Source organism: Natator depressus, chromosome 13, assembly GCF_965152275.1.
Source record: "Natator depressus isolate rNatDep1 chromosome 13, rNatDep2.hap1, whole genome shotgun sequence".
Lineage (NCBI taxonomy): Eukaryota > Metazoa > Chordata > Testudines > Cheloniidae > Natator > Natator depressus.
In genome coordinates, this window is record NC_134246.1 from 3,220,520 (window position 1) to 3,280,032 (window position 59,513).

Consider the following 59,513-nt stretch of genomic DNA (forward strand, 5'->3'; position numbering starts at 1 on the left):
GATGGGGTGTCTCTCCCCCTTTTCATCCTCCTGCATTAACACCGCCCCCAGTCCCGTGTCGGAGGCGTCGGTGAACACCACAAAGGGCTTGTCAAAGTCTGGGTTTGCTAGAACTGGGCCACTGACCAGAGCCTCCTTCAGCGCCCGGAAAGCCTCCTGGCACTGCTCGGTCCAGACCACCTTGTCTGGCTTCCCCTTCTTGCATAGCTCAGTGATGGGGGTGGCTATGGCGCTAAAGTGAGGCACAAACCTTCGGTAGTATCCTGCCATCCCAATAAAGGCTTGGACCTGCTTTTTGGTGTGGGGAGCGGGCCAGTCTCTGATCACCTCCACCTTGGCCGGTTCCGGCTTTAGGCGGCCGCTCCCCACCCGATGGCCCAGGTAAGATACTTCAGCCATCCCCACCTTGCACTTCTCCGCTTTGACAGTCAGCCCAGCCCCCTGGAGTCGGTCCAGCACTTGTCTAACCTGGGACACGTGGTCCTCCCAGGTCTGGCTAAAGACACAGATGTCGTCAATATATGCCACGGCAAAACTCTCCATCCCCCTCAGGAGTTGGTCCACCAGGCGCTGGAAGGTGGCCGGCGCTCCCTTGAGGCCGAAAGGCAGGGTCAGAAACTCATAGAGCCCCAGAGGGGTGATAAAGGCCGATTTCAGCCGGGCATCTGCATCCAGCGGCACTTGCCAGTAGCCCTTTGTAAGGTCCATGGTGGTAAGGTACCGAGCTCCTCCCAGCTTGTCTAGGAGCTCGTCCGGCCTGGGCATGGGGTAGGCATCCGATACAGTGATGGCATTGAGCTTCCGATAGTCCACACAGAACCGGACTGACCCATCCTTTTTGGGGACCAGCACCACCGGCGAGGCCCAAGGGCTGGCCGATGGCTGGATCACCCCCAAAGCCAGCATGTCCCGGACCTCTCTTTCCAGGTCCTGAGCAGTTTTCCCTGTGACTCGGAAGGGGGAGCATCTTATCGGCGGGTGCGACCCTGTCTGCACCCGGTGGACAGTCAGATTAGTGCGTCCAGGCTGGTTGGAAAACAGCTGTCGGTACGGATGCAGCACCCCCCTGACCTCAGCTTGCTGGGCAGGGGTGAGCTGATCCGAGAGGGGGATTGTTTCCAGGGGGGAACCAGCTCTGGTCCCAGGGAATAGATCTACTAAAGGGTCATCTCCCTGCTCCTCCCACTGACCACACACAGCTAACACCACATTCCCCCTGGCATAATATGGCTTCATCATATTCACATGGTACACCCGGCGGTGGTGGGCCCGGTTCGACAGCTCCACCACATAGTTTACCTCATTGAGCTGCTTGACGACCTTGAACGGGCCCTCCCAGGCGGCCTGTAGTTTGTTCTTTCTCACGGGGATGAGAACCATCACCTGATCCCCGGTGGCGTAGGCACGGGCCCGCGCCGTGCGGTCATACCAGACCTTCTGCTTCCTCTGGGCTCTGGCCAGATTCTCCCTGGCCAGGCCCATGAGTTCAGCCAGTCTCTCTCGGAAGGTCAGGACATACTCCACCACTGACTCTCCATCGGGAGTGGCCTTCCCCTCCCACTCGTCTCTCATCAGGTCCAGGGGGCCCCTCACCCTCCTTCCATATAACAGTTCGAAAGGCGAAAATCCGGTAGACTCCTGGGGCACCTCCCTGTACGCGAACAGCAGGTGAGGTAAGTACTTGTCCCAATCCTGCGGGTGCTGGTTCATAAAGGTTTTCAGCATCATCTTTAGCGTCCCGTTAAACCTCTCCACCAGCCCATTGGACTGGGGGTGATACGCTGAGGCCCAGTCATGCCGGACCCCACATTTCTCCCACAAGCACCGGAGCAGGGCCGACATGAAGTTGGAGCCTTGGTCTGTCAAGACTTCCCTGGGGAACCCCACTCGGCTGAAAATGGTCAGGAGCGCATCTGCCACGGTGTCTGCTTCAATGGAAGCTAAGGGCACTGCCTCGGGGTAGCGGGTGGCGAAATCTACCACCACCAGAATGTATTTCTTCCCCGACCGGGTCGTCTTGCTGAGAGGCCCCACGATGTCCATGGCCACCTTCTGGAAAGGCTCCTCTATGATGGGCAAAGGTCTCAACGCCGCTTTCCCCTTGTCCCGGGCCTTCCCCACCCTCTGACAGGGGTCACAGGATCGGCAATACTGCCGGACGGTGGTAAAGACCCCGGGCCAGTAAAAGTTCTGTAGCAACCTCTGCCGGGTGCGCCGGATTCCCTGGTGCCCTGCGAGGGGGATGTCATGGGCCAGGGACAGGAGCTTGCGGCGGTACTTCTGGGGGACCACCAGCTGCCTCCTGATCCCACAGGACTCCCCTTCCCCTGGGGGAGCCCATTCTCGGTACAGGAACCCCTTCTCCCACAGGAACCTCTCCTGGCAGCCTCTCCTCATGGTCCGTCCCTCACTGAGGTCGGCCAGGTCCCTGAGCTTCTGCAAGGAGGGATCTTTCCTCAACTCGGCCTGGAACTCAGCGGCTGGGGAAGGGATGGGGCCCGGTTCCCCCTCCGTGGCCAGGTCTGAGGCCGCAGCCTCTCTGAGCCGTGCCCCTCGGCGCTCCCTCCCCACCCGAGTAGGGTCTCGCGCCTCCAGTGTGGTACCCTCCCCAGGGTCAGGTCGCAGTGCCCCTCGCCGGCTCTGGCTACGGGTCACAACCAGGGCGGTCTGGGGGTCGCTTGGCCAGTCCTCTAGGTCTCCCCCCATCAAAACTTCAGTGGGCAAATGGTGGTGTACCCCCACATCCTTGGGGCCCTCCTTGGTCCCCCATTTCAGGTGTACCCTTGCCACGGGCACCTTAAATGGGGTCCCGCCCACCCCCGTCAGGGTCAGGTAGGTGTTGGGCACCACCCGATCTGGGGCCACCACCTCGGGCCGGGCCAGCGTCACCTCCGCGCCCGTATCCCAGTATCCATTGACCTTCCTCCCATCCACCTCCAGGGGAACAAGGCACTCTCTCCGGAGGGACAGCCCCGCACCCACCCTGTAAACCGAGCACCCTGAGTCCAGAGCCTCCAGCCCTCTGGCGGGGCTGGCTGGGGGTACTCTTCCCTCCTGAGCAGGTGGCAAACTGGTAGCCCCCCTTTCCTGGGTCGCCTGCCCCTCGTCCAGCTGAGTCCCTACCCAGTTAACCCTGGGTAGGTTGGGTCTGCTCAGTTTGTCCCTGAGCCCGGGGCACTGGGCCCGTACGTGGCCTCTCTGGCCACAGTGATAGCAGCTCAGGTCACGTTGGTCCCCTCGAACGGGTCGGAGGGGCCCGACACCAGGCGTTCCCCTTTGGAGGGGGTTCTCCCTATTTCCCCGCTGGGAGGCCCCATGGTGACTCTCTCTCTGCATCGGGGGGGGCCTGTTCTTTTGGGACTCCTCCCGGCTACCCCCTGACCGACTGTTCACAAACTCGTCGGCCAGCTGCCCTGCATGCTGGGGGTTCGCGAGCTTTTTGTCCACCAGCCACAGCCTCAGGTCGGAAGGGCACTGTTCATACAGGTGCTCCAGTACAAACAGGTCAAGCAGGTCCTCTTTAGTTTGGGCCCCCGCTGTCCACTTGCGGGCATATCCCTGCATCCTGTTGACCAGTTGTAGGTAGGTGACCTCAGGCGTTTTACGCTGACTCCGGAACCTTCTCCGGTACATCTCGGGGGTCAGCCCAAACTCACGGAGCAGGGCCTGTTTGAACAGTTCATAGTCCCCAGCCTCTGGCCCTGTCATCCGGCTGTACACCTCCACGGCTTTGGGGTCCAGTAAGGGGGTGAGGAACTGGAGCCTGTCGGCAGGGTCAACCCTGTGCAGCTCGCAGGCATTCTCAAAGGCCGTCAGGAAGCTATCTATGTCCTCCCCCTCCTTCCGCTGGGCCAGGAAGCACTTATCAAAGCTCCTTGCAGTCTTGGGTCCCCCGGCACTCACCGCAGCCGGGGCCCCACTGCTCCTCAGCCTGGCCAGCTCCAGTTCATGCTGTCTTTGTTTCTCCTTCTCCTGCTGCTCATGTTGACGTTCCCTCTCCTTCTCCTGACGTTCCCTCTCCTTCTCCTGACGCTCCCTCTCCTTCTCCTGACGCTCCCTCTCCTTCTCCTCCTGCTCATGTTGACGTTGTTTCTCCTTCTCCTCCTGCTCATGTTGACGTTGTTTCTCCTCATGTTGACGTTGTTTTTCATGATCCTCCAGCTCCCTCATTTTCCTCTCCCTCTCCCATTCCAGCCGCATCCGCTCCAGGGATGGGGAGCTCCGCTGGGAGGATCCCCTGCTGGCTGCTGGGGTCAGGGGGCCCTCGGTATTCGCTGGGCTTCCCACAACCCCTCCCCCAGGCATAGGTAGGAAGGGTCTCGGGGTGTCCTGGGCAGCAGTCTGACCCCTCCCAGCCTGGTCAGGCCCCAGGGCCCACGCTGCGTCCGCCGGGCGGCTTCCCTCAGGGACAGGGATCGGGTCATCCAAGCGATCCCTCTCCTCCAGCTGGGCAATCAGCTGTTCCTTGGTGGACCTCCCGACGCGCAGCCCCCTCTGCCTGCACAGCTCCACCAGGTCGCTCTTAAGGCGTTTAGCGTACATCTCCCGGCTGGCCACTCGCAGGCCGGGCAGCTGTCCACGGTTTCCAGGAAAAGCCCCTAGTGTGCCAGTCCTTCTTGAGGTCACCACCTCTTTGCCAGGGTCGAGCTGCAGACTCCTCCGCCCCTGGGACCGCTCGCTGCAATCCCCCGGGGGACCCTGTTACTGCAAAAGTCCTTCTCTCTGGTCACACACTCCCAGGGGTTAACCGCCCCCTGGAACCGTCTCTCTCTGAATCTTCAGCACACCTGGTCCCCGTCAATCCCCCTTCGTTTTACTGTTCCCCAGTCACTTACTGCAGGAAGCGCCGTTCACGGGGTGCAGTAGATCCCACCGCTGCCACCAGTTGTCACGGAGTGTGGGGGAGTCCAGGCCCTGCACCCCTCTTCCTGGGATTCACTGAGACTCTCAGCCAGCCAGTAAAACAGAAGGTTTATTGGACAACAGGAACACAGTCCAAAACAGAGCTTGTGGGTACCCCCAGGACCCCTCAGTGAAGTCCTTCTGGGGGAGCAGGGAGCTTAGACCCCAGCCCTGGGGTTCCCTGTCTTCCTCCACCCAGCCCCAAACTGAAACTAAACCCACCGAGCAGGTTCCCTGCTGCAGCCTCCGTCCACATTCCTGGGCAGAGGTGTCACCTCCCCCTCCCCCTCCTGGCTCAGGTGACAGGCTCTCAGGTCTCCCGTCCCCAGGGCACATTCCCAGGTCAACACTCCCCCCTCCCTGCTGCGTCACATCGTCACAACAGGCGTCTATGCTGGCGTAATGCTCAAGAGCAGTGCAGCTTTCTGGGTTTAACGCGCCGTGTGCAGAAAGCCGGGAAGCTTTGGGTGCTTGTTGAACACCAAGATGCGTGCAAAAGGAGGGAGAGATGTGGGGCTAGGAGGAGTGGGGGTCCACTGAGTCTAACAGGGAAACGGCTTCCCTGAAAACAGAGAGAGGAACAAAACGCCGATGTTCAGATTCGACCCTGGCCCTGGTTGTGCAATCCCATCTGTGCCTGAAATCTTCCACGGCCCCTCTGTACCAGAAAGGGGCAGGCCAGGTCACAGGTCTCCTGTCGTTGCTGGACAGGTAATCTAGGGACAACCTCCCTCCCTGGCTCCCCGTTAGCACCGCAGCAGCACTGGGGAAGCTGAGCTACTGCAAGCAGATGCAGAGACCGACCCTGGTCCGTGCTGCTGCAAATCAGTCAGGAGTGTGGGGTCATGCGGGAGGGAGTGGGATGTGGCTGGAGGGGGATTTTGTGATGGTTTGGGGCAGGGGAGGGGATGGGCCCTCCGGCACTCTGCAGCCGTGGGGAAGGAGCGCCAGGGGAGCTGTCTGTCCTGGTGGTGTCAAGCCCTGGGTGGCTGTCTCAGCCTGACAGACACTCACACAGTGGGGCTTCCTAATGACACATCTGTGAATAGAAAAATACAGTGTTTCCATTCGATCCAGGGGTGAAAGATGCTTGTTAAAGAGTCGGGGTTAATGCCCCTTCCCCCTGGGTGAGCCAATAACCGTGCACAAGACAAACCGGGTCTAGGACAGCTTGTCAGGCCACCGGTGACCCCCTCCCTGGCCCAGCGCCCTCTGTTCCTCAGCATGGGAGGAGGGGAGCAAGAAGGGGTGGGCAGCGTCCCTTTGAGGCCAGGCCGCTGGTGGGAAATAACCCTGCAGCAATACTTAGCTCTAAACAACGCGACAGGCTCTGTGGGCAAACCCCCCAAAGGCACCGTTGGTGGTGGACGCTGAGCGTGAAGCGGCTGGAGAGCTGTGGGTCCAGAGCTCCGTGCCAGCTAGTGCAGGGAACGGGCTGTCTCTGATCGGGGGGGCCTCCTGCATTTCTGTCTGTTTTCCTTACACTGTGTGACCTGCTCTGGCCCATCATATTCCAGCCCTCCCGGTGAGCATGCTCCATGTTTGACCTCTAACATCCTTTCCCAGCATGAAACACTGAAACAAAAGAAGGCCCCTAGGAAAAGCTCACCTGTTTTACCCACCGGAGCTAGTCAGAAAACAGCAATTATTTTCCACAAAAACTTTTGAAGGAAACAAAACGATTTTTGCTTCGTTTAAAAATTTATCGTGGAAGCTTTGGTGTTATTTTTCATCAAAAAAATGTGCTGCTGTTGTTCTGGTTTCTTTTCAGAAAGGAGAGAGAAAGGGGACAACGATTAAAAGGAAAATGTAAAATGTTTTGTTTCAGTTTGGAACAGAACTCTGAATCTTCCCGCCAGCCCCACCCGCTCCCTCTTTCCTCAGCCACTTGGACCACCCCTCTGTTCTCCCCATCACTCAGGCCCGTAACCGGGGTGTCATCGTCGCTGACTCTGGGCTCTCTCTAGATCCTCACAGGGGGCTTCCTGATTCTTTCTGCAGATTCTTTCTTCCTGATTCTTTCTAGGGTACGGCCTTGCCTAGCCATCCACACAGCTTAAACCCTCGCCCAGGTTCTCGGCATCTCACCCGTCAGTCACTGCAACGTCCCCCTCTCTGATCTGGACAGATCCCACCTTAACCGCTCACACCAGTCTGAACTCTTCGGCAAGGGTCTCTTTCCTAGCCCTTCCTTTCGCCCACGCCGTCCCCCTCCGCTGGCTCCCCTTCTCTAGCACATCAGACACAAACTACTTGGCTTCACTTTCAAGGCCTTTCTCAGCCCAGCCTTGCCCACCTGGCCTCTCTCACACACCACTGAGATGGCAGCTCCACCGAGCGGCCCACGCCACCACCCTCCAGCGGTACATCTTCAAAGAAACCCCCGGGTGCTTTCTCCGATGCTGCCCCCTGGCCGAGGAGGAGCTCTCATAACTACCAACAAAGCTACCTCATCGTCCACCTTCGAATCGCTCCCTAAAACCTGCTTCTTCCAGGGTGCTTGTAAAAACTGGACACCGCCTGTCATGCCGACCAGCGCTGCCCCATTGTTTCTTTGGCCTTCCCCAATCGTCTGTATCCGTCTGTTGTCTCTTGTCTTATCCTTCGAGGGTAAGCTCCTTGGGGTAGTGGCCAGAATTTTGTTGTGTCTACACAGCACCTGGCACAAGAGGGTCCTAGGCAATCCAGATTCATAATAACACACTCCACTCAAACTGAATTGCAACCAACTTTGTTTTGATGAAAAACCAGAACATTTCGAAGGAGGCACAAGGAGGCCATGCAAGTTTTGCAGCATTCGGAAAGCCGTTTATAAAAGGTGGAGCCTCTCGATGAATCCCCCTGCAGAGGCCTGAGTGGGCTGTCACTCGCTGTGTGTTGTAACAAGAATGCACCAGGCCCGGAGGAAGGGGCAGATCTGAAACCACCCTAGGATGGTGAGACAATGGATGTGCTGCCATAAAGCTGGCTGGGCTAAGGCGAAGGGTTTATCAGCACAAGTCAACAGGGTCTTCTAAGGAAGCAATTGCAGTGCTGCTCTGCAACAGCCACCCGGGACTGTCCCAGCTGGTCCCAGGCGATGACCGTCTCCGATCTCCTAGCCTGGCAGTCCGTGGATAGCTGTGCACCCCACAGCATCTCCCCACGCAGCGGGGCCGCCATTGTGCCGAGCGGTGCGGCGTGCTATGGGACTGCCTGGTGGCCGCGAGGGCTGTATTAATGATCGCAAGGCAGCGGTATGGATGCATCTGCATGCACGACGGAGCGTGAAGGCGCCAGGCTGAGCCTGCGGTGATGCGCCGTGAGGTCACAGTGACGACATACTGCAGCGAGCGGCGGGTGCGATCCTGGCACAGGATACGCGATGGGTCGTGCACAGCAGGGCCCGGGTTAGCACAGGCTCAGAAGTGCTGAGCGGAAGAGGCAGAGCCGTGGGTCCTGCATTCACTGGGTGCTGCTGCAAGCTGCCGAGTTATTCCTGCCTTTAGCTGGCGCCGGGGCAAAGTGTCCCTCTGCACTGCAACTAGGAACGTGCTGCCCAGCTTGGGTGGACACACACCGTGCTCCCTTCGCTCGAGGTGGCAGCGTAGCCGGGGGCAGCATGGGCGGCAGCTCAGGCTAGCTGCCTGGGTACAAACCCGCTGGACCCCCAGGGTACGTGCCTGGGGGCCACCCCAGCTACGCTGCCATTGTTAGTGCACTAGCGCACGCCAAGCTAGCGCGTGTCTGTCTAGCCGAGCTGGGAAGCAGCTGCAGTGTGGACATACCCTAAGAGGCGAGCACGGAGCTATGCGTTTTGTTAGCATGGGACGACTGCACTTACCACGTGTGACGAAGCGGGACTGTTCTTAATGTTTCCTCTGAATAGTGTGGGGGTGCCTCAGTTTCCCCTGTGCAGTTCTTAAGTATCTAGGGGGTGGGGTAAGGGTGTATGATCACTGCAGAGCCCTAGAGGGCAGGTGTGCGCAGGGGTCTGGACACAGAGAATGGAACACCCTGTTTCCTGGCAACTGATGGCCTGGGCCCTTCCCCCCTGCAAGGTGAGAGCTAAAGGGTTGGAGAACAAAGGAATCAGGTGACTTCCTGGCCCGGGAAAGGGACAAAGCCCAGAGGAGATGGGGCTGGAGAGAGTTTCAGTTTGGGGCTAGCTGGGGACATGGAGTGAAGTGCAGACATGGTTGTCTGGCTCACTGCCCGCCAAAATGGACCCAGCTGAGGGGTCCTGTTTTCTGCACCTGCAAGCTCTGTTTTAGACCATGTTCCTGTCGTCTAATAAACCTCTGTTTTACTGGCTGGCTGAGAGTCACATCTGACTGTGGAGTTGGGGGGCAGGACCCTCTGGCTTCCCCAGGAGCCCCACCTGGGCGGACTCGCTGAGGGAAGCGCACGGAGGGGTAGAGGATGCTGAATGCTCCGAGGTCAGACCCAGGAAGGTGGAAGTTGTGTGAGCTGTGTGTCCTGAAGTCAGTCTGCTCACAGAAAGGAGACTTCCCCAGAGTCCTAACTGGCTTCGTAGGGAGCAGTTCCAGAGCAACGCCCAGGGACTCTGTGACACCACGTCTCCCCAGCCAGGCCCATTCTCTGCCCTCCCACGCCCCCCCCATACCTTCTGCACGTGCAAATTAGGGAGCTGGTGCACTGGGGGCTTCAGATGTCAGAAACGCCCAGCGCTAACCCTTAGCTACACCAGGCTTAGCCTCCACTCGCTCTCAGGCAGTAGCCCAGCACACAAAGGAGTGGGGTGTGTGTGTGTGCGCGTGTGTTGAATGTGGAGGCTGGTCTTTCTAGACTGTGCCCTCTCAACGTACATTTCTGAGCTCATAAGCCAACGTTCATTCCATCCACGTGGGCGTCCTCCTCCGTGCACCACGTTCCCTGCGCAAGGCCCGGCTCATGCTCTTCTTGCGCAGATGGGCTTTGCATTTGGGTCGGGAGCTGGCTTGGCAGGTCCCCTTTGGGGAAAAACACAAGAGAGAGCCCAAAGGCAAGTCCATCTTGCCTCTCCGGCTGGCTTGATCCGTATCATAGAGTATTAGGGTTGGAAGAGACCTCAGGAGGTCATCTAGTCCAACCCCCTCCTCAAAGCAGGACCAACACCAACTAAATCATCCCAGCCAGGGCTGTGTCAAGCCGAGCCTTAAAAACCTCTAAAGATGGAGATTCCACCACCTCCCTAGAAAACCCATTCCAGTGCTTCACCACCCTCCTAGTGAAATAGTGTTTCCTAATATCCAGATGCTCACAGGGCTATCTCACCAGCCTGCTCTCTCCTCGTCAGCCAGCTCCTGCAGACAGGAGCGTGCCTTCAGGAGCCGGGTGGCCATGTGGCAGTTCAGAAGCAGGGGAAAACAAGGAAGGAAAAGAGTGGAGTGTTTCCTGGAAACATGCTAAAACCAATTAAAACCAGACCCCACTGCAAAAACTCTGTATGCGCCAAACTATTCCTAGCTGCCACTCGGAAGGTCTTTCTCAGCCACTGGCCCTGGGTGCAGCAGGCTCCCTTTGTGGTCTGGATGATTTCCCTGAAGATGATACAACATAGAAAAGAATCACACTGGTCCGAAACAGAAGCCCAATACTCGTAATTCACACCAATGGGACGGTTTAGTTTTTAGATATTTTTTTCTGATTTTTCTTTCTTCTCCTCCTCCTTGGAGGCCCAAGAGTCCAGGCCCAGAGTCATCTCTCCGCTTAGCTCCAGGTCTTCCTCCTTTCCCTTGCGCTGGAGCCCCAGGCACTGCGTTACAAGACCCTGCTCCTGCTAGGATGTGTCCCTGTTCCTTTGCCATCTGTTGCTGGTCTAATGGTCCTACCAGTTCCACGATGGATTGTTACCTGCTAGTTCGGAGGCCTGGAGCCTGGCTTGCCCTCTGCCCCCCTCCCGCTCTGGGGCGCTAGAAGTCTGAAGGTCTTATCATCATGCGTGTGCCTTTTAGAGAGTAGCTGGGCCCCTGGAAATAGTGCCATCTGATCCCGTTGAGCTTCCGGACATTGTGCTTGGCAGGATAATAGATGCCGTTCAGGTTCGACAGACCGCAGGCATCAAACCACCAACCTGAGTGGGGGACATAGAGGGGAAAGGTTAGAGAACTCGCCAGACCGAGTTTGGACTTCAGACAGAGCGTGAAACTTCTGGGCTCTGAGTTCAGTTTGGTTCTAGCCAAAGGCTTGTTCTTGGGAGCATGCCTGGCTGTCGTTACCCCGGTGGGCCTAGACGCGAGGCATGAATAGCGTAAAACAAAAGGCACAGGCTTCCGCCTGGTTAGAATACACAACCATGGGGACTTTTCCAATTAAAATTCGTCAAAAAGAACCGGGTGATTTTAGGAAAAAAATGTTTCTTGACATTGGAAAGAGAGTTTTTCAAAAATCAAACCATAAGAAAGTGGGAAAAAAAGAAACCCAGCCCTGAGTTCTCCTGCCTGCACTAAAGCCAGCTTTGCCGTTCCTCGAACCGGGTGACTGGCAACTCGACCCTGCTCCCGCTGGCTTCAGTGGAGCCAGGTGAAGCCCTGTGTGAATTACAGGCCGCGGCTGAGATCACAACACCCTGGGCTTAGGTGCTGTACACACACAGGGACAGGAGCAATGCAAATGTGAGAACCCCAGGTATCAGGAGCTCCTGTACAAAAAGAAAGTCTTCGCACTGAAGGGACAGGATTGTTCCTGACAGTATCCTATCACTGGCAAAGTGTGGATAACCTCGCCCTGTGGATGCCAACCCTTGGGGGATCCTGGACCATGTTCCAGCAGTTCAAGGGTGTAGTAATCAGTACATTTTTCCTGGCCCGGGAAGATTATGCCTCATGGCTGTGATTATGCGTGTTCTTGCATCATAAGGGGAATGACCTTCAGAGAACCGCCTGGCACCAGGACATTATGATCCTGGTGGGATTATTCTGGCTTTGAGATTGTTCAGACATGGGCTCTTATTGTTCTGTCGCTGTGCCAGGGCAAGTCTGGTTGGAGCAGGAGGTCCAGGTTCTGGCCCATCTCCATCGTCAACAGAGAATTCAGTGCCCGCCCGAGAGAGGAGCAGGAGACAAAGGGCCAGATCCTCCGCTGCTGTAAGTCTAATGCAGCCAATGGGGCTCTGCTGATTTACACCAGCTCAGGATCTGGGCCACGGAGAACATTCTGAAACGTGTGGATTTTCCGCGCCCCGCCTGGTGGGGATTTCAGGCTCCACCATTGGACAGGCACGTACATATCCATCCAAACCAATTCCCTGGGCTCATTTCAAGGGCCCCAGCTCTGCTCATGGCTTTAGTAATAACCCCAGACAAACTAACCCGGATCCGGGTAATCGAACCCCTGGCTGAAACGATCCAAGCTAATCCCCTGATCCGGGATCCCCTCCCCATCCCAGCACAGACGGCTGCCTTGAGTCCGACACTCCTTTGCTTGAAGAGTTGCCAGTTGGCCAGAAGCATCGAGCCTCTCTCTCTCTCTCTCTCGCTATTCCTAGTTCCACTGTTGCAGCAAGGCCTGGGCATGTGTCTGATATAGATCTGCTGGCCCAAGGCCACAGGGATTTGCCGCTGAAACGTGGGGGAGATCTGGTTGTATGGGGGTGCAGGGGGGGACCTGGTGGGACAGAAGGATGCTCTTCCTCTCTCCCTGTCTTGGCATGCCCTCCTTGCTCACCAGCCTTCTGTCCTGGTCTCTCCCTGTTCTGATCTTTCCCCCCTTATTTCTCTCCCCTCTGCTTCCTCGCCATTTCTGCTCCTGAAAGCCATCTTGGGACAGGGCTGCCCTGGCACCCGGGGTGGATGGCAGCATTTTGGAGGTTAGTTGGGTGACAGGGAGTTTGTGGGTGTCCCTCTCCAAATGCGGGTGACTTGGCAGCCCTGCATAAAGCCAGGTGGGGAATGCTAACAACTACAGCCTTCGACTGCCCGCAGAAAGCACAAGCCCAAAGCTGGGGTCCCCTGCTGGGAGGGGAGAGAGATTGGCACGAGGCAGACACTAGTCACAACTCTTAAGCCACCTCTGGAAGTTTCTCAGATACTATGGAGATGGGCCCAGCGTAAGAACCTGACTGGAACAGAGTGTGACAACATCCGACCCGTGGCTGCAGCAGGCGATCAGACTCTGGGGCTCTGTGCACGTCTAGGAAAATTGGGTGAAGAGAGACAAGGGAGAGCTCTCGCTCAGACGTCCATCTGTCTGTCTACATCCCTCCCTTCCTCATCACTGTGGGGTATTTCTGAGAACACTAAACAATGAGATTCACTGAGAATGGAGCATTCCCAAGAACTCAGCCTCAGTTGCTCCATACCCTGCCCCCATCTGTCCACCACAGCAAACAGGGCACGTGGGGAAGGCTGGTCCCAGGCCCCCCTGCACCGAGGGCCCGCTGCACCCACCTCCCGAAAGCATCTGGGCGCACTTGCAGAGGCAGTTGTCGTTATCCGAGTCGCGGGTGCTGAAGTTGGTTCCCTGGAGGACCATCCCACTCTGCTGCCCAGCGGTGCCACTGTAGCCCTTCAGGGAGATCCTGGAGGACCAAAGCAGAGAGAGGGCGAGACAGGGGGCAGAAAGAGGAGAGGAGGAGGAAGAGGAGAAAATGAGGCAGAGCACGAGAATTACTTTTCAAACTCCTGTCAGTGTTTCCTGGGGTTTATTTAAGAAAACGTTCCCCTGTGTCCTTGCAAATAACAACGAGCAGAGGCAGATAAGGGAGCAATCCCATCCCAGAGTTTATCAGCAGTGCCGAGCGATCCAAATGCTCTAAACCCTCGCAGGCTCCAGCCGGCCGCCAGGTCGGGTGGTGCTGCCAGAGCTCATGAGCTAAGCTGGCTGGAAGGCCGGGGTGCTGTCTGCAGCAGCGCTGACAACTTGGTACCCCGCACTCGCCTGGGCTGGCACCGAGAGGGCCTCCCCACTTGTGGTCCTTCTGTCCTATACAGAGTCCCATGAGTCCTGCAGGGCTCAGTCCCGCAAGGTATTACGTGCTCTGGCCCCAGTCCAGCCAATCACTGAAGCACAGGAGCAGCTCCAACGGGACCACACGCTTTTTAAAGTGAAGCGTGTATTTTAGTGTCTTGCTGGGGCAGGGCCAGAGAGCAGGGCGCCTGGCAGGACTGAGGCCTGAAGATACTGTGATACGTTTAATGGTGCTTTTAATACTGGTCTCCTGGCCGACTTTCAGCCGAGATTATTGTGTTCTGCCTTGTGACTCCCTGCTCCTGCAGCTTCAGCTGGCTAGTTTTTACCTGTGATGTTAATGAACCGTTGGAGCACTTGACCAAGGGGGGTGGTGGAGTCTCTGTCCCTGGCAGCTGGGATGTGTTTCTGCAAGCTCTGCTCTGGGAGCGATTGTGGGGATGGTGCCTGGCCTGTGTTATGCAGGAGGGCAGAGGAGATGATCACAACGTCCCCTTCTGGCCTTGGAATTTAGGCATAGTCGTCTTCGCTCAGGGTTTCTGGGGTGGGGTTTGACGGTGGGCAAAGCAATCCCTCTGCATTCTGCATCGCTCAGCTGCCTTGCCCCCCGGCCTTTGACCCCTCTGGTGACCGGCGTTCTAGCATCGCCAAGCTTCGCTGTTCTAACGGGCAAGCTCAGGCGATTATCCTTGGCTGCTGAAGGGTTGCAGAAGTGGAGACAGCGTCCGTCACAGAGGAAGAGAGCTGATGGCCACATACAATCCCCCCAAACTGGCCCCCCCCGTTCTGTGTCTTTAGTCGATTGGAAAGTGCCTGAGCTGTGATCCGTGTACCCCGATGGAACCACCCATGGCCAGAGCTGCATAGCCTGGGGCCACACTATCCCTCCTTGCAGCTGGATATTACTGGGACAATTAAAGGCTTAGCTACCTGACTAGGAGTATGAGCTGCAGTTACACTAGGGAAGGTCAAATTTTGAGGGAGGTTAGGATCCAGTCAGGGCTCAGCTCTGAAGCAGGGATCCCCAGAACCAAACCATAGACCAGGAGGCCCTCTTCAGCAGGGTCTGGGCTAGCTGGATTTGTGTCTCATCTTCAGACTTACTGAAACTTTACTGTTCTGCTGGGGCCATTTTCATAATAGGGGGTTTGGAGAGAGGCAGCCAGGGGCTTGTCCTCAGTTTCCCCTAGACAGGGAGGGAAGAATGAGTCTCCCAGAGTTGGTCAGCTCCCCTCCAGGACCTTCAAAGGGCACCTGCTCTCTTTCTCACTTCGCTTTTCCCACAACACTTCAGTGAGAACCCACAAAGCCTCAGCACTGTATTGATGTATAAGCTGAGCTTTAAAGGTTGCCATTGTTCCATGACTTGATCACGGTTCCGGACACAGCAGCTGGATCCATCAGCTGTATTTCAGACCAAGTAGTGGAGCTTGATTTCTTGCTTTCGTTAGATTTTTTTGCAGTGAGGCCTCTTAGTTTTGCACAATCATTTCTTCTTTTTTGCGAGCGCAGTTACAACAGCTGCGTGCACAACTCTGAAATGCTGCTTATGCAAACAGTAGCTTATTGCTTGATCCTGTGAGGGGCTCAGAGCACTTCGACCTCCGTTGAAGCCCGTGGGAGTTTGAGGTACTCAGCACCTCACAGGAGTGCTCTGCACCTTGCAGGATTGAACTCTAAAACCCAGCTGTGCAAGTTGTGGCCACAATTACACCTGGAAAAGTACATGTGCAACTAAGTGCACGCCCAGCTCAGGCCTCGGTGTATGCAAAAAAGCAAGAAAAAGAAATCCTTTTTCCTAATGCAATTTTATGCATTTTTTTTCCTTCCAGAAAATTTATTTTGGCTTCCAAGAGGAGAAAAAAGGACAATGAAGCAACACTTATGACCACAAAGTTCACACCGAAAAATCACTGCAAAATTGCCACAAATTGACAAAATACCAGGAACGCACAAAATTTCATTCTGCAGGCCACTGTGATTCAGAGGCTGCTGAGATGAACAGCTTGGTAAAGAGGGTGAAATGCAAAACCCTAGAAACATCGCTCCCAATGTACTGGTTCCTTCCCCAGCTGCGCTGTCTAGCCCGGCCTCTTCCACAAACGTTGGGGGCCCACCAGCTGGTGCTGTGATTTTGGGTTCAGTAGGATTCACATCGATCGATTCACATGCATGGCACTGGGGGAGTTTACTTGTCTAAGTGGGGTTTGAAGAAAGACCCAAGGGAGCATTTCACTGGTCGGTCTATATCCCACCTGTAAAGATGACGCTCGCTGCCCAGCTGGAATGTCTCATAATGGGCGTAGGCTTGGTTTCCTTCCCAGTCCAGGAGCTCCACTCTCAGCGAGTAGGAAGCCTGGCTTGTCAGGAGATGCACAGCTTCGTTCCCCAGCCAGTACTCCCCGGCAGGGTCTCCAAAGCCCTGTGGAGGAGGAGAGCCAACGGTGGGGAGGATTTAGACTGTGTCCCTGGGCTATGCAATGTCCGTTATGGTCAGCAAAGGGAGGTGGCAAAACTCTATCAGCTTTAGAAATACCGGAGCAAATTCTGCCCTTGGTTACAGCCCTGCGTCCCGAGTGAAGCCACAGGGCTGCATGGGGGTAACAGGCGTGTTTATCTACCCCTGCTAATCCAGGATGGAGCTGGGAGAAATGTTTCAAATTTCAACGTTTTAATGAAATTTCCGAATTCAGGGGGGAAATGGGAAAACGTTGACATGTTTGCAAAATTCATCTCTGTCATCCTGTCTAGAGCCGGAGTCTTCTCTCTCCTGTTACCCTGGCAGCCAGCAATTTTCATTCACCTCTGCCCACCAGCTCTTCTCTGTCTGTCCCTGGGAGTCCTATCTCCAACACACCTCCCAACCCCCCGAGGTCTGTGGTCCTTTCCTGCTATAGCTCTGTGGACTCTAGACGGCAGATCCGTGAGACCTGACATGGGTTATGGAGCCTGTCCCCCTGCCGTCTGCAGAACTATGCCCTGCAACATCAGTCTCAGCTACTGTCTTGTGTCCTCTCCTTGTGCATGTGCTCAGTGGTGAGGCTGCTTTCCCGGGAGTTTATTGCATTGCCTAATTGGGTACCCTGTTAGGTTTTCTTCCCACTGGGTCTTTTCTTGCCTAAGCGGAAGGGAGCTCTTTAGTTCCACCCAGTGCATTCCTGATGTACAAGCGTCCCGTCTCTGCACGACCCACCCTCTGCCCCCAGGGTTGTCCGTGGGTCAGTTATTGAACAAGTCTGGGGGGAGGGGGCAGGAATGAGGTCAGACCTGTTTGTATTCTTTCCACTTCCTCTGGAAATTCATGCTGCCATTGGCTCGGCGCTGTATCACCGTCCACCCGCCTCTATCTGTCTCCATATCGCAGAACACCTGCAGAGGACGCAAACAGCCAGTGCTGCAGGGGAGGGATCCTGGGGTGGAGCGGCACAGACAGGTTGCACTGTGCAGGGAAGAAGTCAGGTCAACCCAGGTCTTGTGGCTACGGCGTGGTGGGAGCCAGCTCCCGTTGACAGGGTGTTTTGCAAGTCGGGACTGAGATGCATTGAGCAGACTTTGTGGGGACCAAGAAGTGGCATTGCTTTGGGAGAGCCCCACTACTGACACACGAGGGCTGGCATGGGAGAGGCATGAGGTGCATTGGCATGGCAGCAGGTAGGGAAGATTGGCAGACTTCCTTTGATAGGGCCCATCTTACTCGTTCTTGGGCGCTAAACTCCATTCAGTGCAAGGCCTGTGCCCTGTCCTGAGCCTGTCACTAACCTTCCTGGGTTCCGTCATGTTGGCGATGTGGAGGGTGTAAACCCCGCTGGCGTTAAACCCGGCTCGGCGGGTCTGAGCACAGTCCTGGGACACCTGCTCTTCCTTCGCGAGGGGAGCTGGTAAGGCAAACAAAAGCAGCAGTGAGCTGCAAGCATCCGTGATGGGTTCTGATCTCCGGGACTTAGGGTAAGGAACAGAGCGAGAGGGATTCTCTGTCTATTTCATGGCCTGAGCACAAGCCCAGGAGCTAGGAACACCCCAGATGGATCTTTTATTTGTATGTTAATAATTTGTCATCAATATTCTCTATTAATCGCCTTTTCAACGCCTCCCGGGCCCCTCTCAGTTACAACCCAAACCTTCTTCGTCACCATACAGCTGCTACAAGAGTAAAAACACCTTTAAAAAGAAGCAAGGGGCAAGATCCGACACAGGGGAAGGACGGGGTTAGAATACACAAGGAGCCGATGGCTTCATCCCCCATAGCCTTGCGCCCTGTGTAGCCATTTGCACTAGGGGAAAGATGCTTCCAAATCCGGCTGGCGGCATTTGACAGCACAAGGGGAATCAGGCCTCAGCCAGGTGCAACTGAAAACCAGCTTCAGGAAGAACGATTCAAAGGTGCTGTCTAAATGCAGGGAGGTCGAAGGTCAAGAGAAAGACCCTCCGCCCTGCGTTCCATAAGGTGCTATCCTCTGCTGCCCCACGACGCATCCGTGGGGTCTGGCTGGGAGGCCTCAGAGCTACAAGCAGATGCTGCCGTCCTAGCCTCCGTCTCCGTGCTTGCAGCAGGCAGACTCCGAGCTGCGTTCCTCTGCTGTGCCAACTCCTCGGCCAAGACAAGGGCTGGAGTCAGACTCTGTTCACTTTGAGCCTTAGGCACCCGACCCTCCCGTGGGAGCCGAGATAACGTGGAGCTATTTCTCTTGTAATGACTGGAAAATAGAAAGTGTAGTTTGATTGCCTGGCTCCATCTCAGGAAAAGTCAGTGTGCTTCAAAAATAAATAGGGTGAAATCTTAACAGCCCTTTCCCCGTAAAACCATCTTATTTACAATGATGGCATTAGCTTCTTGGCTGTGACTCCGTCAAAACACTGAAGCCCATTGGTGCAAGTTTTACTGACTCACTTCAAAGGGGGCAGGAGCTACAAGTGTCTCGGGGTTCGATCCTGCAAGATGCAGAGGGCCCTCAGCTCCTGCCATGGGCAGCAGGTGCTGAGTGTATGCAGGATCTCTCCGGGGTGCTGAGCATCGTGGAAGAGCAGGCTCTTGGAGACCAGATAAAAGAAGTGTCAAAGCAAGCGTGTTAGAAGGAATGTTCATGGCCTTAAATTGAGCGTGCTTACGTGATGCCAGAGTTAGGGAAAGGAGCCCTGGTGTAAGTGAGAATTGGGCCTCTGTATCTCCGAGCACTGTGGATTTGCTCTGGTTGGGCCCTGCAGCTTTGTTGCTCTTTTCTTCTTGGGTTAGATGTTTGTGGGTTCTAATTGATTATCTTTCTTTCTTTTGTGGTCTCTTTGTACGTCTGTGTGAGCACAATGTCTGTGCTACCTCGGGGTCACAGATCCCCAGACTAAGCCTTGAGGATTTAACGTGGGTGGGAAAGGGACTACACAGAACAAGGTGGCTTAGTGCAAAAACTTTTCACCCTTGGAATCTTGGGCACTGGATTGCTCTGTGGCGCTTGCGGACATATTTAAAGCAAACCCTGACGGTTCAGAGCAGTTTCCTGTCTGTCTGTCTAATCTAGCGATCGATTGATTGAAATCTATCGCACTTCTAATGTAACCCTACTATAGATTGACCAGCAGTAATTATTAGAGAGGGCCCCTAACTCTGGCGAAGTTGGGATCTAGATTCAGGTTTAAATCTGAGCATCTCAGCTTGGTTGCCCTGCTGTCATGGGATGGGCCAAAACCTTGGTCCCTGGCTTTCCCATCAGCCCCTGCCTGGCGTGCATTGTTCTGAGACCAGGCAGAAGGTGGTGCTGGACAGACGGAATGCCGAGGAAGGCAGGAGCAGTGGTAGCAGAGAGAGGACATTTTCCAGTTTTCTAACCCAGCTTCTCTGAACACCTACTGTCGCTAAGCAATGTGAATCGAGAGGTCTATCCATTATTTCTACTGGCACTCCGGGCACTGCTGTGAGGAAGATCACACTGCTGCTGCATGAACAGGGCGCTGGTCAGAGGAACATCACAGGGCGGGGGTCCAGCTAACACAGGACGCTAGTGTGGGGAAGTTTGCACTCTGTTATAGCTCCTACTGACAGGGAATGGGGCCGTTATCAGCGGGGAGTTCCAAGGAGCGTTAGTCGCCCACAGAATCCGGGACGTGCTCTCTTCTCCAGTCAGTGACACCCTGGCTGAAGGCCAGGAGGTCTGTGCAGCTCTGGCAAGCCCAGGGCTCTCCTGTGGGATGAGCTCACCTTTGCCCTGCGAGACCAGCTGGACCAGGCTCTGGACTGACTCGAGGAGCTGCAGCTGCTGCCGCTGAAGCGAGCTGGTGTTGCTGTTGGCAGCATGGAGGGACTTCTCCAGGTCCTCAATCGTGTGGCTCTGGTGGCTGACTAGGCGCTGCAGCTTCTCCTTCTCTGTGCGGATCCCTTCCAGCTCTGCCTGGTGCTTGGTCTCCATCTCCAGCACCCGGGTCTCTAGGATACTGCAAAGGGACAGGCCAAGAGAGGAAGGGTGAGGTGCTTGCCTGGGGGAATCTTCTCCCCCGGGGGACCGCACGAGCCACACAGCACCAAGGTTAACAGTCAGACAGCTGCTAGAGCCCACTGACATTCATAGGAGGCTTTTCACTGGCTTCAACGGATTTTGGCTCAGGCGGTTACTGAGGTTCTCTGTGTGGTTTGCAGGCCCCCCCAGAGGCTATGCTGGTCTTTCATGAGCATGACCGGGGGGGCTGCTTTATCCTGAGAGCTGGAGACAGTTCTTCGTCCCACGAAACCATTCCTGATCTCCCACTTAACTCAGTCAAGTGCCTCCCTCTTCCTAGATGCAAATCTTTCCACGGTAAAGCAGCCGAGAGAGAGCACTGAACTGAGCTTGTGCTACTAAAGAGAGCTCCCGAGCTCCATGGGTTGGGTGGACATGGAAATAGCCGCTGAACTTTCTCTAGCCCAGGCAAAAGCTCCAATGTCACATTTGTAAAATAGAGCATCCAGGAGTTAGTGCTCTGGCTTCCCAGAGCTATGTTGTCCATGCAAATAGAGATTTGCACCCTCAAAATCTGGTAGATGAGTGTCCAGCTAGCTAATAGGCATGGCTAAAGGTCCACTTGCGTGTGCGGTTTTTGCTGGTCATGTCAAAAAATGTGTCTCTAATCCTTGCTCATTAGCCTGTGCAGAGAACGATCACATATCATCCTATCTCACATCATGTTACCTGACTGACAAAGCAGCTGCAGGAAGTGAGCAGTCTTTAAAATGCCAGCAGAGTGAAAGGGCTAATATCTGACAGGGGAGTTGCTGTTGTAGCCCCAGATCACGGTCTGATTCACAGGGCTCCTGCCCCGAAATCTCTGCCTGCTGCTTTGACAATGGAAAGGTACCACCGAGGAGTAGTGGACAGACTAGCTCACGTGTATTAATCCGTCTTGGTGACTCATTTCATTTACGTCAGGATTCAAACTATTCAGATCAACCTGCCAGAGGCGATGAACAAAGTACAAAACCCTGGCCCGACAGGTCGTTTTCCGCAGGGTTCAGAATGGAGCAGCAGTGCAGCCCAGGGAGCTGGCCAGCATGTGGCTTGTTTAATAACATGCACAGTGGGTGCATTTTAGAAGTTCGTTCTGGTTTTAAAGCTATTCCCCATTCCTGTGATATTTGCTACCCTTAAAGCCGGGAATACGGCTAGAACCCACTCAGGCTGCCTCTGGGAATCCGTAAGAAGCTTCTGTCCTTCTGCCTGGCCTCGCCCTGCCCCGCTCTGGGATAGCTATTCTGTTCGGGGCAGTTTTTCAAAGGCCCAAAGGGCAGTGGGGCCCGACTCCCATTGGAAGTGCCTGGGAAATGCGTGCCTAACGCTCACTTATCTTGCAAATCTCCCCTCTAGTGATCTTGTTAGTGCCACCAGCCCCCCACTTCTCATCCGTGTTCATTGGTGATTCGGGCCAAGGGGACGATAGACCCACCTACGCCCAGCTCCAGGACAGGGATTAAGTCCTGACAACAGCTGGGCCTTTCTCATACGGAAAGGAGACAACAGTGACCCCCAGCTCTACCAGCTCTGGAGCTCGGTGGTTCTGGCAGGGACTCGGCGGCCGCAGCAGATGAAGATTAGACAGCTCCACCCAGGACGGCAAATGCTGAGTAGCCCCCTTTTAGCAGCCGCCCTGGCGCCGAGCCCACCCCGTGAGACTGTCCGGGAGCGAGCCAAGAGCAAACATTCCACAAACCCAAAGCCGAGAGCAGGGAGCGAGGCACATAACACGTGAAATCATTGCATTTTCCAGCCCGGGGGAAGCAAAGAAGCACTGACGTCACACGGGAGTCAGAACATGGGAGCATGTGGAGCACACAAGGTGCCACGGTGGGGCAGGACCCTGAGCAGGGGAAGAGGGATACAAACCAACAGGAACTGCATGAGGTACTGGGACCCGGTAGCCGTCTGGGGCAGGTTCCCACATGGTCCTGAAAATAATTGTAGCCTGACAGAGGTCACCATAAAATGTCAGCGTTTACCCCTGAGAGCTGCTGCTGATTAAAAGACCCTCCTTCCTCACCGTCCTTTTAAACATCTTAAAGACACAAGAGTCGGTCAAGGGAACCAAAGTGAAACCTCAGTGGCGCTGAGGCTGAGAACCATACTTGTTCATGTTCTGCAGCTTGTGAATTTCATTCGTCTGCAGCAGCAGCTGCTTCTCCAGCTTGTTGGTGGACAGGGAATTCTCCAGCAGCTGGATCTCGATTCGTGCGGTTTGGTTCAGAACCTTTCCGAGGAGCAGTTGGGAAGAATAATTAGTGGGATCCCTCTTCTATCTCCCAAATGCTCCCTCCCACTTTAACCTCCCCTGGTTTTTCAGCAGCGTTACCAGCCCCGGTATGATATTTCACCACTGATGCACTACACCAGCTCCAAGGGAAACCAGTTTAGATGGAGCATCCATTCAAGCCAATAGAATGTATTACCATGCATATTGGCTGCAGTGGAGGAGAGCGTATCCTGGTCTATCCAACACAACGGGCCATAGGAGTAATGGGGAGCAGAGGTTGATTGGATGAATTATGTGATCCCTGTTGGTCACGCTAGCCTAAAAACTTTGCACTCAAAACCCATGGTCTCTGCTTCTTTTACATGGACCACATCGGCTCCATGAGTGGGACTGTCAGAGCCCTGTGGGGGGCTTTGGGTGTTCCCTTCTCATTAATTTTCATGGGGATTGAGCAGCCAAATCCCTTTAGAAATCTCAGCCCACCCATAAGGCACGTGAGCCATGAGTTCTTTGTGACTGGTCTGCCCCACTGGCCATCCGAATCCTGCACGCTGCAGATGGGAGCCACGCGAAAGTCCTGGGAGCCACATGTAATGGCTTTCACTTCACCCCCACCCTTTATCTAAGCAGCTCAAAGCTCTTTACAAATGTGGCTGAACTAAGCCTTGCAACTCCTTTGGAAGACTGGGGAAATATCATCCCCCTTTTACAGGTAGGGAAACTGAGGCAAGAGGTGACGTGATCTGCCCAAGGACGATCACGCAGGGAGTCAGTGGGAGAGCTGGATTAGAACCCAGGCCCCGTGTCTCCCTCAGGGCAGCCATGTCTGTATCTGGTACGAGCTGTTTCCCAGAATGCTCCTGCTGTACCTGCGCTTCCACAACTGTCAGTTTCCTGCTCTGCTCCGCCGTTTGGTTCAAGAGGTTGGTACCGATCTCCAGCATGGCGGCTGTTTGGTTCTGAGCCACATTCTGCTGGATCCGGACCATCTCAGACTTCACATTCATCTGCACGTAGCTCTCCAGCTAGATCAGGGGAGGGAGGGGAAGCAGTCTGTTATTATTACATGGTATCAGAGCTCTCCTCATCCCCAGCCCAGCCTGCCACAGACACTCCCTCTCTTCATTCTATGGCAGCAATCACTCTGGTGAAATCACTCCCAGCCCCGTCTCCGGTGAAACACCTTCGACTCCCTGCCGTCCAGCTGGTGTTAAGCCAGCCCTGGTGTTACTGGTCAGAATGGTGGCTTTGGGAGGAGAGAACATGGGGCTGTTGCAAGCGTTTCACCCTGGCATAAACTCGCTTTGCCCTTTGATGTTTATCGGGAGGACAGTGTGTCCTGGCTGCAGCCTGGCCTACTGGCATGAGGAGGTCCCCTTGGAGAAATTAATCTCACCAAGATTCTCTGGCTTAGGAATTGTTGGAGACTTGCTGTGTCCTTAAAACCTCTCTCTCCCCGGCTCCCCTCACTAATCTGAGTGATGAAGAAGGGCCCCTTCTCTGCACTAACGAGGGAATGTGCACTTGTGATCACAGATCTATCCCCTTCCCGCCCGTGCTCACACTCTGCATTAGCCGGGTGACACGCTGGAAGGCTCTGCTCTTCCATGCCTTTGGAACATTGGTAACGGGGTTCGATGGATGCAGGATCAGATGTGCTGAGGGCCTGGGGCCGTCCCTGGCTTCATCTGGCACTGTGGGCACTTGGCACATCTGTAGCTCAGGCCCCCACAAACCAATGTGATGCATGTGTGTGACGATGTGACGCAGCAGGGAGGGGGGAGTGTTGACCTGGGAATGTGCCCTGGGGATGGGAGACCTGAGAGCCTGTCACCTGAGCCAGGAGGGGACAGGGGAGGTAACACCTCTGCCTAGGAATGTGAACAAAGGCTGCAGGAGAGAGCCTGCTGCGGGGGTTTAGTTTTCAGTTTGGGGCTGGGTGGAGGAACGCAGGGAACCCCAGGGCTGGGGTCTAAGCTCCCTGCTCCCCCAGAAGGACTTGACTGAGGGGTCCGGGTTGTACCCACAAGCTCTGTTTTGGACTGTGTTCCTGTTGTCCAATAAACCTTCTGTTTTACTGGCTGGCTGAGAGTCTCAGTGAATCCCAGGAAGAGGGGTGCAGGGCCTGGACTCCCCCACACTCCGTGACAATGTGAAACTCACGTGGGGCAGACCCTCCTCAGCCCAGCTCCACTGAAATCCACACAGCTGAGCTTATGCTGATTTACACTAGCTGGGGCCCCGGCCCAGCGTCGAGAAGCCTGTGGAAAACCAGAAGCACACCAGCAATGGCATTCTCCAGGAGATGTCAGATTCCCTGTGCTCTCCCTTGCCCCATCCTGGCATCGTGTGATGCTGGTGCAGAGTCCTGGCACTACTGCAGACTCACGGCACAGCATCCCTGCTTCTCGGGGCAGCTGGTGCCAGAGGCTCCCCGTCTCGAGTTGGGCAATACGGAAGCGTGAGTTGAAAACAAAAGTCCACTTATGCAAATGCATCCCCAGGGGTTCTTGGAAAGAGAGCTGGATCTGCGTTCACAAGACCTTGAGACCAAGGCCTGGGTAGCCACCTGCAGTGATTCTGGGCTCTCCGAAGCAGTTCATATTTGGCCCCCTGTAAATGATAGGCTTGCTTGGCCAGGCTGAGAGAGAGCTAAGCTCGCAGAGCTGCGCTGGGAAACAGGAACCCTAGAGCTGCAAAGGCCAGAAGACAGACAGAGCTCACCAAATGGACGATGTTTTAACTCTCATGATTTGGGGGCGGGGGACTGACTCATGATATTTGAACATTTGGGGTCTGCAATACGGAGGCACCGACTCTACCGAGGAAGGGCCACTGTCTCTTGCGGGCTGGGCAGGGATTTCAGCCCTCAAGGCTCCCGTGCTGCTCCATCAGCAGTCTCCACACCTGGATTTTTCAACGCCTTGAATTTATGGCCTTACCCTACACGTCTTGCTTGTTTCATTATTTTATCTTTTCAATACGGTCCCTGGAAGAAGGGTTTATTTCCAGGTTGTCTAATGATATTTCAGTGATTCCCCTTCCTCTCCCACCACCAAGTTTTTAAAAACAATTCAGCCTGCGTGTGAGAGAGAGAGAGAGAGAGAAAAGAGAGAGATCCAATTTTAAAGCACTGCTTCCTGCTGCAGGGGAATGGGTCTGCCTCACAGCAGGACTGCGCCGATCACTCAGGAATAGCGTGGACTGGCCTCCCGGCATGCCTCCGCATGCGTGTGTTAAACCAAATGTCTGCAGGTAGAGAGTGTTCCTGAAGAGAGCTGGGAGAACAGGGGGTCGCACAACATTAAAATAAAAGGCGGCTTCTCCAGGCACAGATGAGCAGAAGTTCCAGAATTTCACCTCCCACCCTTTTGTTTTTGTCTTTTGCTGACTGTGCCCAGCTCCGACAGGAACAACTCTGCTGGCTTAGTTCTGCGGAGATGCTCCCACTGGTGTTCACGGGTGTGGACAGAGAAGCAGCGTGGGCTAGTGGCTCGGGCACTGGCGTGGGACTCAGATCTGGGTTCTATCCTGGCTGACCTGGGACACGTCTCTTCCCCCTGTAGGTCCGTCTACACAGCCAGCAGTAAGGAGTCTTAGAGCCTGGGTCGACAGGCTCAGGCTACTGCACTAAAGACAGTGGCGTGGATGTTGCAGCTTGGGGTCTGGAGCCCCCCTCCCTCCCCGGGCTTCAGAGCCGTAACATTACACAGCTGGTGGTAGTGTGGGAGCCCAAGTCTGTCGACCCAGGCTCTGAGACTTGCTGTGTAGACGTACCGAATGGGTCTCTGCTGCACCACCCACACTTCATCCGCCTCGTGTATGTAGAGTCCGAGCTCTTTGCCGGCAAGGACTTGTCTCTTACTCAGTGTATGTACAACACCAGGGCGTAAATTCTCACCAAGTATTTCCCGGAGAGTCGGGGCTTCAGGCCGCGGGAGGCGCCAGGGTTCAGGCCTTCAGCCCGCGGGAGGCACCAGGATTTGGGGTTTCAGCCCCGCGGGAGGTGCCGAGGCTCTGGGCTTCTGCCCCACAGGGCATGCTGGGGCTCCATGGGTTTGAAAATATTTACTGGAGCTCTGCTCTGGACAAGCTGGCTGAATTTAAGCTCTATAGCACCTACCACAGTGGGGCCCAGATCTTGGTTGGGGCTGCTGGCCACTCCTGCAATACAAATGCGAACAACAATAATAATGCGTGGAGGGGCGTCAGTGAGAAGCCAGCCAAAGGGCTCACTGTGGCTGACGTTGAACCCAAGGGCCTCGATGACCTTTGCTGAAACATGGCGCACGGTAGACATGTGGAAGAGAAGTGCTTGCTAAGACCTTGGCTTTTGCACCCACTCAGGGCTCTGCTCCCTGGATCACCACGGTTTAAATGACCAGAAAACCAGCCAGGGCTAGACACACTCTTTATTTAAATATATGTTATTTAGGGCGAGGAGGTTGGTATATTTTATTTTTGTCTCCCTGCCAGCGGCGTGTGGAATGTTTTGTTTATGTTGCTTGTTCTCCTCCACTGGTGATCTGAGAACAAGAGAAGACAATTGTACAGCTGGAGCTCGGAGATGCAGTTCAGACTGTTCTCTCTGCTTTTCACCCTTTCATTTCCAGTTTGATCGGAAGTGCTGGATTTTGCCTTAAATTACCAAGGAGATTTTGGGGCTTTTTTTCAAGGAGATTCTCTGTAGGCGTTTGGAGGTGAGAGGGAGCCACCCAGCCGGGCCACCGTACACTTATTTACATTTTGGAAGACTGTAAGAAATGGGATTGACCCTCGGCTTTCCCATCTTCATTGCGCAATGTACCAGCGACCTCTTGGTAGAAACACTGATCACTCTGCCCTGGGCGATGAAGAGAAGATAGGAGAAGAAGTGGAAATGAGAAAAGGACACCTATGACATCAAAGTACTGGGAGCTGAGCTGACAGACAGGGGATGGTACAATCTCTCCCTGTCTACTGTTTAGTGATTCTTGGCTCTTAGACACCTGTGACAGGGTGGTGTTGGCAGCTCTAAACAGACCCCTTTTGGGATCCTGCAGCCTGGTCCCAACAGGCACAGCAGGCACAGCACCGGGTCTGGCTAGCATGGAAGGGAGCTGGGCAGTCTGACTGGTCTGGAAGGACAGCGGGGATCACGGTCACTTGCAGGGGGTGTAAGGAGTTAAGGAGGTAATCAGCTCACCAGCTGGGATAAAAGGCTGAGCCAGGAGCAGGGGGAGGCCCCTCTGCCCGGGCGTGGATCACCAGAGAGGACATGCTAGTAAAGACACTTCGGGAGAGGACCCGGCGGAGTGTGTGCTGTGAAATCACCAGGAGGACTGGCCCGCCAGGGTTTCCAGGGCTGGAGGGGAGTACTACACCCAGGGGTGCATTCGAAATGCCTGTCACTGGGGGTTTCAAAGTAGTCTAAGGGGATTAGGCACCCACGTTCCATTGAAATTCAATGAGATTTGGGGACCCAATTCCCTTGGGTTCCTTTCAAAAATCTCACTGACGTAGATACAGCAGATGTGGGATGTCAGTAGATAATGCACTGTCAGAACTGGCTGCTATGCAACAAGCGCCATCACTGTTAGTAATTATTTGTGATCTGTATTACGGTAGCACCGAGAGTCCTAAGCCAGGGATCAGGGCTCCGGGCTCCATTTTGCCGGGCGCTGTTAAGTCTAAAGAGAAAAAACAGACAAACCAATCTAGACACGACCAGGCGTAATCTGTGATACAGCTCAACGGGGAGAAGCTGCCGGTTACATTTCCCCAACCCTCTTGTCCTGTTCTTTAATCAAGCCAGCCCCACTCTTCTCTTCACTCCTCCCAGAGCATGTGCCCCAAGCAGGCCAAAGTGCCCTCCAGTCACCCTGCCCCCCTCAGGCGGGAGTTTTTCTGTCCCCGCCTCCCCCATCCGTTAAGCAGATGCAGAGTGGCAGACCCTCGCTATTGCGCTAGGATCCAGTGACACGCCATGGAGAGCTAGACTGAGCGAAGTCCCAGAGGGTTGCTCTGTTTTGCGGCATGCACACTGCAGCCCTGGTTCTGGTGCAGGGGAGAACAGCAACTCTCCAGGAGGGGAGCCACTGGCTTGCATCTCAGTGGTGACTGATCTATTTGGGGAAAATAAAACAAACAGAAATCGCTCTGGGAACAGCTGGGAAATGTCTTTTTTTAGCCACTCAAGATCAGGTGACACCAGCCCCGCAGGCATTGGATGGTCTTTGCCAATGTAAAATAAATATGTCAGTTCTCTAAAGTGACCCCTTGGCCTCACTGGACAGAAGATACTCAACACTTGCAGTGAAATCCAGGCCCCACGGAAGTCAGTGGCAACCCCCACATTGAGTCAATGGGGCCAGGGTTTCATCCGGGATATTTTGCTTTGTGTCTCAGTGAGGTGGGAGCAGTGGCAGGAGTCACGGCTGGCTGGGGGCTGAGAACATGGAAGGCGGAAATGGAAAGGCTCTGATTGGGCCAACGTCACAAACGCTGACACTAAATCTGGGCACCTGAATCCTCACCAAACAATGGCAGCTGGACGGAGAGACACAGAACTGAGTGTGGGGCCACCTGAGCTGTAGACCTGGCTTTGCTACGGATTTCCCGTGTGGCCCCGGGTGGGTCACTTAGCCATTTTGCTAAGACGGGGAAATAATGTTTACCTACTGCAGAAGGGGGTGTGGTGAAACTCATTCAATACATAACTACAAACCTCTTTGGGAAGACAAGTTCGTTTATTATCTGCATATGCAAATCAAGCAGCTAGCCACCTCAGACTCTATTTTGGAAACACGAACTCAGAGCTGACAAAACAGTCCGATCACCTCTGGATAGTGCAGGACATTCCGTACAGAACGTCTCCTCTTGTTCTTTCAAATCAACTTCCACCACCTTCCTTGGGAGACCATTCGACGAGCCAAGGGGTTGTCTAGACCAGGGAAACTGGCAATGGTGTTAGCAGCGTTGTTATATTTGGGCCGACCCCTAATGGGGAGACACGGCCCTGGGGCAATTGGAGTGTTTGCTGGTGTGACTTTTAACTAGATTGGTGTCCCTAGACCAGTGTGAATAAACCCAAGCTAGACAGCGCTAAGGCACCTCATTCCAGTTCATTTCGCTCTAGTTCAGTCATGTATAAACCGCTGGCGCTCGTCATGCTGAGCGCACACATGTGTATGTGTGTCATTCGGTGAATGGATGAAATATACATGTTTCCATGTGTGTTTGATGTGTTTCCATACATGTTCATCTCCATGTGAGTTTCGGAGTCATTCCCAGCTCTCTAGCTGGCTGTGGGCCGAGGAAGGGAGTGTGGAAAGTTCATATGCTGAATATTTGACCTGCTGTCTGTCTGTTGGCCAGCACTGTCACAGATCTCTTAATCCCCTTGTAAAGAAGCTCATTTACACTGAACAGCTGTACACGATCCAGCCAGGAACGAGGGTGCAGCCACATCTCTGATGCCTGCACAAGTCCTTTGTGGTGATCTTTTTAAAGCTGGGAAGAAGGTTGGAGTTTGTGCTACAAATAAAAATCCGATGTTACTTCCTCTTTCCTAATCCGTTGGGGAAATGCCTCTCCTGAATGCTTTCTATTCTTAGGAGGATTTCACATGAGGTTTCCATTCAAATGAATTCCAGGGTGCACATTTCGAGCAGGGACGTGATCAGAAGCGACACATCATACACAAAGTTACGAGGCCAAAGGGAAGGAAAAACCTGAAATGTGTTCGACCCAGCTGTGGTCACAGCTGGGAATTCTACCCTGGTGTGGAAGGAATCAGAGCTCATGAAAAAGGCAAAGGGAATTCTCTTGGGAGAGAGCCAGATTTGCAAAGTCACACAGACAGGATAGCCTGGGGGACTAGCAGGCTCAGGGTATTGTGATGGAATCTCCCATTGGTTCTGCAGAGCAGAGCTGTTGAGGGCAGTCAAGGCTCTGGAAGATGGGCTGGTCCTTTAGGTATCCTGAGCCCAGTCCCTGGATGGCTTTGAAAATCAGGCCCGAGAACGGAAACCTGACTTGGAGTTTAATAGGGAACCAGCCGTGTGAACCTCCTCCAAGGGTGAGATAAGTTCGGGAGCCCAGTCGTATTGCCGAGGATGCGACCAGCTGCCACATTCTGCAGCAGATGCAGCTCTTTCCAGGCGGATGCTTTAAAGCTAAGTTGCACAGCATTGCAATACCTAAGCCTGGCAGTAATGAACATGTGTCTGACTGAGACCTGGTCATCATCCCACAGGCCGGCATGAAATCTCCCAGCTAGCCACAAGACGGCAGAAAGCACGTGGCAGCCAATGTGATGGGAGAGCCCTGAGCCTAAAGGGACCCCTATGCTGCAGGATTCTTTGAAAACTTGGGGACAGATGACCTAGGCTAGAGGAGGTCTGGTGGCAGCAAACTCTTCTAAATATTCCCCTCTGCCTATTAGCATAAGCCTCCACTGTGCTTGGGTTTAGCTTCATCCAGCTCCTCCTCCTCCTCCTCATCCATGAGGGACGTCCGCTGGACACGGGAAAAGTTGGGTGCTGGTGGATCAGCCCTACTTTGTCCTGTTCACGCTTCTCATGGCAGAGATCAATTGAAAGTCGATGGGATTTATTTAGATCATCTTTGGGGCAGGGGCTGTGTTTGTGCAGCGCCTGGTGCCGCGGGGCCCGGAGCACTACGGCAATGCCAAAAATAAAGAATAGTAATCCTGGGAGTTAGGTGCCAAACTCCCATCTGTGCTTTAGAAAATTTCCCCTGGACTCGTTGAATGGGAGTTTCCCCGGGGCTCTGATCCTGCCTGTGTCATTGCAGTTTGATGGGTGAAGTGCAACATGTTTGGACCACAAGCCCTGCAGCGTAGTCAGCAGTCCCCTCCATCCTGGTAGAGTCTGGGCCAGATTTTAGAACCGCTCCTACCTGGTGACTCTGGGAGGCAGAGACTATGTTAATTAGTTTTCCAGCCAGATAGCTAGGAAGAATTACATGGTGCATCATAACCGAGATCTGTCCTTTCTCTGCTAGTAGGCTGAGTTCAGGTGCTCAAATAAACTCTCTGGACTTCTTGAGTCCTCAAAATTGGCCTGGGAATGACCATGAAAATGGGCCCTGGTGAGTCGCCCAGCACCAGCGAGAGAGTATCCTTGCTCGCAGTATTTCAACACTTCTGCCTCCAGCCCTGGCTGCAACCCGGGAGTGAAATCACAGAACTTTAATAGAGGGTTGTTTCTAGTTCAGGTCTGGAAATGGCCAAAAGCTGGGTGGCAGAAGATGGGGTCTTATTCTCCCAGAACCAGCCCTCCTGTCCACACCACTGACTCATTGTGTGATCTTGGGCAAAGTCACCCGGCCATCTCCTGTCCCTGTCCAGCCAGTGGGAAAAGGGAGGGACGCTAAGTGAACTCAGCTCCACTGGGGAAGGATTACCCCAAAGGAATAGATGGGACCAGTCAGGAGTTGGTAGCAGGCGCTAACTGGCACTTGCTGGAATGGAGAGGACAGGGCAGCTGCAGTGAGGGAAATATTCCTCTGTTTTGAGCCCTCTGCACTTGTTTTTACATGAAGAAATATTGCTGGCAGCCACCCCAGCTCTCTGCTTTGTTGGGCTGAAATATCCCTGTGCAAATATCCATTGCAGGAGGCGTTGGAATCCCGGGACGGGGGGAGCTTGGGGACATGAGCAAAGGGGTGTTTTGTTTTTGGAGAGGCTACTGAAATCCCAGAGCGATATTAACTCCGGCCACTGGGACGCCCTCTCGGACCGCTACTTTTGGACAGGCCTCCCCAGGCTGCATACGTTCTAAGGGGGAAGAAGCTTCCTATAGCCAGGGAGCAAAGAGAAGCCGGAGAACCATGTCTGGAAAACATTTAATGAAGCTGAATGATTTCTGGAGACAGTCCCTTCAACCACATCATTAATCTTGTTGCTTCACAGAGCAAGGGAGTTTTTGGTTTGGGGTTTTAAATAAACAGTTCTCTTAGCTGAAGTACAATAAGTCCACATGGAAAAAGCCAGTGGGGCAGAAACAATGGCCGATTTCAGAGTGGGGAGTTGGGGGAGACACTTGGCTTCTGCCCCGGTGCGATTTTGGGGGAGAGGGCAGCACACGTACTGGCTGGTGTCTATTGCAGGAATCTGGGGAATACCTACTCAGTGAAGGGCCAACAGCCCACAGGGATAACCTCTGACCCTGGGCACAGTTTGACGCTTCGCTCCAGGGAGGAGCTGGGGAACCAGAAATGGGTGTATGCCACCACTCCAGGTCTGCATGTCAAACTGCAGAACCAGCTCAGATGCTTTCGCAGAGGATGGAAACGACTCCTTGCTCTAAGCAGGCAGCTGTAGCCATAACCGGCTAACACAGTATGAGACTTGACTCAGTCTCATTCAGCTCTTGCTCTGCTGCAGGTTTTCCTGTACAAAGAAATCTCGAATAAAATCACAGAAGCAAAATGTTCCTGTTGGCACCCACTTCGCTGCTGTGTGCCTGCTGCAGGGGGTATGGGTGGGTATTCAGGATATTCAGGAACTCCATGTTGCGATGCATTAAAAGGCTCTTTCATGCAGATGCCAGAGGTGAGAAGACAGTAGAGAAACTGAGCCTGGAGAGTGAATTTCCATCCTATCCTTGCAGGCTAAGATCCCTGCCTTTGAAAGCCGCTGGGGCAAATTGGTGGGTCCATGCACCAAAGCTCAGGATTCTACACCGAATTCCTCTCCCTCACTGGGAGGAGCTGGGCCCTTTAGCTCAGGGCTGAGGTCTGCCGGCGAGATGGTGTTAAGAAAGCACCTCAGTGGAGGGTCAGAACTCTCTGCCTAGTCTATCAATAACGTTAAATCAATCCTGGCAAACCCCGGCACAGACATGGTGCCACCCTCACCGTGGTGGCCCCAGTAACCAAACGACCAGTGGGATTTTTGTAAAGCAGTCACTCTTGGAAGCAGAAAAACGAGGAAGAATGTGGAACAGAGGGACAAAGCTGGGGGCTTCTCAGGATTTCCTCAGCATGAACCTGAAACCTGACATAGGTGGCTGTCCTGGGCAGTGTAATTCCTGCCTGAGAGAGACGTAACATCTGCCCCTGAGCATCACCGGGCATTTCCCAAGCCACCAGAGCCGGAGAGGATCAGCTGCATCAGAATTTCAGAGCCTCTCACTGATTTACAGCTGGCTGCAGAGAAGCCAGGGAGAGTGCAAAAGTGTAGGACCGCGTTATCAGAACCTCCCTGGAGGCTTTGTCCACTCAAGCCAAAAAGATCTACTATGCTTTGCCTGGATGTCAGGCACTGTTTGTGCTGAGCTGGGCAGCAGGAAATTCTCACCAAGATACTGTTGGGTAAGTAGGAGACACGAACCCCTCCCCATAATGCTGCCTGCCACCTGTGTAACCGCTTAAGAAGCAAGGCCATGGACAGGAATTCATTTCAAAGGAATTACTGGTGGGGGAAGGTGCAATTCGGTGTCAGAGGAGCTAGATCTGGCCTTGTACCAGTTCTGCTGGCCTTGGAAGAGGCCAGACGATGTGTGTGTGTATTGTCCATGACTGGTTGGTTGCCTACATTGCTATAAAAAGAACAGGAGGACTTGTGGCACCTTAGAGACTAACGAATTTATTAGACCACAAGCTCTCGTGGGCTACAGCCCACTTCATCGGATGCACAGAATGGAACATACAGTAAGAAGATCTATATATACATACCGACAAGGTGGAAGTTGCCATACAAACTGTGAGAGGCTAATTAGTTAAGATGAGCTATTATCAGCAGGAGAAGAAAACTTTTGTCGTGATAATCAAGGTGGCCCATTTGGACAGTTGACAAGAAGGTGTGAGGAGACTTAACATGGGGAAATATACACAGCTGCTTCTCTGAAACCTACATTTCTGTGACTCTCCACTCTAGGATAAGAAGCAATCCGTGGTCTCTGCGCTCCTTACTGCTAGTGGAACAGTCCAATTGCAAGAGCAGATTATAATGCATCTCTGTCCAAATGGCTGGACTTAGCCAGTGTGCATAAATCCCACCAACTGGGAAAGCCTGTCTGAAACACCCCCCAAAACTAGCCCAATGGAGTTTGTGTTCTACTACACAAGGGTCATCTAGTCATGTAGTCTAACCCTCTGATTGCATCAGAGCGTTCTCTTCTCTTCTCTTCTCTTCTCTTCTCTTCTCTTCTCTTCTCTTCTCTTCTCTTCTCTTGCTCCAGTCTGACTTTGTTTAGGCTGCGGTGAGTTAATGCACAGTGTCATTGCCAATCAAAGCTGGGTGAGGTGGGTGGGCACCAGCTGAAGAGTGCAGAGAAGTCTCATATGGAGAAGCGTCTGTCTACTTTCAGCAAGCTGCTCTCATATGAGTAATGGCAGCTCTTCTGTTCCCAGTGCTCCATGGGGCATGGTTCCTGGTGCAGAGGGAATATTTCCTTCACTTTCTATAGGTTCCTTGTAAGAGAATCTTTTATAGAAATTTCCCCTTTCCTGCAAAGGGCTCCTTTCCTTCCTGAAACCCACCACAGATGGCTCATGTGTTGTCATGTCAAACTGCTTTCCCTCTGCATGTGAGAAGGGTCACAGGCAAGATTAGTGACCAAGGGACCAGCAGTGATGGAGAAAGGAGCAGATAAGAAAAAGGAAAAATAGTGAATTAATCCAAGAGTCTCAGGTGCATGACAACAGGATCTTTGTGTCTTAGGTCATCTGCTCCTATTGATCCTTCCCAAGTGAGGTCATCACAGCTGGTTATAGTCAGAATAATTTTGATGTCACAAACCAAGGGTTATGAATGTAGGATCTCAAGCAGATTCTAGAACATCACTCACCCGGTGAAAGAGTAGAGCAAAAGGTGTAAGGGAACTGACCTGGGTGGAAGGAAACAACTTGTGCAGCAAATGGTCTAGATTGGAAAGGGAAGTAGCATCCCAGACAAGCTTAATGGCTTAGCTGCCTCTGATACAATACCAAGTGTGGTGGGCAAAGGGAATGATACAACGGGCCCAGATCCAGGCTGTTTATACCCAACCCAGGGTAAAAATCAGCACGGAACTGCCACGATATAACAATGAAACACACTGATCACAATGAGTTAGAAAAGCCAAAGGATGGAGCGAAGTGCGAAGACCATCAGACGGCAGGTCTGAGCATTATGATACTGCAGGGTTTATGTGCAAGGCAAACAACACAGAGAGAAGGGAGTGCGGGGAGGAGGGAGGTGTCACCCAGCCCAGGAAGGCTTCACAGAGGAAGTGGTCTTGCAGGTGGGGACTGGAAGGGGAACAAAGATGGGTGCTTGGCAGGTGGAGAGTGGAAGGGGAAGTTAGAGAAAACTGGCTTTTGATTATCATGATTATTACTTATCAATGCTATGAATTAGGTTCATGGAAGGTAGGTCCATCAATAGCTATTAGCCAAGATGGTCAGAGATGCAACCCCATGCTCTGGGTGTCCCTAAACCTCCAAACGCCAGAAGCTGGGACTGGACAACAGGGGCTAAATCACTTGAAATTGTCCTGGTCTGTTCATTCCCTCCGATGCATTTGGCACTGTTCTACTGGGCGAGGTGGACAATTGGTCTGCCCCAGTATGGCAGCTCTTATGGTTTTATGTTCTTATGAATCTGCTTGGTGCTTAATTTTCCAGATTACAATTTAGATGGATACTTCAGAAGTTGTGCCTATAGCACCCAAAGAGTTACGGGAGCTGGGTACACGTCGCTGAACGAAGCGCTCCCCACCACGAGAAAGTGTGACTCAGAGTTAGTTTCGTGCTAGCAGGTTGCTGCGTGTGCACTGGGGAGCGGTACCTAGAAGTTGTTGTTTACTCTTTTTAGAGCTCGGATTGGTGCCGCGGTTGCTGAACTCGAGCTACTGGTTCCACCAGCTCTTCTTGTGTAAATCAGGAGTAACTCCTTCCCAAGTCCCTGAGCGTACAGGACACCAGAATCTGTCCTTAGGCTTGAGGGTTGGGCTGCAGTCAAGGCAGACTTTGGAGTCCAAGCACAAGCTCTGCCAAGATTCAGAACCTCAGAGAGAATTGCTGCTGGCCAGCCAAGAAACCAGACAATAAGCAGGGAAGGCCAAGAGGGAATGTGGGACAACGAAGTTCTCCACCAGGATTCAGCGGAGCTGAAAGGGCTGAGACAGCTGCAGGGTCAGAGACAGGGCCGAACTGGAAATGCACAAAAGCTGCAAAGATGGGACAGGATGGTGCTGAGTGAGTTCCCTTGCTTGGCAGCTCTTGGGCCCCATTCTCCAGCCTGTTGCCCGAGTGGAGAACCTGGAGTGGTTTGTCTTTCACTTGCCTTGAAGCAACAAACTAGGCTGAGATATCGTGGCTGGTGCCTCTGCAAATGCTTCCATGTCCTTTGCTGAAATGTGCTTGGTCATTTTGTACAGCTAAGTGACTGGACCCCAGAGGAGCAGGATGCTTCCCCTCTTCCAGGGTGGAATGACATTCGTGCTGTATTGGCACTAAGGAGTCCAGTACAAAAGGCCTAACTGTGAGCTAGTGGGGACAGGGGGCATAGGGAAGAGTATCCAGTGCTGTAGATTGGACCCTGAGTCTGAAACCGGGACTGTCCACAGTACAAGTGTGGGGCGGGGTGGGGGAGAAGGGACTCTTCTGCACTGATGAACAGAGCTGGGGTAGGAAGAGGAAAGGAAGTGCTGGGAATCCTTGGCCTCTTGATTATTAAAATAGACTGTCCCCCCTCCCCCACCCCTTCCTTTCCTTGTGCACTAAATTGATCCTGTTTCTGGGAGAGAAATGGAAGAGGCAGAGAGGCTCATTCAATACCCCTGGCAGGGCTGAGCTGGAGTGGTGCACAGAGGGCAAAAAGCTCCATAGGACCATCGGTGTGTGTCCCATAGGGCAGGGCAGGGCAAGGACTAGCTGTAGGAATTCCTATCTTTGTTCCACTTAAATTACCCTTACACGGTGGTTGTTTCTCTCGGTCCTCTACGAAGCAGCTGGAAATAGATCCTGGTGCCAAGTCCCTTCTGTGAAGACACCAGATGGGCCTGGGCCCAGCACCTGTGCCCATTCTGCTGCTTCTTCCATGCAGCGTGCCTGGGAGCTCCTGCCCGCTCTGGGCAAGAGACCCGGCTTTAGCCCCCAGGCTTCAAGGATCCCGGTTCGAATCCCCACCGTGGTATGACCCAGCATGCTCACACAAGTCCAGCCACCAGATGCGGGGGACTCTGCTAATTGGTTACATCTGTTCCAGTGTTTGGCCACCAGCTGACAGACGCAGCAAGTGGTGACAAGGATGGGAGCGGCTCCCATGTGCTGTTCCCAGAAGGGGAGGAAATGGGAAGATAAGCAAAGTGTGGCTCCCAGCTGAGCCAGGCCCAGTGCGGCTCCTCCAGGCCTAGCCAGCTCAGCGGTGGTGCGGGAAGCAGCCCTGTGCCTCTGGCCATCGCTCGACAGGTTCTGCTGAGGGGATGAGACAGCCCTCCACTGGCCAGTAGGGGACACCCAACAGCCAGGACATGGCTCTGGGCTGGGAGCTTTGCTTCAGAGTGTTGTTCTGAGTCACTTCGGGCCTCGGTTCAGTGTCACGCCCCAGGTCTAGCAGCCTCGAGGCCTGCTCTGAGCACCCTGCTGCTGGCCCCGGAGCCCAGCACTCTCCCACTAAAGCTACTTAGGGACCTGAGAGCTCCTTCTGGCCGAGTCCCCTTCCTGCTCCTCTCTGGCTGATGGACGCTGTGCAGGAACTGGGCAAGCTGCAGGCTTTTCTCCCTCTCTCTGCAGTGCCCCGATAGCCATTAATCACACAGCCTCCTGCTGGGGTGCACGCCCTGCTCCTAGCCCCAATCCCTCCACTACATGTTTTTGTTTGAACTAAAATTAATTTCTCCCGCGCTGAAAATAGTCAGATGGGAAGGAAGGCCCAGCTGCTCCAACTGCAGATAAAGCAAGAATAACAAACCCAGCACATCCAGCACCATTGAGAGGGCAGTGTTGTGTTATTTCTGGTGATGTCAAGCATTCCTGGGGCTCTCAGAGCTGGGCCGGGACCCGGTGAAGTTAACCTTGGAGGAGAAGGATGCTGTAGCTAGATGCCTAAGAAGAAGGAGGCAGAGGCCCTAATGAGGAGACAGTGTCTGCCTCTAGGGACTCTATAGGGATCTGGAGTTTAATTCAAAAGAGAGAACAAGGGAGAAGGTAAATCCAGCAGTGGAAGAGAGGAAGGGGGACGGGCTTTTTCTCAGCCACCCTTTCATTCCCAGCACCTCCTCCTCTCACCTGTTCTTGTCTCTTCCTATTTCCCCTTATCGTGGGCGCCTGCACCATCCCTTTCTCCCTCCATTAGCAGCAGCCGTGGGACATGACACCTTTCAGAGGTTGCAAGAAGTGCCCGCGCTAATCAGGTGCATTGTGCAGCCCGGTTTCAGGCGATTCAGGCAGGAACTGTGTCTCTGCGCTCTAGGGCTCTGCGAAGGGCACCCAGCAGAATGAGGTTCTCAGTAAATTGCAATGCAGTCGAGGGTCAAAGGGCAGGTGACACCCCGATTAGAGCCCTGTTTATCAGCCAGCTCATTTCTAGGTCTGCTTAGTTCCCCAGGAGTCTGAGTGCTTCCAGCATAGATGGACCAAAGTCAAGGTTATGTTTAAACTAGGGCAGACTCAGCCCTTTATCCTTCCAGGGCAGGTGCTGTTTTTTCTCTTGAAAACAGAGATCCTGAAGATCCCCTGGGGCACTCTTTGTAACAGCTGAGGTTTGCCCCAGTGTCCTTCACCAAAATGGCCTCTTTCTGTGCTGTGGTGCTGTGTGCTGGCTGGCAATCTCCACCCCAGAGGTGGTCACATGACGGCACTTAGGCATCTCCGTAAAAAGGCCAAGAAACATTATCAAAAATATTCGGCTGCTGGGTCCTTACTTAGGCATCTAGGCAGGTGCCCTGATTTGCCAGGGTGCTGAGCACGCCCCGTAGCACCGCAGGCCTCAGCATGGATGGAGGAGCCTAACTCTGGACATTTATTTTTGAAAACCCTGCTCAAAACGTGAGGCACACACTTGCATGCCTAGGCTGAGATCTGCAAGGCTGACCGGAGTCACACAAAACTCATTAATGGCGACGGGAGCTGTATGGCTGAAACTCTTAGTCAGTTTTGAAAATCTCACCCTTGGTCCCCCTGCGTGCGGCTGTTGGACTTGTGCGCGCCATCGGGAAGTTGCACACACAGGTTTAGTTGGGTGTGTTTTCACGTGCAGCTCCCCAGTTGGGGCATACAGTCACAGTAACTGGGCATGTGCAGGTTAGGTCATGTGTATGCCTTGTGCACCTGCACGCCGAAAGCTTTTGAGAATCGCCACTTAAAATACAAAGAGCTCTGAAATCTCACTTGGCCTTTAGAAAATGTTGTGTCTTTTGCTTTTTACACAATAACACCACAAAGGTACCGCAAGGGGTCCAAATAACTGTGTTTACTAAATACACACAACACACAACTGCATAGACACTCTGCTGCTCTAGTTGGTCTTTGGCCCGCAGAACACCGTGAGCACCACCAGAGGGTTCACACGCTATTTAAAAGAACACAACTCTATTCCTACGCACTGTAGAAAACAATAAAGAAAGAAAGTGGTCCTTCTTCCCATGCCGTGCACAGCTGAATGTGCCTTGAATCTCGTGGTTTGGGCACCCCCCTCACCCACGCTAAGGGTGTCCGTCACTAGTGCCTTTGCACGCACGCTGCAGGCGCAGAATGCCAGATCCCCCCTCCTGAGACCTGAACCTGCATGACAGCAGCCGAAGGGGCCTACGAGCCAAAGCGTGCCTTGAACTTTCTGGCTTACTGGCAGATGCAGTGCGTGTTTTGTTTTCAATTCTTTCATAAACCCAGTGCCGCCTTTTACCCGCAGTTTGTTTATTCAGGCCTTGAATCCAATCAAAACAGGTTCCAGTTAAATTAGAGGGGGGAAAAAACAACAACCCCAAACCAATCCCTTTCTGGGAATTGCTGTGCTGTGGGACGAGGTTATACGGGCACCGGCCTTTGGAGTTCCTCTCTAAGGCCCTGCCACCCTCCCCTCCGCCGCTGGGCCATTTCTGCAAAGCGACTTGGGAGGTCATGGAGATCTGCAGGCACCTCCCCTCCCCCCACTATTATTAGCAGTTCTTAGCATAACACGAGCAGCCTGAGACCCCAGCTAAGATCAAGGCTCTCTGTGCTAGACGCCCCGCAGCCGCGTAATGGGAGAGAACCCCTGCCCCAAAGGCCACACAAAGACAGTCGTCTTATCTGCCCATGGGATACTGGGGCACAGAGCGCATTCACTGCAAGCTCGGCTCTTTCCTCGCATGGGGCTGGGCAGCCTCTGATCCAGCAGCTAACGTCTCAAGGAAGGGGGGGAGGTTAGGTTGCTGCCCCCCCCACCAGCACACCTTAAAATACAAGGGCTAGACCCCACACGCTCATCCTACCACCTATTGCATCGGGGGGGTCCCAGATGAGGTGCTTCCCTGCTGCCCAAGAGCTGCCCAGATGTGCAGCTGCACTGCCCCCCCCATCCCCCCGCTGGGAATCTTCACCAAGGCTCATATTTTGGCCCTGCTCACGGGCCACATTCCAGCTGCACTGGCCCCCGCCCCCAAGCCTCAGCGGTCCTGAGCTCTCCTCGGCTGGAGAGGAGGTTCTAGCTCTTTAGTTTTAGCTCTGCTGCGAGGAGCCCTGACTGATCTTTTCAGGCGCGGTCAGGCACATGAGCAGAGCAGGCAGCCACCCGTGGCCGGGCACAGAGACGTGACTCCAACTGGAGGACCGGGAGTTGCAGGGTGTCTCACACACCCCAACGTGCAGAAACCCCCGTGAGGTGGAGGGGAGTGGCTGGGACATCCAGTGACACACGTCCTAAAGGATACTTGGACAATGGTATGTATCCATTGTACCCATGTGTGTCAGTAAGGCTTTCGATGTGGCCATGCCAGCTGCCGCTTGTGGATACACGAAGAGTAGGGCCAGAAACAAGGGGAGAGAAGTGTGCCTACCTGCATCTCTCCAGAGGAAGAGGGGATTTCAATTCCCAGGTAGGATGGTGGGTACCCTTCCAAGGATGGCTCTGAACAAGTCTGCAGCAGGATGGCAGTGCGGAATAGAGGAGGGGGAGAATCGGTTCACAGACCCCTTCAGTTCAGAATAGCTCAGTTCAAACTACAGCTGTGGGACCCACATCCCAACCTCTGGGATGCCTCCAAGCCCGGGAGTTTGGTTTGGCCCAGCCTAAAGCCAGGAGTCAGAGGTGACGCTTGGCTTGTGATGACAGAAGAACAGCGTGACGGCATAGAAGCTGGGCCATGCTCACAAAGCAGCTGTGTCCTGAGTATCGAAGCAGCGTGATAACCTATCGCAGGGCATGTCAGCATCCTCAGTGCCGCAGCTTGATTGGAGCTACCCACGTGCTAAGGGCCCCTCTGCCTCTGATCAATGGGAAACTTTCAGGCAAGGCTGGAAATTTAGAGACAAGCCACAGCCGGGAATATGCTGGGGCATCTATAGGGCTTCTTGTCCAGGTCCAGTGGTGCCACTTCACACTCAATAGGTTGCAGCATCACTTCCTGCTCTGGGAGGGAAGGTTTAGCCAAAAGAAAGCGGGAGACGTGGCACCTGGAAACCAGGATCTCGGTAAGAACTATGTCCCCCAAGAACCTGACACGATCTCGCTGGAGTACTTTAGAACGAGCTTTGCCTGCAGCAAAGATGCGGCTGTGGGAATAACAGCTCCCGACAGTGTCAGCTGTCTCACCTCACTGGCAATGGGTAAACACCATGTGGCGCCGATGTAAATGGGAAAGAAAGAGGCCAGTCTCTGCTCCTTACCAAGATCCCTTGCAAGCTAGTCGTGTGCCAGGACGTTCTGCGCCCCAAGAGCCTCTGACCATGCGCAGGGTAGCCTGCTGGGGGGGGAAGGAAAAGTCTGAAAAAGCCTTTTAATAACACAACTTTCAGAAACAGTGCTTCCTAATTTCCCTGTGTGTGGCATCATGTTAGGAAGTCCAAATTAGAGTGCAGCAGTCAGAGCTGGGGACTGGGATCCAGGACTCCTGGGTTCCATCCCTACTTCAGCTGCACTCCATGGTCCTGAGCAAGTTGCTTAACCTCTGTCTGACTCAGGCTTCTTCAGCCTCGGGGTGCTGGGAGGATTGGTTAAGCGATAGGAAAAGGGCTTTCAAATGCAGGGCTGGAAAGAGCTGGAGAAAGGCCAAACCGATGATACCTCTATTCACCTACTGCCTTTTCTGCTCAGGGATCCCTCCAGTGCTTCCAAGCATACACATATGGGGTGTGTGTGTGAAGTCCTTTCGGCACTGAAATGCAGGCACCTCTGGGGCCAGGCGGAACGCCACTGCTCGGCGAGTGGCACAAGAGCGCGTGGGGAAGAATTGATGGCAAAGCCGCAGGCTTTGACTGTTGTGAAAAGTCTCACCGGGCCTGCTGCTGCACCCCATGGTACAAGGAGCCGGCCCAGCTGAGAATCCAAGTATTTTTCAAAGCTCCAAACTCTGTGTCTTGCGTGTACACTGCCCCGGTTTCTTTCAAAGGCCAGGCCTCCTGCATCGGGGTGTGTCTGGCTGTGGGCGCTACATGTCGATAGTCCCACGTATTTCCATTCTAACATCTCATTTGTCTAAAATCTCCTGCCTTTGGAAGCCTGAAGGAATTTCACAGGTGATTAGAAGGAGGTTTAGTAAAAGCCCCCTCTGCCTGGCACCTGCCATGGGTGGGTGCTATTGAAATCTCAACACTCATCACCCCAGGTCTCTTCCTGCATTGGGCATAGACCAGAACACACGGTCCAAATACGGTGATCCCTGCACAGTAGGAAATGTAGAATTCCTAATGGCTCCCATTGTAGGGTGGTTCTCCAGAGGTTTTCATGTGCCTTTGAGATGACAGCAGCATGTAAACAGGGCTAACGCCTCCCTCATTTACATAGATACTAAATCTAAAGAATACCTAGGGAATACTGGAAGTGCTGGACAGTCTCTACGTAAAAGAATAAATGGACACAAATCAGATGTCAAGAATTATAACATTCATAAACCAGTCGGAGAACACTTCAATCTCTCTGGTTACTCGATCTCAGACCTAAAGGTCGCAATATTAAAACAAAAAGACTTCAAAAACAAATTCCAGCGAGAGACTGCTGAATTGGAATTAATTTGCAAACTGGATACAATTAACTTAGGCTTGAATAGAGACTGGGAATGGAATGGATGTGTCATTACACAAAGTAAAACTATTTCCCCATGTTTATTTTTCCCACCCCCCACTGCTCCTCCAACGTTCCTGTTAACTGCTGGAAATGGCCCACCTTGATTATCACTACAAAAGGTTTTCTACCCCCCCACCCCCCCGCCACCCCCTGCTGGTAATAGCTCATCTTAAGTGATCACTCTCCTTACAATAAGAACAGGAGGACTTGTGGCACCTTAGAGACTAACCAATTTATTTGAGCATGAGCTTTCGTGAGCTACAGCTCACTTCATCGGATGCATACTGTGGAAACTGCAGAAGACATTATATACACAGAGACCATGAAACAATACCTCCCCCCACCCCACTCTCCTGCTGGTAATAGCTTATCTAAAGTGATCATCAAGTTGGGCCATTTCCAGCACAAAACCAGGTTTTCTCACCCTCCGCCCCCCCCCCCCCCACAAACTCACTCTCCTGCTGGTAATAGCCCATCCAAAGTGACCACTCTCTTCACAATGTGTATGATAATCAAGGTGGGCCATTTCCTGCACAAATCCAGGTTCCCTCACCCCCCTCCAAAAACCACACACACAAACTGAGTGCCTGGATTTGTGCAGGAAATGGCCCACCTTGATTATCATACACATTGTGAAGAGAGTGGTCACTTTGGATGGGCTATTACCAGCAGGAGAGTGAGTTTGTCTGTGGGGGGGGGGCGGAGGGTGAGAAAACCTGGTTTTGTGCTGGAAATGGCCCAACTTGACGATCACTTTAGATAAGCTATTACCAGCAGGAGAGTGGGGTGGGAGGAGGTATTGTTTCATGGTCTCTGTGTATATAATGTCTTCTGCAGTTTCCACAGTATGCATCCGATGAAGTGAGCTGTAGCTCACGAAAGCTCATGCTCAAATAAACTGGTTAGTCTCTAAGGTGCCACAAGTCCTCCTTTTCTTTTTGCGAATACAGACTAACACGGCTGTTACTCTGAAACCTCTCCTTACAATGTGTAGGATAACACCCATTTTTTCATGGTCTGGGTGTATATAAATCTCCCCACTGTATTTTCCACTGAATGCATCTGATGAAGTGAGCTGTAGCTCACGAAATCTTATGCTCAAATAAATTGGTTAGTCTCTAAGGTGCCACAAGTCCTCCTTTTCTTTTTGGAAGTGCTGAGGCACTGATACCTAGTTATCCACCTACATTTTTTCAAGAGATCATCACCTAACATGCACCTAATATTGGACCGTCTGGCTCCAACTGTCCAAGGCACAGTGCTTCAGGGAGAGCAGTGCACCTCACCCTGCTGAATGATCACCAGTCCCTTCATCAGCTGGTTGCAGAATTCCAAATCAATTGCACCAGGGAGAAATTCCTAGGGAGTAGCACCATATGCACCCTCAGCTACTAGTGCCAAGCCTGAATCAAAATCCTACATCCACGCGCCCACTAGTGCTGGGAAATGTCAGACCGGGGTCCAAACTGTGCAGCTCAAACAAATGCGAAGCAAAGGAATTGTTCCATTGAGAGTACATGTTATTTTTCGGTTTAACACTCTGGAGTATTTTCTCTGCCCCGGGTTCTTAGAATCCACCCGGTAGTTTTGTCTGGGCTGGCTAACTGCGTGGGGAATGTCTTCCAGGAAAATAAGAAAATAAATGCGCCACATCTTGAAAGGATGCTCCCCAATTCGGCAACTCACATAAAGACATAGACCACATGGGGCACAAGGCTTTCAGAGGAAAATCTTTTTTTTTTCCCAGAAAAATTATTAATAACTTTCCAACCTTCTGGAATGAAGGGCCACGTATGCTGTTTAGTTGGCTCACTTCAATAGGGGTGGGAGGGAAGGTTGGGAACTCTGGTTTTAAGACACGGGGAGGAAAACAAGTGAATTTTGTGAACGGCCTTAAAGTGTTAGAAGATCAAAGCTCTGGGCATGTTGTGTGGAAGCTGAAATTTCCCTCTGACTGTGCAGTCTGGCAGAGGCAAATGCAGAGGATGTGCAGGTATTTTTATTGAACCTGACTGGAGCACTCCAGCCAGTCATTTCAGATTTGGCTGGAGAAAGGTTCTGGAGCCCTCCTCCAAGCAGGGATGCAGAGACGGCCTCGGTCCCCTCTTCCTTTTCTCACCGGAAGATCCCCCACCTTGTTCGCTGTTCCCTTGCTGCAGCTCAATATTTACAGCTGTTTAGGGACCCTGTCCCTTGCCCCGGGGACAAGAAGGGACAGAGCTATTTTTGGGTCTGACGCAGGCAGCTGTTTGCACTGCTGGCAGATGTGGGGTCAGATGGAACTTTGGAGAAACTGCTGAAAGGCAAAGTATCTTCTTTGCTGGGCTGCTTTTTCCTGTCACCCACTTTCAGGTCTCTCTGGGGCCCAAGCTGCAAAATTCAGATTCATGCACAGATTTCACCCCCTCCCCAGGCGCCTGGAGCAGAGATTTTGGTTTGATCCATGATAGGAACCAGGCTTGAAACTCAGGTGTGGAAGGATCCAAGGCTGGATTCTCATGCCCCAGCCAGAGTCTGAGGGTGTCCAGATCTTGGGGGGGGGCAGGGGGGGTTGGTGCAGGCCCATCCCTAGCTGTGGGGAGGGGGGATGGGTTAGGTCAGCACATGTGGACAATGGCATCCGTCTGTGATTTTCCCCTGGACGCTGCCACTGTTTGGGAGTGAGAGCGGCTGCACTGGGCCTCGTTCCCATGGGTGCTGCCCAGGAGGTAAGTGGGAGCAGAGTGTGAGCACGGCGGATTCGTCTGCACCGGGTGCTGCATGGAATCTCGTCTTCTGTTCTTGGGAGGTGGCACAGATTGCTACCCGGGCTCCGAGAGGGCCTGCTTTTCACAGTGATTTAAGCCTCATTTCCGGGCATGGTCTAATGCCTTGCTGGGGTGGGGCTTTGCAGGTGGAGTGTAGTCACCCGTCCCTTCTGAAATTGCCCAGTCTGGGCCTGGGCCTGGATGACCTTCAGGCTCAAGTCAGCTGACAGGGGTCAGCCACAGGTGTTTTAGTGCCTGCAGACATAGCCCTAGGGCCTGGGAACCTCTGGGGGCAGGGGGGCACTCTGCTAGCGGGGCTGGGGCTTCATCCCTGCTGCTGAGAGCTCATCAGTGACATCAGAATGGCCACACTGGGTCAGACCAATGGTCCATCCAGCTCCGTAGCCTGTCTCTGAGAGTGGCCAGTGCCAGGTGCTTCAGAGGGAATGAACACAACAGGGCAATCATCAGGTGATCCAGCCCCTGTCAGCCAGTCCCAGCTTCTGTCCGTTGGAAGCTTAAGGATACCCAGAGCATGGGGCTGCATCCCTGTCCATCTTGTCTAATAACCACTGGTGGATCTATCCTCCATGAACATATCTAATTCTTTTTTGAACCCAGTTATACTTTGGCCTTCACTAGATCCCCTGTATAAGGGGACTGTTGCCCCCTTACTAATATTCAGTGGGGGTGTTTTGGTTGCTAACTCCCAGTACTAAAAGGGGAAGGGTCAATGGGAAATCAGGACCCTGAGACTGATAGTCCCCAGGAACAATGGGGAGAGGGGGTCAACGCTCCAGGTCAGCCTGAATGACAGGGCGGGCAGGCTAATCAGGGAGTCAGGAGGCCAGGGAGGTCCCTTCCTTTGTGTGAGCTGGATTTGCCTTGGTCAGACAGAGTGGGGCCGAGCTAAGGAGAAAGCAGGGGTGCAAGCTGAGCTGGGGAGCAGAGCTGGGCCAGATCCAGAGAGAGCAGATCCTGTCCTGGGAGCGAAGCTGCAGCCCCAAAGCCCGAGGCACAGCCCAGAGAGAGCAGACTTGCCCTGGGAGCAGAGCTGCAGCAACCAGAGCCAGAGGGGCCAGAAAAGCAGCCCAGGAAGCAGGTCAGGGCTGGGAGCAGAGTCTCAGAAGCAGCCTGCCGAGCAGACCTGTCCTGGGAGCAGAGCTGCAGCAACCAGAGCCAGAGGGGCCAGAGCAGCAGCCCAGGGAGCTGGAGGCAGCAGCAGCAGTGCTGAGACAGAGCGGTGGAGCTGGAGCTGGGGCTGGAGCAGTCTGGAGCTGGGTGCGGTGAGCAGCTGGGGGAGCGAGGGGGACCCTGGGCAGCGGGCCCAGCACAGGGAGACGCCTCAGCCAAGAGGCTCTGCAGGCCAGGCTTGGATCGTAACCCCGACAGGGCGGGGGCGGCACTGGGAAGAAGGGTCCTACCACTTAGAGCCTGAGAGCGTGTGGCCACCACCAGAGCAAGTGTCCAACCCACAGCATCCCTGCAGCACAGCCAGGGCCTGAGCAGGGGGCCTGGGACTTACAAGGAGCAGACTGTGAGCTGCCCTGACGTTCCAGAGACGCTGTTTGTGACGTTCCCTGCCACAGAGCGGGGTGATGTGTTTCCTTTAACCTTTCCCGTTTTTCCTTATTCTTTTTAAAATTAATTGTTGATGAAATAACTTGCATTTGCTTTAACTTGTATGTAATGGTCAGTGGGTCAGAGAAGTGCCCAGTGCAGAGAGAGTACCCCGGAGTGGGGACACCCTAGCCCCTGTCCTAGGTGACCACAGCAGGGTTGGGGGTCGAGCCCCCCAGGAATCCTGGGCCCAGCCTTGTTGGGGTTACGAGGACTCTGCCAGACAGGAGAGTGGAAGGGGAGTCCTCAAGGGCAGGGAGGCCACTGGGTAAAGGAAGTGGGAGCGAGGACTCAGATCTTTCGCTAGCCCACTTCACCGGGGTAGTGCAGAAGTCAGGAAAGTTCCCCACAATAGCGGGACTATTCCCCCACTTACACCTGGGAAAATTTCCGCAGGTTGTCTGTGCGTTGTGTGAAGAAACACTTCCTTAGGTTTGTTTTAAACTTGCTGCCTATTAATTTCATCGGGTGACCCTGGTTCTTGTGTTATGGGAAGGATAAATATCACTGGCCTATTCACTTTCTTCACACCAGTCATGATTTTATAGATTTCTGTCATATCCCCCCTTAGTCATCTCTTCTCTGAACAGTCCCAGTGTTTTTAATCTTTCCTTGTATGGAAGCTGTTCCATACCCCTAATCATTTTAGTTGCCCTTCTCTGCACCTTTTCCAATTCTAATATATCTTTTTTAAGATAAGGTGACCAGAACTATGCACAGTATTCAAGGTGTGAGCATAGCATGGATTTATATAATGGCATTGTGATATTTTCTGTCTTCTTGTCTATCCCTTTCCTAATGGTTCCAAACATCCTGTTAGCATTTTGACTGCCACTGCACATTGAGAAGATGTTTTCAGAGAACTATCCATGAGGACTCCAAGATCTCTTTCTTGAGTGGTAACAGCTAATTGAAACCTCATCGTTTTGGATGTATAATTGGGATTATGTGTTCCAATGTGGAGTACTTTTATCAACACTGAATTTCATCTATCATTTTGTCCCCCAGTTTAGTGAGATCCCTTTGTAACTCTTTGCAGTCAACTTTGGACTTAACTATCTTAAGTAATTTTGTATCTGTAAATTTTGCTACTTCACTGTTCACTCCTTTTTTCAGATAATTTATGAATATGTTGAACAGCACAGGTCCCACTACAGATGCTGGGGGGACCCTGCTATTTACTTCTCTCCATTGTGAACAATGATATTTATTCCTACCCTTTGTTTCCTATCTTGTAACCAGTTACTGATCCATGAGAGGACCTTCCCTCTTATCCCATGTCTGCTTACTAAGAGCCTTTGGTGACGGACCTTGTCAAAGGCTTTCTGAAAGTCCACGTATATTATATCTGCAGGATCACCCTTGTCCACATGCTTGTTGACTTCCCAAAGAATTCTAATAGATTGGTGAGGCGTGATTTCTCTCTACAAAAGCCATGTTAACTCAGCCCCAACATATTATGTTTATCTTTGCGTCTGATAATTGTATTCTTTACTGTCGTTTCAAACAGTTTGTCTGGGGCTGGAGCTAGGTTCACCGACCTGTAATTGCCAGGATCAGCTCTGGAGCCTGGCGCTATGCTGTGGCCTGTCTCAGCCATAGGAAGGGCTGCAGTGACTCAGAGCTGGGTTCGCCGCTTTGGAGACTCTACTGACAGCTCTGGTCAGACAAACCGAGTCCTGACAGAGTCAAGAGAACCGTCACTGTCTGGCAGCTGGGGAAAGGGCATCAAACAAGTGAGCATCTTGAACCTCTGCCCATTTCCCAGGCAGCATTCCCACGTGACGAGGTATGTGGATTTCACGGCATTCTCATATGCTATTCCGAGAGTGGATCCTCCCATCCTGAGGGTCAGAGTCAACATGCAACTGCAGCAAGGTTCCTGTGGACAGATTTTGTTGCGTGCCAGGGCTAATCCTGGTCCCATGGAGATCAACGCGAGCTTTGCGATTGACTTGAATGGAAGGAGGAGGAAACCAGAGTCTGCTTTCTGGTGTGAGGGTGTCTCAGAGCTCTTCTTTGCTAACCATGGAGGATCTTGTTCCAGGCTTGGCTTTTGCTCTGGGATTCCAGCCATCTGGCCATCCATACTGAGCTTTAGAATCATACCCTAAGTACAGCCTTCAGCCCCCTCACTTCACCCTGGGGGGTTAAGCAGTAACGGGTCGATAGAGGCTCTCACCACAGAGCTCTCCTCTGGAGCCAGATCCCAAACACCCAGAAGTTTGCTGTTTTAGGCCTCGGGTTTGGGTTTGGCCCAATATAAAGTTTTGGGGCCATTTGGATCCAGTTTTGTTTTCAAATATCCTCCCCATTGAAGCTGAGATCTGGCGTTTTGGTTCAGGCCCCTCTAAAGTGTCCAGGCTGCTGTCCGTCGGGCTCTGGAGATCCTGTACTGCTCTGAATGGGCAGGAGGGTTTGAGGGATCTCATGGCATGCACCTCTTCTCTGATGTGCAGTGACACACCCAGGGGCTGATCTGGCACAGAGCAGGTGTGAAGTGCTGCACGCAGCGACACACAGTGCCGAGCAGGACGGCTGTGTGGCTGCCGTGCAGCTTGTGCTCCCAGCTGGCACCCAGGGCACAGAGAGGAGTGTTCATGAAGTGTCCCGTCAGCATGAGGCGGGCGCGTGTCTCCATGGACACACCCGCACTCAGTCTCTTCTTTCCCCTGCCTGCTTGTGCTTGTGAGTACGGCAGCAGGGCTATGGGGACAGGAAGCGCCCTGCCCCTCCGGGCAGAGGACAAAGCCTCCAGTTTAGCCTTACTCATGTTGCCTTCTCTTGTGCTTTCCCCAGAGCCCAATACACCCACACCACACACAGCTGCGCTTGCAGTGTCCATGCCAGCGTGGGAGCATTTCCCGTCCTGCCTGTCTTCAGTCACGCTGCTCCAGTTTCCACTTTGTGACAGGCTTTCAGCTCACCCCCCATTGGCTGTCTGGACTAATTGGAGTGGTGAGGTCCCCTGGCCTGAGTGACAGCGGTGTGACGAGGGGAAGCCCTAACCTGAGACCAGGAGCACTTCATCCCCTGGAACTGCAGGACCAGGTTTATCACTCCTCTGAGCTAAGAGTTGGAGGGTGGGGAAAAAGATCTCATTCTACCAAATTCTGACCCCACTCCAAACCCTGTGGGCTCTAGAGATCTGGAAAGAGCTCCAGCCTCTGGAGGTTCTAGTTCCACTCATCTCTGGCAAAACACGGGTTCTGGACAGGTCGATGTCATTCCCTGGGCAGGAGGGACTGTCAAGCACAACCCTTTGGCTGTGGTTTGCAATGCCTCTTTGGGGATACGGCTGCCTCATGGCCAGGAATGTTAGTGGGAATTTGGTGTCCACGTTGACTAGGTGGCTTTGACAATCGCAGCCTTTATTGTTTGCCTGGCACAAGCATCTGTTGGGCTAGACACACATTTATTGCAATGGCTGTTCCCACAAAAAGCAAATGGTGTGCAAAGCTTCACGGAGCTCCAAAAAGTTTTGCAAAACCTTACGTTTAAAAAATGAGACGTTCTAGAGGTCTGACCCAGCCCCCGTCCCTTGCTCTGCCAGAATTTCCCCAGGTGTTTTACAGTAAACCAGACAGAGTCAGTGCCAGATCCTGCATGAAATCAATAGGTGAGCCGAGGGTACGATGAATGCATGGCAGGGCCACAAGTGACTGAAATCATGTGAGCATACAGAACCAGTTAACATCAAGATGAAACATTAAACAAGTACTAAAGTACTAAACAAGCCTTCTGGAATCAAGGGGGCCCGATTCTGACCAGAGTTCTCCCCCGTGAGAGCCCACTACGCTCCGTGAAGTTGCACAAGAGATGAACCTGGCCAGTAGGATGGCAGGGGGCATAAGCCAGTGCAGAATTCAGCCCAGTGTTTCCAATCTGCCTTGAAAGGAGCTAACTCTGGGTCAGTCAAGGAGCTATCCCATAGCTCTGGCGGTGCCCAGGCAATGACAGGAGCAGGTCCCTTCCTGGCCATGACAGACTTATCCCGCTGAGGTTCAGGGGATGGGATAGAATTCACGGGAGCAGAAGCTCAGGAAGGTGCTTGGGAGCCAGATCATTAAAGGTCTTGGAAGTTGGACCCAAACCTGTGCTCACTGAGTCGTCCAGTGCAGTAGGAACTCCCCCTGCCCATCATCCCTCCATGCATCATTCCACTCCATGCGCATCACCGGAGCATCAGGGCGCCTGCCCTGAGGGTAATGAGACAAGGGGCATGGCAGTGGTGGTGAGAACCTTCTCCCCACTGTGGCCCCTCCACTCCCGCAGCCAGATGCGCCCCTTACCTTCAGCAGCCACTGGGTGGTGTTCTCCAGGACCCTCTCCAGCTGCTGCACGCGCTGTGCGGACCAGTTGTGGGTCTGCAGCGTGGCAGCGGGCGAGTCCCCCTGCAGCGTGTTGGCCCGGAGGGTTGCCCTTGTCGGTGGGCAGGGCTGCGGATCGGCCTCGGGCAGGACGAAGGTGTAACTGCACTGCCCCTGCTGGACCCGGTGGGATCGCCGCCTGCTCCCGCCACCTGTCGCCCTCCACTGGCCCCCGTCCGCCCAGAAAGCCACCGTCATGCAGGCAAAGGCCACCAGCTTGAGATTTACACCGTGCATGGTGCTCTGAGACCTCTGCTCCAGCTGCTCCACACACCGCCCCAGCTAGACCCCGCACTCCCTGTTCCTAGCCGAAAGCTGCCGAGGGGGAGGGGACATTGTGCTCCAGGCTGCAGTTTTCAAGCCACTGTTTGCACAGGACAAGTTATTGGGCTCTTTAAACGAAGTCTAAATCATGTAATTTTGGCACTTCCTCCGTCCTCGCCCCTCCAAGCAGCCCCAGCTCTCCCAGCCCTTTTATCATTCTTCTGGCTATGCAGCAGCCCTGGCCCTCTTGCGGGAAAAAAAAGTGTTTAAAAACAATACTTCTGTCTTTTTTCTTTCCTAGCCCACTGCAGGGAGCTCAAGTTTCACATGTAATCATAAATGTTCACACACACACACAGACACACATACCCACCCACCCACACCCTGCCTCTGTCCCTCTCCTGGGCTGCCTCCCCCCTTTCCCCTCTGGCTGGACCCTGGCTATCTGCCTGCTCCTCCAAGGACCCGTGGAGTGACCCCAGCGAGAAATGGGAAGAGAAACTCTCCCATCCTGCAGGCAGGGATGAGGTCTCTGCTCAGCTCCAGCCCCAAACCTCCCCTGCCGGCCCCCGCTTTAGATTCTCCCCCATGGTCCCAGCACAGCCACATTTCCCAGTCTGTCCCTCCCTGATCAGCACCAGCTGTGACCCTGCAGGGTGCAGGGAAGTGACATGGAGGCAAATATATTTCCCTGCCCGTTTCTATTTATAATATCTGAGGGGGCTGGGGCCTGTATTTGACTGAGTCCGCTGCAAGGAAAATCCGCCGGGAATACATCCCAGCCAAAGCTCGTCCTAGAGCTTAGAGGAACACAAACTCCAGCAAGGGCACTTTAGGAGTGATTTAGGGTCCCTTAGAGATGTCGTTCGGGTCATCCCTGGGGCTGCCAAATCTTCTTTAGAAGCAAAACTCCTGTCCTGGAGGAACCAACGAGAAAGGAGCAGCTTGTCCCTCTGGCATGAGCAAGAGAACCCAGGACGTTCAGCCCTGCGATCCAAGCGGGGCCGTGTATTTTGGGAGGCTGGTGCAAAACGTGGACCTGAGCCCCCTTTCAGAAAAAAAATACCTCTGAGGGGATGTCCCGGGGGACAGAGCGAGCCCGCCCTGGACTCATCCTGCAGTGGGGGTCCTGTCCCTGCTCAGAGTATCACGGCCTAGGGCACAGGGTCACACAGGTTTGATCCATCATGGAGGGGCAGCCAGGCCAAACCTGGGTGGTGCCACAACCCCCTGCAGCAGGTCACAACACCACTCGGTGTGGGGCCCTCTCAAATGGGGGGGGACGAGGCAAACTGCGCCTTTGCCCTGCCCCCACATGGCCCTGGATTCAGGGGGCCCAGGACTTCTCCTAGGACCATATCTAGAGTGACCCAGTTCGTCTGCCAGCTGGTTTCCCAGCACTGACGCTGCAGCTTGATCCCTCTGTTTGGTATTGTTTGTCTCCTTTTGCTTTGGGGACTTTGAGAGCACTTTGCAATCCAGGATTTTTAGAAGGATTCCTGCTTTATCTCAGTTGGGAGCGAGGAGCCGGCTTGGTGGCTGGGGAAGGAGGTTTCTCTGAAACATCCACTCAATGTGCAGCGGCAGTCAAAAAAGTGAACAGAATGTTGGGAATCATTAAGAAAGGGATTGATAATAAGACAGAAAATATCATATTGCCTCTTTATAAATCCATGGTACGCCCACACCTTGAATACTGCGTGCAGATGTGGTCGCCCTATCTCAAAAAAGATAAATTGGAATTGGAAAAGGTTCAGAACAGGGCAACAAAATGATTAGGGGTATGGAACGGCTTCCATATGAGGAGAGATTAATAAGACTGAGACTTTTCAGCTTGGAAAAGAGATGACTAAGGGGGAATATGATAGAGGTCTATAAAATCATGACTGGTGTAGAGAAAGTTAATAAGGAAGTGTTATTTACTCCTTCTCATAACACAAGAACTAGGGGTCACCAAATGAAATTAATAGGCAGCAGGTTTAAAACAAACAAAAGGAAGTATTTTTTCACATAACACACAGTCAACCTGTGGAACTCCTTGCCAGAGGATGTTGTGAAGGCCAAGACTATAACAGGGTTCAAAAAAGAACTAGATAAGTTCATGGAGGATAGGTCCATCAATGGCTATTAGCCAGGATGGACAGGGATGGTGTCCCTACCTCTGTTTGCCAGAAGCTGGAAATGAGCGACAGGGGATGAATCACTTGATGATTCCCTGTTCTGTTCATTTCCTCTGGGGCACCTGGCACTGGCCACTGTCAGAAGACAGGATACTGGGCTAGATGGACCTTTGGTCTGACCCAGTATGGCCGTTCTTATGTTGCTGAATTCTTGTCCCAACCACTCCAGCCTATGTGCTTGGTCTTGTACTAAACGCCCACTGTCAGCACTAGGCCTAGGTATTCTGGTCTTTGCTGCCCAGGGCACACACCCTCCCTCTTCCGAGTGGCAGTCTGGAAATTTCCGCATCCTCCCCCCAATCTTGATTTGCCATCCCTGGAAGTTGTCAACAAGGGCTCTGTTCTCCCGCCCCTAAAGCGGGTTCTGCCCATAGTCAGATCCATTTGTAGTGATACTGGGCATTTGCAGGGGATGCATCAGCCCTTCTCTTAGCTCACTCTCCTAAATGCCTGGCAATCCTGCTGCAAGCTCTGTGGGCCTCAATTCCCTGTCTGTGAAATGGGGATAGCAACCCTTCCTTTGTCATGTCTTTGCAGATTGTAAGCCCTTTTGGGCAGCCGGTCTTGCCAGAGAGAGAGGGTCCATCTATGCTGCAGTCAGGAGGTGTGATTGCAGTTCAGGCAGTTCAGAGCTGGCTTTGCTCTCGCTAGGGGTGGCGGCAGGGGCCAGACCCGCCCGGGACCCTGAGTACACACTCAATCAAAGCTTGTGTCCACCCGACCTGCACTCAAACCTCCTGACTGCAGTGTAGACAGAGCCAGAGTGAAACGCCCTGTCCAGGGCTGGTAGTGCCCCCTGCAGGGCATCCTCGGTCCAAGTCATGAGGGCTTCTCCTTTGCACCTAGGCCCACACAGGCAGCCTCCTAGCTTGCTTTGAGGAACGCCGCCCTCCAGTTCCCTGGCTCCCCAACAGCTTTCCCCCTAGCTTTCGATCATACCTCCCTTTGCCCCCGCCCACGCCCCCTCCCCTCCTCTCCTCTCCAAGGTCCATTTCTCCCCCGACGGCTTTTCAAACCACTCCTTAAACAAACATGGGGTGGCAGGGCAGGGGGCCCAAATTCCTCTCGTTAGCACGCTGTTTGCATTACTGCTGGTAAAATTACCCAGGGCACCTAACGGGCACTATCCGATGGGCAGGAGAGGGGGGCCCTGGCATTGATGCTCCCTGGTAATTAGCTATAGCACCAGGCCAGAGAAGGGGGGACACAACCCCAGATCTCTGACAAGAGCCGTCTGTGCTGCCGTCTGCCACAGTCTCCTCCGTGCTACACCGAGACCGGTCTGTGCCTCGTTACATGCTGCTGCTTGGCTCACTGCTCCCTCCCACCTGCCCCGCACCACCGCTGCGTTCATCCCCACCCTGCTTGTCAAACAGCAATGGGCGTATTTCCTGAGCCCCCTGGCCAGGAGGGCACAAGGCTCTGTCTGGGTATTAAATACACCCGCCCTGGTGCAACTCTGCCGCATTGCAGTGGGTCAGAGCAATCACAAACCGTGGGCCAGAGCCAGCCGGGCTGTAAGAAGAAGCCGCGTCAGCGATGCGAGTGGATTTGTGCCCATTTACACCAGGGGAGAGATTGGCCCATGCCGTGTAGAAGACTAACGAGCCATGCCTTAGAGGGCCCAGGCCTGAGGAGACTGGCAGAGTGCCCCGTATGCCCAGCCGCCCTTGCCCAGGGATGGTCATGGCGGGCAGAAACAGTAGCCCAAGTGGCGTAAAGTCCCTTTGTTCACCAGGCCAGCCCTCGCCTCCTTTCTCGCTGAGCGTATGAGGGTGGTTTTGGCTCCTCCCTGCTGCCATCAGACCCAGACCTCTGCTAATGGGAGATGTCTTCACAGTGGCACTTCGAGCAGGCCAGGCTCTCTGTGTCCGGCAGGAGAATGAGCTGAGCTGTCATCCGATGGTGTTTGTGTAGCGGGGACCCCAGTCTGCCTTGGGGAGCAGTGATCTCACGCTCCCGCCCCAGCCCCTGGCTCAGATCATAAGATAAGAACGGCCATCGTGAGGGGCAGGTAGGGGAGGCTGGGGGAGGCTGTGCCTCCCCAAACAGGCAGGTGTGGCCCCGCCCACACTCCAGCCCCAGTCCCCCCCCACCCTCCACCGGCACCCCCAGGTAGTGCTCCTGGGCTCCAGGGACTGGGGCCACCCTGCCCACCTTCCCGGGGCTGTGGCGGCTGTGGGCACTAGCCAGCCTGGGGTGGGGTGGCAGCTGCGGTGGGGTGACTCTGGGTTCCGGGGAGCGTGGAAGTGGCGGGGCTGGGGGCTAGCCTCCCCCAGCCAGTGCTTCACGCGCCGCCCATGATGGCCAGACTGGGTCAGACCAAAGCTCCATCTAGCCCAGTGTCCTGTCTCCCGACAGTGGCCAGTGCCAGGTGCCCCAGAGGGAATGAACAGAACAGATAGTCACCAAGTCACCCATCCCCGGCCGCCCATTCCCAGCCTCTCGCTATCCCTGCCCAGAGCTCTCCAGCCACAGAAAGCCCAGTGCACTGAAAGGTGCAAGGGATCATTCCAGGTGGCTGCAGCCTGCCCGCCAGCCCATGAATGGGGCTCTGCCTCCTACAGACTCTGCTAGGCCTCCGTGGCTCGGCTTTTGGCTCCCTGTTGGCTTTTTGGCTCCGGGAGCCATGGACGGATCCACACAGCGAGATCTGGGCTCCTTGCAGCAATTGCACCGTCTGGCAGCTGCTCTGTACTGGGGGGGGTGGATTTCACGTTACTCAGACCCCAGCCCTTGCTCTCTGGGGCACTAGAAAAGCCCACCGAAAATGCAAACACAAATATTTGAATTGCAAACACTTGACCTCCCCTGCGCTGGGAGCAGCTAGACTCATCCCTCCTTCACTGGCTCTGCAACTGGGACGTAACCCTCCACCAGTGCCATTGCTGGGTGGGGGGCGGGGTGTGTGTCTCCTCTGCTGCAGAGCCTCTGCCCCCCTTCCGCCCACTAACCCATATGGAGCAATCTCTTCCTCCCCTCTGCTGCCTAGAGACAGGCCCCAGCTGCAAAGTTTGGATCTGGATCCAGACGTGAATTTCCCCAAAGTCCTGGGAAGCTCAGAGCCAGGGTTTTGGTTTAGCTCATTGCAGAGCCAGGGGTGGGGGTGGGGCCTAGCTGTGACATGTGGATCTGCGTTCGGATCACAGCTCCCCGAGTCTCACTCAGGGGTGTCTGGGGTGCAGGGGTCCGGTTCAGCTCACTCTAGCCACAAAGTTCACATCCTGGTGGCAGTTTCTCCCAAGCTGAAGGATTTCCAGCTCTAGGGTTTGGTTCAGCTCCAGGGCTTACCCACTGCCCCTCACGAAGGGCCTGGAGCTCACCATCCCTTTGCAAAGGGTGCCGCGCTGAAGCGATCCCTTGCCTCCCTGTCCCTGCCTTACTCTGCTGAGCAGACGAGCAGATCCTGCAGAGCGGGAGATGAAATCCCAGGTTCGCACCACCCCCTACCCCGCCCCTCACACCCTCCAAGATGCTTAGCACAGCGGTTCCTTCTTGCAGACTGCAGTTTCGTGGGGTTTGCTGCTCTCTGTGCATTATGCTGTATCTTCCCCTTTATTCCTGCTCTCAGCCTCTGCTGGCCAGCGCAGCTGGGTGAGTGTCACCCCCCCAGGGACACTCAGAGCAGGCTGCCTGCTTGGCACACCTGCTTGGCACACCTGCTCCTCTGCATCCTTTGTTACCAGCCGACACCTCATCACAGCTCCCCGAACACGCCTGAGATCGGCCTTGGAGTTAAAATAGCCCAAGCCTTGGTTCCTGTCTCGCCCCAGGCCTGGCAGTGGAGTCCAGCGTGTGATTAATGACACCTGCTGCGGTCAGCGCCAGGTTATTTTTAAACCACATCCCCCAGGGGGCGAAAGGCTGCTTACAGCGCCAAGCTGACAAGCGGGGCTCTAAGCAGGGACCAAAGGACTGAGACCTCCCAGTCGAGAGAGGGGGGCATTAATCTCCTTCTGTCTTTTCATCTGACACCCCAGGCCAGGTTTGCAGGGAGGCTAACCCCGCAGAAACCTGTGGGATTGCACGCCCGGTCTGCATGTGCTGTCTCTGCCCTTACGCACAGATCTCAGGGCGTGGCACCGTGGATGGGCAGTGCGGGTAATTTGCACGCACAGCGACCCAGCTTGTGTAGGCAGCGCTGTGCACCTAACCTGCATCGGGCCCCCGGTTTCCCGACCCACTTGTCATTCCCCTCTGGTCGCAGGATGCTGGGGGAGAGGTCCGATTTAAAAACCAGCCTCATGTCTCAGTGCTTGGCCGTTTCTGTGGATTCCTGTCATTTCACTCAGACCCTGATCTGCCTTTTGTCAGGCAAAACGCTCCCTGATGTCCTTGAGCCAGATGAATCCCCACTGATGTTTCCCACGGGATGAATTTGGACCAGGGGCTTCAAATGGGAATTTTGCCAGAGTAAGGAGTGCAGGATTGGGTCCTCGTCAGCCCAGACTTTCTCCTTATGCCTGGCCTATTTCTGCACCCCTTCCCTAAACACCTTTTTCTCTCCCTAGAGTCTGGCCCCTTGGGCCCCTCTGAACTACCTGTGTTCCGACGCTCTTTAAGACCCTTCTAAAATAAGCGTCTACGTCTCACAAGCCCATGCACCCAATTGGCATGCAACGCACGCAATAATGCACTAGATCTG

At 53.8% G+C, this 59,513-nt stretch overlaps 1 protein-coding gene across 1 annotated transcript; it reads right to left on the reverse strand.

The window, feature by feature from the left end:
• Positions 1 to 5,222: 5,222 nt before the first annotated feature.
• On the reverse strand, positions 5,223 to 52,867 carry ANGPT4 (angiopoietin 4). Its single transcript, XM_074969644.1, has 9 exons — positions 52,347 to 52,867; positions 23,364 to 23,519; positions 22,370 to 22,491; positions 19,979 to 20,211; positions 17,551 to 17,666; positions 17,059 to 17,160; positions 16,047 to 16,213; positions 13,272 to 13,402; positions 5,223 to 10,957 (listed from the first exon to the last, which is right to left on the reverse strand). Exons 1-9 carry the CDS (start codon positions 52,659 to 52,661, stop codon positions 10,797 to 10,799), a joined length of 1,503 nt encoding a protein of 500 aa, XP_074825745.1. The 5' UTR covers positions 52,662 to 52,867; the 3' UTR covers positions 5,223 to 10,796.
• Positions 52,868 to 59,513: the final 6,646 nt, after the last annotated feature.

What these genes read in the sequence shown, in the direction of transcription:
- ANGPT4 (XM_074969644.1), bottom strand. Translation starts at nt 52,661, where the DNA reads ATGCACGGTGTAAATCTCAAGCTGGTGGCCTTTGCCTGCATGACGGTG. An exon ending in CCACCCAGTGGCTGCTGAAG is followed by an intron (nt 23,520 to 52,346) that starts GTAAGGGGCGCA and finishes CCCCTGATCTAG; the next exon opens with CTGGAGAGCTACGTGCAGAT. An exon ending in TGACAGTTGTGGAAGCGCAG is followed by an intron (nt 22,492 to 23,363) that starts GTACAGCAGGAG and finishes CTCCTCGGAAAG; the next exon opens with GTTCTGAACCAAACCGCACG.